The sequence below is a fragment of the Nansenia antarctica genome (assembly GCF_963989245.1).
Source record: "Nansenia antarctica genome assembly, chromosome: 3".
Classification (NCBI taxonomy): Eukaryota; Metazoa; Chordata; class Actinopteri; order Argentiniformes; family Microstomatidae; genus Nansenia; species Nansenia antarctica.
In genome coordinates this window covers 45,258,846-45,324,494 of record NC_137688.1, presented here as the reverse complement: position 1 = coordinate 45,324,494, position 65,649 = coordinate 45,258,846, and the positions used below count along the sequence as shown (strand labels likewise).

The 65,649-nt window shown below is 42.8% G+C and overlaps 5 protein-coding genes across 5 annotated transcripts in view; 2 read left to right on the top strand and 3 right to left on the bottom strand.

Annotated features, from left to right (window-relative positions):
• Positions 1-759: 759 nt before the first annotated feature.
• LOC308154131 (cyclic nucleotide-gated channel alpha-3-like) lies at positions 760-3,878 on the top strand (the record flags this gene model as incomplete). The annotated part of the gene is made up of 5 exons (XM_080527308.1): positions 760-785; positions 1,749-1,829; positions 2,064-2,165; positions 2,275-2,381; positions 2,488-3,878. The coding sequence occupies 5 exons, from the start codon at positions 760-762 to the stop codon at positions 3,876-3,878; spliced, it is 1,707 nt and encodes a 568-aa protein (XP_080383434.1).
• A 2,097-nt stretch (positions 3,879-5,975) lies between these two features.
• Positions 5,976-17,858, bottom strand: LOC308153525 (ubiquitin-protein ligase E3A). Its single transcript, XM_080526693.1, has 11 exons — positions 17,731-17,858; positions 15,836-15,880; positions 14,360-14,673; positions 12,970-14,219; positions 12,577-12,721; positions 12,267-12,472; positions 8,906-9,070; positions 8,600-8,755; positions 8,433-8,506; positions 7,945-8,088; positions 5,976-7,788 (listed from the first exon to the last, which is right to left on the bottom strand). The coding sequence occupies exons 1-11, from the start codon at positions 17,808-17,810 to the stop codon at positions 7,668-7,670; spliced, it is 2,700 nt and encodes an 899-aa protein (XP_080382819.1). The 5' UTR covers positions 17,811-17,858; the 3' UTR covers positions 5,976-7,667.
• Positions 17,859-24,232: 6,374 nt separating this feature from the next.
• Positions 24,233-37,956, bottom strand: kpnb3 (karyopherin (importin) beta 3). Its single transcript, XM_080525856.1, has 26 exons — positions 37,857-37,956; positions 36,038-36,118; positions 34,788-34,980; positions 34,549-34,651; positions 34,080-34,176; positions 33,583-33,687; positions 33,187-33,309; positions 32,556-32,676; positions 32,345-32,432; positions 32,099-32,205; positions 31,783-31,907; positions 31,584-31,673; positions 31,073-31,246; positions 30,652-30,870; positions 30,435-30,518; positions 30,222-30,354; positions 29,863-29,984; positions 29,498-29,594; positions 29,039-29,211; positions 28,800-28,911; positions 28,636-28,691; positions 28,289-28,411; positions 26,311-26,530; positions 25,838-26,066; positions 25,593-25,734; positions 24,233-25,408 (listed from the first exon to the last, which is right to left on the bottom strand). Exons 1-26 carry the CDS (start codon positions 37,932-37,934, stop codon positions 25,322-25,324), a joined length of 3,282 nt encoding a protein of 1,093 aa, XP_080381982.1. The 5' UTR covers positions 37,935-37,956; the 3' UTR covers positions 24,233-25,321.
• A 24,411-nt stretch (positions 37,957-62,367) lies between these two features.
• nudt15 (nudix (nucleoside diphosphate linked moiety X)-type motif 15) lies at positions 62,368-63,389 on the top strand. The gene is made up of 3 exons (XM_080525827.1): positions 62,368-62,668; positions 62,902-63,098; positions 63,251-63,389. The coding sequence occupies exons 1-3, from the start codon at positions 62,514-62,516 to the stop codon at positions 63,373-63,375; spliced, it is 477 nt and encodes a 158-aa protein (XP_080381953.1). The 5' UTR covers positions 62,368-62,513; the 3' UTR covers positions 63,376-63,389.
• Positions 63,390-63,857: 468 nt separating this feature from the next.
• cpo (carboxypeptidase O) overlaps positions 63,858-65,649 on the bottom strand; it is a gene marked incomplete at both ends in the record, with an annotated part of 2,584 nt that continues 792 nt past the window's right edge. The window contains 5 exons of the mRNA XM_080527307.1: positions 63,858-64,126; positions 64,551-64,635; positions 64,743-64,945; positions 65,159-65,252; positions 65,388-65,504. Of these exons, the coding sequence (XP_080383433.1) occupies positions 63,858-64,126; positions 64,551-64,635; positions 64,743-64,945; positions 65,159-65,252; positions 65,388-65,504 (768 nt within the window). The remainder of the gene's footprint in view (positions 64,127-64,550; positions 64,636-64,742; positions 64,946-65,158; positions 65,253-65,387; positions 65,505-65,649) is intronic.

Sequence of the window (65,649 nt, the reverse complement as noted above, 5' to 3'; positions counted from 1 at the left end):
TGCCTGCTTGTAACAATTTCCCCAAGTAGTCGCATAGTAACTAGCGGAGGAATAGTGGTAAAGCTTATTGAATTGACAGTCACATGTTCACATGTCCCTTCTCTAATAGCCTGTCGCGCTTCATGGTCTTCCTGAAGCGCTGGGCCTCTCACGGTGGGGGTGCCAACGTCCAGCCTTCCGACTCCACCATGGAGGCCCACACGGAGTTCAGAGAGACGTGGAGAGCAGAGAGCATGTCCTCCGCCAGAAATTCCGACCAGCTTCGCAGGAGGAAGTGAGCCTGAGTACCTTTAGGCATTATGCAAATAGACTAATCCTAAAACAAGCTCTTGACACGTATCCTGAGCCCCTTAAGGCCGATTTAAAGTTCTGCGTCGAATTACCCTGAGCCCTTTTGGTGTTCATAGATCTGAAGGGACTGGATAGTTTTAAGTGATAAGGCGAGCGCTCCATCAAGCCCACTAGCTATCTGAATAGAAACATCAGGACTGATGAGAGCAAGCGATGTATCTTGACTGAGAGGATGTTTTAAAGGTCATTTTAAAATGTGTCTACTATTGAATAATGAAAACAAAACATCCCCCAGGATTATTTTTTTTAAGTTCATTTGGCACTTGATTGCATCTTGAAAGTAGTATTTGATTTACTTTTGCAACTGTGTGGATATGTTGTTATCATAACTGTGAATTAGGAAGGAAATAGAGGCTTACATATTCAATTAGCATCTTTTTCAGTAACTGGCCTCTCTCTACACTCAACATGAACAACTGCAACAACAACGACGAGTAAGTGGACTAACTATAGATGGTTATCAGCTGTATTCCCTCCCTGTCACTCAAGTTCTCTCAAATGTGGTCAAGCACAAGTTATTTACATAGTATAAGTATGTTGAAATTACAACAAAATACCTGCATAAAACAGGGATCATGCCTTATTAAAGCAGAAACCTGTGATTGGTACATACATTTTTGGACTTTTAAATGAATGATATACAGCACTTGATTCTTGAAGAACTTTATAAATGCTTCACAAGCTTAGCCCATCCAACTGTCTTGATGCCTTATCCAAGCAAACCTCAAAATATAGGCTTGTTTTACTCCTTTGATTGTAAAAAATGCAATTGTAAACAAACACTGTATAGCATGGTTAAAACTATAATTGTGTTCTTATGTATGGCTGGTCCTTAGACCCATAGCTCCATATAAGGCTTGTGAGAGTGTTTGCACCAGCCTGTCCCTCAGTTGTTTACCCCAAAAAAAAGTAGCGTATTGTATTGTAATTTGTAAAATTAACAAATTACCAATACAAATGTCCTTGTTTCCAATCATTCCCTAGGTAAGGTACTAGATACAGTAGTATAAACTCTGAGAGGCAAAATGGCGCTATTAACCTCATAATGCTGTGTATTTGTTCCCATTCTATTTGATTACTCTATACAGTCAACAATCGTTGTATGAGATCCAGACATACAGTAATTTATAGTATCCCACAAACCTCCTGACTATTCAATGCTGCCCCCTTCTGGCCTTGGGCAATTATTGTATAACAGTACTGTGATGGAAAATCTACAGTAGTTGAAATCAAACAACAATCTCCATGAACAATGTTGGATCTCAAAACGAATCTATGAGGGATTTAAATCCACTGTAGAAATCCAGCTCTGTTTCGTCTCGAGTAGTTGAGTTCTGCAGTGCAACAAGCTTCATTGGTGCTAAAACATTTACTCAAAGCTGAAATGTTTACTTTAGCAAAAAAGGTGAGAAGAAGGATGAAAAGAAAGATGCCAAGAAGGATGATAAGAAAGATGATAAAAAGAAGGAGGAACCCGCGTAAGTATGTTGTCAGAAGTATACATGTTGTTTATTTGATATATCAAATATCTCAAATATCAAAATAGAGTAAAGTAAGTGTGACCTGTCAGATGGAGACATTTTTAAAACAATGCAAATTCAATAAAACATTTAATAAAATATTTGATTTGATTCGATTGATTAAATTCATAGTATATGTTGTTATATTTAGCTACAAGATAACTGGAAGAAGCTTTGTATTTTATATTTCAGAAAAGAGGTGTGGGTCATGGATCCTTCCACAGATACATACTACAGATGGCTGACACTGGTTTCTGTGGCGATATTCTACAACCTGATACTTCTGGTGCCAAGGTCTGCTTTAGGAAGAATTTTTGCTTCAGTGTTTCTCAATATGGAGTTGGTAGTGTTCAATATGGAGTTTGGAGTGTTCAATACAATTGTGTTTCTGCTTGTCCCCCAGAGCCTGTTTCAATGAACTGCAGACAGATTATACAACGCTGTGGTTGTCTCTCGACTATTCCGCAGATTTCATCTACTTCATTGATACTTTCGTGAGACTTAGGACAGGTAAATCTTTACTTCTTGGGGGAGAGAGCATTAAATCAATTTCTACATAACACAACTCATTCCATGTGGAATATGTAATAAGAAAGCTTAAACATTTTATCAACAGGTTTCCTTGAACAAGGAATGCTTGTGAAGGACAAAAAGTTACTTCTTGAGCAATACAAGAAGACGAGGCAATTCAAATATGATGTGATATCAATGATTCCAACAGACTTTCTCTTTTTAATATTTGGCTATGACAACCCGGAGCTGAGATTTAACCGGCTCTTTAAGATGTCACGCCTTTTTGAGTTTTTTGACAGAACTGAAACAAGAACAAACTTTCCAAACCTTTTTCGAATCAGCAAACTTTTGCTTTACCTCCTGATTATCATCCACTGGAATGCTTGTATATTCTTTGCCATTTCCAAAACCCTTGGCTTTGGGTCTGATACCTGGGTATATCCAAACATAACAAGTAACCCTGAGGCTGCACGCCTCGCCAGAAAGTATGTTTACAGCCTCTACTGGTCTACACTCACTTTAACTACCATTGGAGAAACGCCACCTCCGGTCAGAGACATTGAGTACTTATTTGTTGTGTGTGACTTCCTCACTGGTGTGCTGATCTTTGCCACTATCGTCGGTAACATCGGTGCCATGATCTCCAACATGAATGCTACACGCGCCGACTTCCAGTCCAAGATCGACTCCGTCAAGCAGTACATGGAGTTCCGAAAGGTCACTAAGGATATGGAGACCAGGGTGATCAAGTGGTTTGACTACCTATGGACAGAGAAGAAGACCTGCAGCGAGAAGGAAGTGCTAAAGAACCTCCCAGACAAGCTGAAGGCAGAGATCGCCATCAACGTCCATCTGGAAACACTGCAGAAAGTCCGCATCTTCCAGGACTGCGAAGCTGGCCTGCTAATTGAGTTGGTGCTCAAGCTGCAACCTCAGGTCTTCAGCCCTGGCGACTACATCTGCAAGAAGGGTGACATTGGCAGGGAGATGTACATCATCAAAGAGGGGAAGCTGGCCGTAGTAGCTGATGATGGGGTTACCCAGTTTGTAGTGCTAGGCAGTGGCGCTTACTTTGGAGAAATCAGTATCCTGGGAATCAAGGGCAGCAAGGCCGGGAACAGAAGAACAGCCAACATCAGGAGTGTGGGCTACTCTGACCTTTTCGCCCTGTCTAAGGACGATCTGATGGCGGCACTCACTGAGTACCCAGATGCTAAAGGAGCACTGGAGGAGAAAGGAAGGGCCATCCTGATGAAGGACAACCTCATTGATTTTGATCTAGCTTCTGGGACAGACAGCAAAGACATGGAAGTTAAAGTCATCCAGCTAGAATCAATTATGAACATTATGATGACGAAGCTCAATAAACTAACAGTTCAGTACGAGAAGTACCAGACCAAGGCCAAGCAGCGGATCACTAACATGGAGAACAGTGTGAGAACTCTCAGGGAGGAACATCTCTCAGATGTGGAGGAGGAAAAAAAGGACAATTAGTTCCATGTAGTATTACTTCATTCTATCTGAGAGACATTAAATGTATGTATTCAGCATTGATAATTTGATTAATGTAATGTAGTGTGTAGTAAAGTATTATGTTGTAAATTGTGTAACAATACAGAAATGCTATGATGCTGCATACAGATGATTTTTTTTTTATGACTGACAATTCTCATAAATGGAATTGATCTGTATCGGAATAAGAAATGGACTAACATTGAATGAAGATGCTGAAAAAATATTGCCACCCAGCTTTGGTATTCACATATTCATTCCTTTTGTTTGCATTGGAACAACACAAAAAAGCAGAGAGAAAACAACCAAATCTGATATCATTCCATACAGAACTCCAAAAATGGACTGGACAAAATTATCCAACTTCCCTCAACCTCAACAATATTTGGTAGCACACCCTTTGGAAAAGATAACTGAAATCAATCACTTCCTGTAACCATGAATGAGTTTCTTACACCTCTCTACTGGAATTTTGGACCACTCTTCATTTGCCAACTGCTCCAGGTCTCTCACATTTGAAGGGTGCCTTCTCCCAACTGCTGTTTTGACATCACTCCACTGGTGTTCTATGGGATTTAGATCTGGACTCATTGCGGGCCACTTCAGAACTCTCCAGCGCTTTGCCTTAAACCATTTCTGGGTGCTTTTTGAAGCATGCTTTAAGTCATTGTCCTGCTGGAAGACCCATGACCTCTAACGGAGACGCAGTTTTCCGACACAGGGCCCTACATTGCTCCCCAAAAGTCTTTGGTAGTCTTCAGATTTCATGATGCCATGCAGTCAAGGCATCTGGTGCCAGAGGCAGCAAAGCAACCCCAAAACTTCTGTGAACCTTCACCATGTGTAGGGACCGTGTTTTACCTTTTGAATTTCATTTTCTGTTAACAGCATAATGATGTGCTTTACCAAGAAGCTCTATTTTGGTCTCATCTGTCCACAGGACGTTCTCACAGAAGAATTTTGGCTTCCCCAGGTAACTCCAGTCTGGCTTTTTTATGTCTGTGTCCGCAGTGGGGTCCTCTTGGGTCTCCTACAATAGCGTCCCATTTCATTCAGATGGCGACGGATAGTGCGAGCTAACACTGTTGTACCCTGTGACTGCAGGTCAGCTTGAATTTGTTTGGAAGTTGCTCACGGTTTTTTATCCAGCATTCAAACAATCCTTCATTGCAATCTTTCATAAATGTTTCTCTTCCGTACACATGGGAGGGTAGCTACAGTACCATGGGCTGTAAACCTCTTGATGTCATTGCACAGGGGACACAGGAACATTAAGATCTCTGGAGATGGACTTGTAGCCTTGAGATTGTCCATGTTTTTCCACAATTTTGGTTCTCAAATCCTTAGTTCTTTGCTCTTCTTTTCCATGCACACACAACACATGGGTTGAGTCAACTTTTCTCTATTTTTTTCCTTTTTCTTTTAAGTAATTTTTTCTGAGTGGGGCAGTCCCACTCATATTTTTCATTTTATTGGACAGATATAGTGAAGACAGACAAGAAAGTAAGGAGAATAAGGGAGAGAGGGCATGTCAGCAGGGCATGGGCCCGATTCAATTCTATATTGCCAGCACCTGTTACTTTAAATTATTAAAGGTGGATCACATGTTTGAAATACAATTATTGCTTACAATTTTGAACCAGTCTATTTTTGGAGTCCTGTGTGGAATGATATCTGATTTGGCTTTTTTCCCTCAGCTTTTTTGTGTTGTTCCAACGCAAACAAAATAAATAAACGTGAATACCAAATCATTTGTTATTGCAACAATTTTCTGGGAGAAGTGGTGGGTTATAATCTGACAGAAGTGCATGGGTGCCTATATTTTTGGCCATGACTGTACATGTGCAGATCAGTTGCAATAGACAATTTGATGTATAATTTGCTTTGGAGGATCAAACCATCAGGGGGGTATTCCATCAACATTGCTTAACGTTGAAGGAATAAGAAAAAGCCTGGATTTTCCTTTAGCAACATTGATGGAATACCCCCCAAGTGCAACCTAAAAACCAAATAGTTGGTTAAAATCAAATCTTCAACAGGTACAACTTGGAAAAAAGCAGTCATTTTTATTTAGCATATTTTCACAACACTTGACATTTTAAGCCTTTTATCAATTTAATTATTTCAAATGTAACTGTCAATTCAAAGCAACCTACAAACAACAACTGCTTTACTTCCGAGATCTTCTCTCCTTTTCCTTTCACTGGGCTCTAGAGTCCTTATACATGTTCAGGGTGAGCAGCATCTTCAGCAGTACAAAACAGAGGTACAAAGAAAATGATGGACAGCAGAAATTGAAAAGAAAAAAAGCAATGGAATAGAGAAAGGCTCAGGGTACATGGACATTTGTCAGTCTGTACTGTTGGAGGCGTGCTCTTCACAACAGCCCTGAGCACCTTTATTTAGTGGCATACTGTTGAGCGAATTGACAGTTTACATCCTGGACAGAGACCGAGTGAAGACAGCATGTAGGATCAGTTGAATCCTGTACAAGCAGTGATTACATCCCTAACTGTTCCAAAAGGGTAAAGAAACTACAAACCTGTTTACTGTGCCAGTGCTGGGAGTTTCACAGTTGGCTTTTCGATCATAATTACAAAGAAAGAAAATGAAAAAAAAAAAATGTAAAAAGAAAGTGCTGTCATAAGAGCATTTTAAAGACGGAGACAAGTCCTATGGATCGAAGATCACTAGGGACCAAAGCTTTGTCAGTAACACTTGGCAAATGTTTGAAGACATTTTATTTAGCACAGAATACCGTGGTACCGTGGATGTAGTTAGCCTCTAGCTAAACCTGGGATATATTTGAAATTGGTCTTCTAAATGTGGAAACCCAGATTGCAGATTAAATTGTATTCTGGTTTTAATTGTACAGAGGAATACAATATTGGTTAGACAGGGGCATCAACATAGGAAGACTTGAGAAAATGCTTAAAAACAATCATGGCAACCTGTGGCCAAAAAATAAACATTCTGAAAATGTCTAAGTGCACTTGCAACAGCTCTGACAAGATGTCTTACTCTCAGTGCTTCGAATGGTGAAAAGAATGCTCTTGGTGAACATGCCTTTTTGAAGATGTCCCCAAATGAAATGACTTCAAAATGCCTAAAACCATGAAAAACGTATCTGGTCACTCAGGGCAATGATACAAAATGGGTCTGTGCTAGAAGGTGAAAAGTACCGTTCTTCCCTCGGTGGTCAACTGAAGAAGACGGTTTTCAAGTCACCTTGGTCTACTCCAAGAGCTCACTGTCTCCCTGCAGGCACAGCAGCTTCTAACTACAGGTATGAACCCAGGGGAGATTTTAAGCGAGGACAAAGTAACAGAGTTGGGGACAGCTTTATCCTGTTTCTTACAAATGGCAAGGTTTTGTTTACATGTTCACTGACCCAATCCATATTCAATAATCCCAGCCCTCCCCTTCCCACCAAATAAAAAGGTGTTACTCCAGGCAGGCTTCAAAATAACAGATTTCAACCTTAGAAATAAATAATAAGGAAAAAATCCTCTCTGTACATACAAAAAAGGGAAGCGGAACACATTTACACAATGTGGTTGGGAAACGCAGTTTGATCACATAACGTCTCTCTGCTTGCTCCAAGTGAAACCGAACGCAGGCACAGACAAAGGACAACTAAAGCACTCTACCGTATGAACCATTTCGTATTTCTTTCCTCAAATTCTTAATGATTGGTGTTTTATTTATTTTCTGGGGAGGGGGGGCAGGGAGTTCTGAAAAGGAGTCATTTTGCAGTGTGTGGGCGGAGCCTCAGAGCATGCCAAACCCTTTGGCGTAGGTGATGGCTTTGAGCAGTCTCTCTCTCAGCTTCTCCTTGGTGTTGTACTCCGGAAGGAGCAACACGTTAAAACAGGTGTGAGATGTAGGTAACCTGCAGGGGGGGGGGGGGGTTCAAAAGGTTATTCCATGTCAGCTCAGTTGGAGGGAAAAGCACACATTTGCTAGTTGCCATGCAGGTTTCCAGACTTGCATGGGTGTAACTCCCGGGAGTCAGACCTCTGAGCCTGCAGAAAGGGAAGTGTCTCACCTGTCCGTGTCTGGGCCGTTCTTGGCGATGATCATCTTGAGCTTGCCCAGGCCGCCCACTGGGGCTCTGTCTGTGCCTGTGGTAAACTGGAGGAACAGCCTCTTCTGCTCCTCAGCAAATGAGTGCAACGTCTCCCAGAACTCCCTGGTCAAGTGCAAACACACACACACACACACGCACACGCACACGCACACACGCTTTAATAAGAAATCCAAATGATTTGGCATAATTAGCATGATTGTAAGCTCAGATCAACTGTGCTAGAGGGTTGACGCTTTTGCTTGGCACTGTACAAAGAGGGACAGTACTGAAAGCAATGCTAGCATCACCTTCCCTCGAGGCACTGATATTGGGGGTAAAGCTCTGATTATTCAAAACCCTGACACAGAAAGTTGTGTTGGCACATGACATGGCTATCAGAGAGCTGAAGGATCCATTTAGATGTGAATTTACACACAAACATGCACATGCACACATAGACTTCTTACTTAATGATCCGAGAGTCTCTGTTGTAGCCTCCGTCATATTCAGTTGTTTCTTCAAGTGCTTGAAAGTCTAGGTTCTGTGTATGAGAAATACATCAGCGAATTAATTAACATTGTCTGCAAATAATGTATCGAACTTTAAAATGTAATGTTTTTATTCCACAGCTTACCCTGCTTCCACAAATAAGAAGCTCAATTTCCTCCGGCCGAAATAAATATTTCAGAGGCGACTCATTGGTGACCATGTGAAAGCCTCTCCTGAAGGCTTTAAACTGCTTCTCAACGCTTTTATTGAGCATGTACTCCGCATATTGGGCTACAAACTCCTGCACATGACAAAGAGTAAAAGCGCATGTCAAGACACTCTGATGTGAACAGAATCACAAGACAAACTCCTCTCCCCAAATTATCCCATCTCTGTCATGAAGTGGGATGAAATAGGAAATTCTGACGAATGTGATTATAATGCCACTCACCTTTCGGTTCTCGTTGGTGACAGGGATTTTGTCCCCATTTTCCCTTAGGTCGTACATGAGGGGGTTCCCAAATAGGTCCGTCTGGGAGATCTGGAAAGTGATCATCATGTCCTCCTCCACACTCCCCTCATACTCTAACAGCTCCTTGAGACTCTGGAACAGCACCTGCAGGGAACACAGAGGGGAACAGTCAGTGTCAGTGAGAGGGGAACAGTCAGTGAGAGGGGAACAGTCAGTGAGAGGGGAACAGTCAGTGAGAGGGGAACAGTCAGTGAGAGGGGAACAGTCAGTGAGAGGGGAACAGTCAGTGAGAGGGGAACAGTCAGTGAGAGGGGAACAGTCAGTGAGAGGGGAACAGTCAGAGAGAGGGGAACAGTCAGTGAGAGGGGGAACAGTCAGTGAGAGGGGAACAGTCAGTGAGAGGGGGAACAGTCAGTGAGAGGGGAACAGTCAGTGAGAGGGGAACAGTCAGTGAGAGGGGAACAGTCAGTGAGAGGGGAACAGTCAGTGTCAGTGAGAGGGGGAACAGTCAGTGAGAGGGGAACAGTCAGTGAGAGGGGAACAGTCAGTGTCAGTGAGAGGGGGAACAGTCAGTGAGAGGGGAACAGTCAGTGTCAGTGAGAGGGGGACAGTCAGTGAGAGGGGAACAGTCAGTGAGAGGGGAACAGTCAGTGAGAGGGGAACAGTCAGTGAGAGGGGAACAGTCAGTGCCCTCTGTAAGTATTGGGACAGTGTCCAGTGTTTCCCCTAGGTTTGCTGCCTTGGGGGGGTGGCATGGACCATGGGCATGGACCCCCCCCCCCCCCCCCACAGCGTCATGTCCAGGGGGTGTACTAACTTGTACATTAAGCCGCCTCACGCTACGGAAACAGCAGATAGGCTCCTGCCCTATGGGCCATTAGCTCAAGGCTACTTACTTATGTGGTCTTGACTACCTGTCCACTTTCTCACCTGGTTCTTGCTCTCTCGCTCTCTGGTGTGCTGACACCATCCTGCTCTCTCTCATTCTCTCCTTCTCTATCCTCCTCTCTCCCTCTTTTGCTGTCAACCAAAAGGCAAACATAACAACCAGAGTATTTATAATCTAATAAGAGGTATACATTGATCCATATCAATTTATAACATAATTATAATTGAATATTGGATTGCTGTGGGCAATGCAGTCAGATAATGTCATTTTGACTTAACTCTCTCACCTGAAAAAAATCGTATGTCCAACTATAAAAAACAGACATTTCCAATGCTTCAATCCACTGTCCATGTACTGTAACTATGCCATTATGGTATTACCATAAAGCCCAATTCTAGCAGAATAAGAAAGATAGTATATCTACTTCAAGTAAAATAATAAAGTGCATCCAGTTAGCTCTTTAGCTGGCATGTGTGCTAGTGACTAGCTCATCTCATCACCTCTGAACTAGCTAGCTAGCTTGCTAGTTCTTTGACACTATTTACACACCATGGAACTATAATCAGACACTTTCTAGTCACAATAATAACGACCAATTTGAACCAACTTGCTCTGTTAGAACACTCAGCAATTATATTTGCTAACGTTTCAACTTGCTTACTTTCCATCTGCAGACATCTCACCCTGCAAAAACTCTCTCGCGTCACTCGCGCACAATCTTGTATTATTCTCCAGCGCGAAGCGAAGTGTTGAGATAGATCTCGCTATGCGAGACTGGCCCATGGGCTTGCCACTCGCCAGATTCGGGTTCGGTGCGTTTAAAAAAAGCGGATATTTTAGCCTGCTTGTCAGATGTTTGGTGTCTACGTCCGTAATAATTCCTCTTTCTTGGGGGGGGGCGGAGGGTTCCGTTGGGGGGGCGGCCCGCCCCCCCAAGGCAATGGTAGGGGAAACACTGGTGTCAGTGAGAGGGGAACAGTCAGTGCCCTCTGTAAGTATTGGGACAGTGAAGCAATTGTTATTCTTTTGGCTCTATACTGCAAAGTGAAGAAGTGATGTTGATGATGTTCCAATCTGTTGATTTGGGTAAGCCTAAGGTTTGGATCATAAAGCCTCATAAAGGCTTCCTTGACTTTCAGTGACGCTTCTCTGGTCCTCATGTTGATGGGTATGGGCGGCTCAGGAGCAGGAGGTAGAGCCGGCATCTAATGATCAAAAGGTTGGCAGATCAGCGGTTCGAGCCCCAGCTGGCCACATGTCGAAGTGTCCTTGGGCAAGAGATTTAACCCCAAAATTGCTCCCAATGAGCAGGCCGGAGCGTTGCATGGTAGCTTGCCGCCATTGGTGTGTGAATGCGTGTGTGAATGAGAGGCCATTGTAAAGCGCTTTGGAATAAGGCACTATATAAGTCAGTCCATTTACCATTTATGTTGACAGACACCAATAGCAGACTGCAAAAGCAAATGCCATAGAATGAAGACTAGACATTGAGATCTCTCTTGCCTGCACAAATTATGTGACAGAACACACACATGATCGCGGACGGGTAGAAGAAAGAAACATGGATCTGAAGTGGAGCGTTAATAGCTTCATGTTCCTTCACTAGGAGTCCACATCACAGGGATTACATCCACCTTACATGGTCACTTCACACCCACACAGTGATCAAGTCAGTACGTCAGCGTCCGTTTTTTCCTCAGGCAGCTGAGGAAATTCTGCATGCCCCCCCCCCAGACCCTCACAAACTTTTACAAGTGCGAGAGTATCCTGTTCAGTTCCTGGTACGGCAGCTGTACTGCCCAAAACATACAGCTCTGCAGAGTAGCCGTCCAAGCAATCTACTCCCGAGAGATGCAAGACAAAGGCTGGAAAGATCTTCAAGGACAACAGCTACCCCAGTCATGCCCTGTTTTCTCTTCTTCCATCTGGCACACAGTATCAAAGCATCCAGTCCCTGACCAACAGGTTTTGAAACAGCTTTTACCCCCAGCATATTAGACTGTTGAATTGAAACCCTCTCCTACGTCCTCCCCCCACCACCCCAAACCCCAATCTGAGAGTCTATACTTCCTCATAATTGTTGCTGTGATTTCAAGACATTTCTATCGAGAGTATCGAGCCAAAAGAAGAAACAATGCTTCACTGTCCCAATTGTTACGATGGTCACTGTATATCCCAAAGCCCTAAATTGACCATAACATAGCTGATACCAAGTGTCACTAAATGGTTTCCTATTAAATGTACACGCAAAACAAAAAAGGTATTCATTTCTACTATAACTACAAAAAATATGGACGATAAAATAAAGCATAACCCAGAAATGCACATATTACTAACACAATCATGAATACCAGTCAACAGGTTGAATAGTAAGACCAGTCAGCAAGTTGAATAATAAGATAATAAGAATAGTAAGAAAACTACTGCAAACACAAGAGCAAGAGCAGTTACCGGATTGGAGTCTGCAAGGTCCCGGAAAGTTCCTTTCTTGCCCATAAGCTTTCTGTAGACCACCATGGGGAAGTGAACGTCCAGAATGCAGTTATTGTATATGGCCAGGCCCAGGACGATGCCGATGAGTGTGTACTGACCATCGTTCTCATACGAGGAAGAGTTAAACCAAAACATCTTGGTGCGCTCATCGTACGTGAACATTCCTGAGGAGAATAAGAAAGCATTGTGACGACAGCCAGCATGACAGACAACACCAGTCTCCCTGTGCACATTCTGAAATTTGAGGACCAAATAGCTAATTTCTCACCAATATCTGGGTTGAAGATTTCCTCCACAACAAGCTGAAAGAACTCTTTGGAAACGCCTCCTTCATCTACACCTTGCTCTCCTTCAAACTCCACATACAGCTGCTTCTTCAAGTCTGCAGGATTCTCCATCGCAATCATCTCAAGCTACAAAACCAGGAAAATAAGGGAAAATCAAAAAAAAGTATCCAACAGTAGTTATATGACAAAACTGGTGCACTAATATGGTTAGGAACACATTATTATTATTTAGAGACAAAAACAATCCCAGAAACAACCTCTAGTGCAACAATGTCCTGATCTTCTATACCTATACAATCATTTTAGATCAATGGTATTTTCTAGGGCACAGGGGGTCATTTCGGGATAAGGCTGGTGGTCATCGGGTCACTTACCCTGACTAGTGCGTCGTCGATGATGTGGTCTCTGCGCACTTTGAGCCTCAGGTAGGGATTGAGCTGCTGGCCCTGAACCAGGCTATAAAGCACAGTGATGCGGCGCTCGCTGTACATGCGGATGCGGTTGTCGTAGTACAAACCTAAGTTCTTGGTAACTGCGTTGAGGATGAAGGGGCAGGTCATGAAGGAGAACTTGTTCTCAGTCTCCACCTTGAAGAAGGTGTAGTCCTTGTCCATCTCTAGCACCTCGTTCAGGGGTTCGTTGACAAACTCCTCGAAGGGGATGAGGGGCCGCCGGCAGTCAGTAGGGCGGATGCCCAGCTCTGTCTCCAGGGGGTCCACCCGCGGGCCCTTTTTGTTACGGCGCTCCTCCCCCAGGAGCTCCTGCAGAGTCAGCTCACTGGACTCTGGAATGGGCTCCTCATCCTCCTCCTCGTTGTGCTCCATGTCCAGGTCCCCTCCTAGAACGTTTGCATAGTAGACAATTTTCAAGCACTTGGTGGCTGCCACCACCGCGTCGTCGTCGTTGACCAGGTTGCGGCTGTTGAACTCGTTGCTGATGACCTTGTAGGTGATGAGCTGCTGGAAGGTCTCCATCATGCGGCGGATCTGCTCGTCACTGTATTGCGACCAGAGGCGAGCCAGCTTGGCAAGTGCGGGCAGGGGCAGCTTGCTCATGGCCTTGCAGAACTGGGGCAGGGCGATCTCCAAGTACTCTGGGCTGTGGAGGTTGCTGTTCTCCATCACAATGACAAACAGGTTCAGGTAGTTGGGGTCCCGGGAGTACACGTTGTGGTACGTCAGGTCACATTCTACGTTGGGTGACAGGTAGACCAGTGCATTGAGGAAGGCCGCTTCAATCTTCTCGTTGGACAGCAAACGGCCGTAGACCCTACGAACTGCGTCGATGTCCACCGACACCTCGTCTGGGCCCAACTTCTGGACATCGCTGTCCCCCTGGGAAGCACCCTCTTCTAACCGGGAGGAGGAGGCGGGAGAGTCCTCCTCCATAGCAGTAGCGGAGCACGCGGCTGCCTCCTTCTCGTCCTCATCCTTGTCCTCATCTTTACCCTGGAGGGACTTAAGCTCCTCCTTGGTGTGGGGTTTGGACCTACGGAAGCTCTGAACCAGGCCCTCTGCACTGGAGAAGACCCGGCCAATGACTCGGATCAGAGGGGAGTAGTCCTCCTTCTCTCCGCAGATGTCCAGGATCTCATACACTTTCTCCTCTGTAAGGTAATTCACATCTGAGAACACAATCAAACAAATCTGGTTAGAGACACACAATGGGACAAAGTCAACAGTTTACCACATATACAAATGTCATCGTCAGCAAGAGAGGTCACTAGTGAATTTTACCAGTGATGCATGACAGACGATGGCTCACCTTTGAAGTTATCCCTTACAGAGTGCATGTCCTTATGGTTCACTTTCCTGTTGCTGCATGCTGAGTTGTGGTGGGCACCATGGGTGCTACTTTCTAGGTAAGCAGAGGTGGTGCCTTTCTTTGAGGGGTGGGGGTCACACAATTTGGCGTTGATCTTGTACAGCTCCAGAGCCTTGACTGCGGCTGCGTTGTTGTCCATGCGGTGAAAGCCCAAGGACGAGGCACACCATGCATTTGAGCAGGATTCATTTCCACAGCCCTCAGTCAACTGGTGGTAGTAGCGTTCTATCAGATGCTTGGCGGCTGCTCGCTTCCTGTATCAGGCGTTCAGGAAGGAAGCAGAGCGAATTGTGAAAGTTGGGGATTGGAGTCTCAGTCATATAGAGACACACAGGCTGGATGAAATAGTGTATACAAGGTATAAAATGGAATTTGGATTTTTTTTTCATTATTCAATAGTAGATACATTCACCCCCCACCCCCCCCCCCCCAAAAAAGAATTGTATTTAAAAACAACTCAAGTAATTTGACCTCCCATGACCTCAAATTTGTTTTTTGTTTTGGATCTTTTGTGTGGGTTTTTGAATAACCTGTTTGTTTGGGAGTTACTTGTGTATCTAAAGCGAAAATGTTACTAAACAAAAGGTTTATGTTAAGTTTATGTGAGTCAAGATCTCACTTTGAGTCAAAACATCAGTGCTGATGTTCTAATTGTTCATTATTAATTCCTACAACTCCCAAGATTCCCCTCTCCCTTCCACACAAGGTCCTCAGCGCAAGAGGTAGCGGGTGCTGCTCTCTGGGAATCACTGGCATAGTAGAGGGGGTCGGAGTGCAAAAACTCTCATCTGATGTATTTTAACGAGGTAGGACACTTTATCAAAAAAATACATAAATAAATAAAGACCAACACAGGCCGCACGTTTCGATAGCTATGATGCAAATGCATGCAAATTGCAAAATGATGATAGTTCAAGACGGTATGCATTATGGATTGACGAGAAATACACATGAAAAGGGATTTTGGGCAAACTTCCCCTTTAAAAAGGGAACTGAAAAGTGGACAGAATATTTTTCACTGGAAAAAGAAGAAAACATATCAGAACAGACATAAACCTGTGTTAAATACTAGTATTGGGGGTGTGCTTGAGAAAAACTCAATAAAGCACAGCTAAAATATTAGAAATATACATTTGACCCATGTCTGAAGACATGCCAGTATTCAGTGGAGTTCTGTATCTAGCATTTGACACAATCAGGAGGTCATGCAAAGGGATAATGTGCAGTCAGAGGGGATAAGGATGATGCAAACAGCATTGGTCTGTTCTGATGAGACCAGAATACTCTGGTGCAGAGGAAACTCACAGTGCGCTTCATTTGCCCACCCATGTCATGTTAACTGATACAGTGCATTGCATAGCTGTGTACTTTATCATTTCAAATGTAACAATCAGAGATATTTACATAGCAACTTACATTCGGCTTGCTTCAGGGTTTTCTATGTCAGATTCCTCTTGTGCTCTATATGGACAAATACATAAATAGTAGGCTATACATGACAATTTCAGTAAAGGCTGATCAATGGAATATATAGGCCTATATATTAGGGCTGCAACAAACGATTATTTCGATAATCGATTAATCGGGCGATTATCTTATCGATTAATCGATAAATCGGATACACAAAAAGCGGGGGGGAAAGATTTTTAAAAAAGATTTTTTTTTTTTTTTTTTTTTTTGCAAATTGTATTTTATGTTTTCTAAATCAGCCAGGCCTATACATATACATGTGCAAAATGAATAAGTATTAATAAAAAATAAAAAATAATATAAATAAAAAAGGCTTTGCTACATCAAATAGGTTTAACAACAGGCCATGGACTATGGCGGTAGATTGTTTCAATAAAGTAGTTGAACTCTAGCTCAATACATGCATTGTTTTAGGTAATAACTTTGCTTAATGTAAAGGTCAGTAACCCAAAGTGCAATATAGGCTACAGACAAGACACTAATGTTTTTATATAACAGATATGCTCCAAAACAATGCAATGTGTCCTCTCACTCCATACAATAGGCTAGGCGACAGTCAGTGCCTCACTCTGCATTTGCATGGAGAGCAGGAGACCATGGAAGGGCTGAGCCCAGCAGGACTTATATAATAAAACAATAGGAAGTTAGCTGTAACCCTGCTCTATAGAAACATAGTTAGTGTAACCCTCCTCTATAGAAACATAGTTAGTGCTCTGGTTCTCAGCACAGCTACGCAGACTACAGCTGGACGAGCAGCGTAGTGACAGTCAGCTAGCGGCAGCAGCGAGCTAACCCTGCTAGCTAACTCACTAGCATGTCCTGACAGCAGACAGTCATAGGACAGTCATAGGTTCTACCCTTTCCGGCCATAGGTAGCGCTATGATTCGCTATGATTCGCGATGCCTACACCGGCCGCAAGACAGCGTGGCGTGCGTCAACAGAAAGTAGGTTTGTTATGGAAACAAAACCCGAAAAAAAAAAAAAAAAAAAAAAAAAAAAAAAAAACGACGAATCGATAATGGCATTCGTCGCCAACGATTTTCGTTATCGATTATTATCGATTTAATCGATTCGTTGTTGCAGCCCTACTATATATAACTTGATACTGTGTTGACAGTACTCTTTGTAGCTACAGTATATGCACATTGTATGGCAATATGGCAAGCATTTAAGCAAGCTTGCAAGACACACGCACACTACTACTCCATAGCCACTAATGCCACTTACAAGCCGGTATTGTTACTGCTGCTAGACTAACGTTACATGTCAACAAACCTCCATGTGAATAACCTGCCAGCGCTCACGTTAACGTGTGTGTATAAATATATAATCTAGCTGTCACGGTAGTCAATGAATGAAAAAGTCACGCTTTTTTTTTACTACCAAGAATTGGGCCGAGAAGGCTGATGACACTGCAGCTCGGTGACTAGCTGGCTAGGAGCTAAGAGAGGCTAGTATCTAGCGGCAGGTCCTCGGAAGACCGAAAACGTGATAGCTGGCAAAGACGCAACACGCGCCAGTTCACCTACCTTTAACAGGTTAGCTACATAGCCCGCTGATTACCACAGAGATACCGCTATATAGCCGTATACCGGTCGCTAGCTAATTAACTAGTTTGCAATCGCTACGGCAAAGCTAGCAGCTAACCGAGTTAGCATATGCTACAATTCTGCCAAATGTACTTTTCAGGCCTAGACAGTGCTGGTGGGTGGAACTGGGGGTCAGCTTTAACACTTGTACTCTAACACAGATTTGTAATCGCAGTGTACACAAACACGAGACTGACTCAAATGTAACACTCCTAGACATCCACGAGCCTCTCCTTTCTCCCCACACCGACCTGTCTCTGTGTCCTCCTGCAGGGCTGGTCTCGGCCTGTGGCGGCGCACACTCACACTCCTCCTTCTCCTCGGGATTCATACGAGACTTTATCCCTCAGTTGTTGTGATTCTTCTGCGTAATGTTTATGAATGTTACTCTTCCTCCACAGACAGGATGCACCTCCAGCAAAGTCGGGTGTGTCTTCGAAACGCTCTTAGCGACAAGTGGACAATTTTCACGAAAAAGGAACTTAATTTAAGGCCTATTACATACATGCTCTATTCTCCTTTTGGTGTTTACAGCCATCTTGACTTCAACAACCCTGGGGACACGTCCCAGAATGCAATGTTGCAGTATGCACAAACCCTTCACTTCCCTCGTCGTTTTTTTAAATTTAAATTGGCTCTTGATAATACCTGAGAGTGAGAGAGAGCAGAGGGATTGAGAAATGCACATACTCATCAAACGGTTATTTTTAAATAGTTAATTTTTGTTGTTTAGTTGTGTAGTTTGCACAATCAAAGCACGGCATAACCATCAGTCAGAAGAACATAAAACAAACATTAAGAAAAAATAAACCACTACTAAGGCAGACAGACTTCTTCAGCAAGCGAGACTTTTTTTCTCTCCTTATCAGACCTGAAACAGCCCTGCTACACCAAGCCATTGACACGGGTCTGCTACACCAGCACGTGTGTAAAGTGTTGACTTAAAATTAGTGACTTAAAAGACTTGAAGTATTTTCTCGGATCCACGCGTGTAAACACCATACCATAAGTGCCTGAAATGCTAGGTTTCAATGCTTTTTGGACGCTTACAAATATTTTTACCCAGCTTCCTAGTATGGCAATGTACAGACATATTGATAATAGTAGTACATGCATACAATGTCCCTCTCTCTAAAAAAAACGCGCTCTGTGTAGCAGGTAGAACGTCACATTGACGCTACACTGATGGCGAGTGGGAAGAGTGCTCCTCTCTAGGTCATTCCTTGAACCTTGAACCTTGAAATCGGACCTTGATGGTCTTTTAATGGCACACACGGCAGTTTTACACTCTGATCACACACATGCAAGTTTTTTTAGGTGAACACACACACAAACACAAGCACATGCACTACCTTCGGCGGGTCGCCAGGTGGAAATTGTCCTCTGCCTTTGTAACCCATCCGGGCTGCCATTCCTCCACTGGCAGCCAGGGGCAGCGGTCGCCCTTTTGGCGCGGCTTGAACCGACGCCCGGCGCCCCGGGGACCAAGTAGCGTTCTTCACCGTCGTGGTCAGGGACGGGTGTTCACTTTGGCATGTCTTTCCATGTGGGGTGAAGGAGACCCCTAGTGGACATGGGGGGAACATGCCAACCCCAAGCCACATAGTGTATGTGCCACGGCAACCAGGCTTTCACCCTTTTTGGTCTCCCATCCAGGTTACTAACCAGGCCCAGCTGGTTAGCTTCTGAGATCTGACGAGATCAGGCTTGACAAGGTGGTACGGCCGCACACATTCGGTCTTATCTGGGGGGGGGGGGCATACACTGTGGGGGCCGGACTTATATATTTTTATTTTATTTAGGCATAATTAGCATATTATTGTTTAATATTTTCACTTTCTTTCAAAATGTATGTTATTAATGGCTTATTATCAGTGTTAACAGACTCCTGACACCTATACTGCAGCCAGCCACCTGGGGGCGATCAAGATATTTTGGCTTCACTTTGTTATTACACATTGTAATAATTTTCAGTTATCAATCATGCAAAATGTCACTCTCAAACAACCTGAAGCGTAAAATTCACGTGGAAAACCGCAGCTTTAATGAGGAATGGACTGACAAGTACGCATTCATCTTGCCAACATTTAGTAAAGCAAAACCTGTATGCCTCATCTGCACTGAAACGGTAGCTGATGAAAAACAATACAATCTTCGCCGTTACAATTATACAAGGAATGCAGCTTTCAGAGAATCATACCCTGAGACCCGTCGCAGAAAATTTGCAAACTTAAAAGCTGGATATGGATATGCCAGTGGAATTATTAGCAGAACGTTATCTGAACGAGAGGGCAACTAGTGCATCTCTCCAGGCTGTCTGGGTTCTACAAGCATAACAAGCCATTTACCTCATTCATTTTTTGACTGAGAAGTTAGTTGTTATTTAAGTCACTATAATGTGCATGTAAAAAATAGGCTATAACACGAAATGTTAAACAAGACCATGTGGAAAAAAAAACACGAAATGTTAAATGAAATCTGGGTCATTTTTTTTATACGGTGCCTTTTCCGTCCCCACTAAATCATGTTGTATTTTGTCTAAATTTGGACAAATACTAATTCCATTAGGTTTTCCATGTATAGTCAACTGTTATTTTTTATGAATACAATGATATGGGCTTCTAAGTTGTTGTTTTCTACATTTTAAAAGCTTTGGTTAAAGATGTAAATTGGATTTTGCATGGGATTTGGGATGTCCCCAGTGTTGTTCATTCAACTTCAATCCCAAAAATAACTATTAAAAACATATACATTTCCAAATATGTTATTATTATTTCATTTTCCTGATCAATATCTATTGAAATCAAATATAGTTTTTATCCATTTATTTTTTATTTTGTACAAAAAATTAAGGTTTTGCTTACAATATTGCTTGTCCCTGCGATCACTGTCCCCCCTGTTATCCTGTGTTAATGTCCCTTTTAAAAGAAAAACATATTTCTCAATCACATCACTCTCATGAGGTGACATCACATCAGTGGAGGGGATTTCAAATGTGGTAAGCTGTGTGATTTTCTACCTCTTTTACCATCTGATTTTTATGTTTTTATCCAGTGAGTTTAATGTGGTTGACCATAATGTGTCAACGTTATGCCTAAATATTGAGGAGATCAATCAAATGTAATAATTTCAAAAAAAGTATTTAGTGCAAATTAGATTCCTCGTCAAGTATTCATGGTCATTCTAGGCATTATGCTAACACAGGCAGGCTAAAGGCTAACTTTAACTCAAAATGTCCACCCTGTTAGTGTCCACCCTGGTATGTGTCCACTCTGTTCTGCAGACATTCGCCCTATTCAACTACAGAGGGTATTCTAAATAAAATAAAATGTAGGTGCCTGAGCTCGACCACTATGTTTTTCAGCAAGCCTTGTCCTTTATATATGTCCTTTATATAATAGAACATTAAAATATAGATAAATCAACAATTAATTTTTCACAAGTTAAAAAAATGACCCATCTATGATGGGGCTTTCACACCGGCAAAGAACTGTGCCGGTTCGCGTTCGGAAACCTCCGAACGTTGGCGCTGTCTGGCGAACGAGCCCGCATTCATACCAGTGTATCGTTCATACCAGTGTATCGTTCGCCAGACAGCGCCAACGTTCGGAGGTTTGCGAACGCGAACCGGCATGGTTCTTTGCCGGTGTGAAAGCCCTATGAGTGTCCCCCCATTCTTGCATGCGAATAGGCGCTACGTCTGCCACATTCCATTTAAAAAACGGGAATTAGTTTCAGCTTTGCTACTGCTATTTAGATGCAAGGTTGCAGCTTTGTGAATGAGTTAGGTCTGAATCGTCCTGCTTTGGAAGAACTATATATGCTATGGCCGCGTTCGTAAATTCGCTCTGATAGGGCTTTCACACCGGCAAAGAACCGTGCCGGTTCGCGTTCGCGAACCAAGTCTGGAACCGGCCGGCGCGTTCAGACCGAAGCTCAATTGGTTCGGAACCTGAAAAGTTGGTTCGCAGCGGGCACCAAAAAATAGTGGTTCTCAAGCGCGAACCAAAACGTAGAACAGTCACGTCGTCAGAGGGTGTGTCCTATTCTAGGCTGCAGAGACCAGCAAGGAGGAAGTAGACAAAATGTAATCTAATGTAAATCTAATCATTAGTGATCCAAAACAATATCAAGCTTCGGTCTGAACGCGCCGGCCGGTTCCAGACTTGGTTTGCGAACGCGAACCGGCACGGTTCTTTGCCGGTGTGAAAGCCCTATGAGAGAGTCAGAACGTCCACGTGACTTTTGATTGATTGATTGAAAACTTTATTAGAAGATTTGCAGAAGTAGGTACATGAAAGTACATATTACATACAAGGTCAACTAACAGGATAAAAACCCAAGAAAGCCACTGGCTTATTTCAATTGGGGTCCTTGATTCTCAATTCATCGTTACATGTAAGACAGACAAAAAAAAACTAGTACTATCTACAAGATAATACAGACAAATAACTATTACTATCTACAAGATAAACATACATCCATCATGGGAAGAACAATACAACAAAACATAAGGTATGTACAGCGGGTAGGACAGGTGGGGACATACACCACCGGTGGGGGCGGGGGACAAAACACAAAGTATGTACAGTGGGTAGTTCGGGTCTTTTAATCTGATTTTTGATTTAGAGGGTCCAGTTACGGATTGCAGCCTCCTGTAAATGTTTTTTGAGAGTGGTTTTGAAGGTGGGCAGTGTTTTGCACTCCTTTAAGATTATAGGAAGGGCGTTCCACATTTTTACTGCATAGTTTGCAAACTAGTTTAACCCCTTGTTTGTGGTGCAACGCGGTTGAACGTGGTTCGTGGAGCTTCCTCTGGTGTTGTATGTGTGGACGTTGTTCACTTTTTGGAAGTATGTTGACAGGTACTTGGGTGTCTTTGTGGTGTAGCGTATCTTGAAGACCAGGCCCAGTGCAAGCTGCTGCACTCTGTCAACTACTCGTAGCCAATCAAGGCTCAAAAAATGAGCAGCGGTTAGATGTGTCCTAGGGTTGAGGCCTAGCAGAAGCCTAACCAGTTTATTTTGGGCTGTCTGCCTCTAGTCCAATCAAATTACTTGGTTCCATGACGACATTGAATCCAGTGTGCACATCGACGAATTTACGAACGCGCCCTATATGTTCTAAACGGTATTTCCATCCTCACATTGTCTGAATTCATTAATATTTAAAAAACTATAAATATTCCACGGGCCCGATGGGAAGCTTTGGCGGGCCGCATTCGGCCCGCGGGCCGCCTGTTGGTGATCCATGGTTTAGAGCAGGGGTCTTCAACCTTTTTCAGCCCAAGGACCCCTTGGACGCGAGACAAACAGAACAGGGACCCCCATATGTATTTTATTTTATTTTATGTGTCACATTTTAAGGCCTATAATAACTTTTATATTGACTTAATTCACCTTTTATTCCACCTTATTATTTATATGCTGGGTTATTAGCCTATATGTGTTTATGATTGATAAAAAATATATAATTTACCGTTATTGATTAACGTTAATTTCACAACGAAGACCGAACTGCACCATTTTAGCTTGCTAGACAGGTGTGTGTTTTTTTTTAGCTAACGTTATGTTAGACTCTGCATCATGGGAATCATTTATTTTGTAAATAGTTTTTGTCAAAAGTAGTGTATTATTGCCTATTAATGCTTGTACTTTACTCAATATAATTTTTGTTATATTTTTTAATTCTCACAAATTATTTTGGTGAACAATTGTCAATTTGGTGAATAATTGTCAATTATTATGACAAACATTGGCGGACCCCCTGCAGTACCTCTGCGGACCCCTGGTTGAAGACCACTGGTTTAGAGACACAGAGAGCCAAAATGTGTTTTTATCAAAAATGTACTTCAAATATCATGTATGTACATCCCCATTTCATGGAATATGAATATGTTTTCATTTGTATACATGATGGTTGTCCAGGATCTGCTCAATCACATACTAAATGTATTTTGTTCTGCTTTACAGATTTGATCGCATGGCAGTGAGAAATGCAGACCTCTCGAGCGTGTAAAGAGAACACATTTGAATTGGGATTGGTTAACAGCAGGGATTGGTTAACAGAATTGGGATTGGTTAACAGCAGGGATTGGTTAACAGCAATGCCCTTTGATTTGCACTGAGCCAATGTGCACTTATCAGGAGACATGATGGCTGAGTGAATTTGCCATGTACCCGTTAACTGTAGCTGATGTAAATATAATTGACCAAAGTACCCAATTTTATCTAAATAAAAAACACAGCTACAACAGAGAAAGTGCACATTGGCTTATGCAGCAATAACACTGTCTTTTCATAAACTATTCCTATCCTTGCTAGACAGATGTTTATTCATCTCCATGTTGGATATGAAACCCATAACTAGATTAGTTCATATCATTTCAAGTGATTGTGACCAATGAAAGTAGCTAATGGCCCTTTATGCAGGCCTACACAACTTGAATTCAGTGATCAAAGATGGCTGATCACTTAGTATATTCAGCCAACTTTAGTCACCTCAAGCACAAACAACTAATGGGGGGTGATTCAGGTACAAACGTTTTTTAAGTTAGGTTTAAGTCAACTCTTAACCATGCGTTATAGTTTCTACTAGCCCCTAGACTCAATGTAAGGAACCATCTGACTAAGTTGTCAAATAGTGAAAGAAATTCAGTCAGCGCTATTGAAGACCATGTGCACATACAATGATATTTAGAGACCAAGCATTAATGACGAGACCAATTCTTAAAAATTCTCTCAATCTGAATTTTATTGTTGATATTGTTGGAATCCATCAATTACCTGCAGGGGTGCAAAGGTTCTAAACCAAATATTAGCGGAGGATGGTAGCACACGTTTTACAAAATTCTATATTCCATGCTCCTTCTAGATGTCCATTACCTAGCACATTGTGGCCAAGAGCCTCTGAAGATATTGCTCATCTTATGAATGATACTAACCAACAGACCTGGTATTAATTGGATGTAAACCATTACGAGAAACCTACCTACATTTCCTTTACCTATAGTCTGTCAATTCTGAACATAGACATGAGAAAACCCTGTTGGGTGTTGTAAAATCTCCCAGACAGACAATGATATTTCTTACTATGATTTATTTCAAAGAGTGAGTTAGCCACTGACACACATGCTGTTAGTCTTCAGACAGATTCAGTGAGCCATGGCATACAGAAGTTTCCCCCCCCTCCAGGTAGCCACTGGGGGATCCATCAGAAAAAGAAGAAAAAGCCAAGACGAAAAAAATAACCGTGACTTCATAGGAGGCAGGCAGTGGTCACCCCGTGTACACTCCCACCCCCTGAAAGTCCGCTCCAGTCCAGTCGAGTCTCCGCCTAGCCATACAGAGTCGGACAGTCCTATGAGTTTACACTGGGTAACATAGACATTGTGTGATTCCCACAGAGCACAACTACATAAGTCAAACTGCCATGGAAAGGGGTAAAAGTCAATTTCAAGACCAAATATTATGAACAGTTAACAAGATGGAGAACTTGATTAAAACTTTCATTCCCTTTGCGCCGGTGAGGCTAACACTCCGCTAGGAAGAAGAGAAAGGTCCGCTCCGTGGGGGCGATGACGCAGTAGTGGCTTTGAGGGGGAGGGGTGTTGGCGCTCACAGACAAAACCAGCCTGGTCCCTACAGTTAGTAGAGTGCGAGAGAGACTGGGGTTGGAGGAGGATGGGAGGAGCCAGGGCCAGGCTGCAGAGAAGTCCATACACTCACACGCTACAGATCAGAGCTGGAAGAGAAGGGGGAGGGGGGGGTGGTGATCTAGGGAAGGATATCCAGGAGCTAGATGTTTATACATGGTCTTGCTTTTCAAGGGGTTTAAGGCGGCTCAAGCGGTGTTGAGGAGGTCCTGGATGGCCTTCTGCTGCGTCTCATTCAGCGTTGATACACACTGCGTCCACAGTCCTCCAGAGACCTGGAGACCAATACATAGACATTACCACACTGCAGACTGACATTTCCATGCAAGTGTTATGAACTCGATTCACCATAGTGCTTAAGATCAACCTCTAAGTTAATTACGTGCAGACCAAAATGTTTGAATACTGATAGAACATGGGTTCAATTTCATTCCAACTGAAAAACAAATGGTCGCTAACCTGTACTTGACGGATGACGTTTGCCAACCGCTTGCTGCATGCGTCCTCACTTTTAACAGACTCGTTGGCAACCCCATCGGCAATGATTAGGAATATCTTGGGAAGATTTGAGTTGTCTGGTCCGAGGACAATAGGATTGTTGCTGTTGGGAGCAGGGAAGACAACATTTTTATTACTCTACTAGTGATTTCAATGGGGTGTCTAAAGTTCAAAGTTCTCCATTGAATATGTAGTGCATTATCTACCTTTCGATAAGGTCACATAGGAAGTCAAAGGTGTGAACGGCTTCCTCTTTGTCTTCGTTGAGGGGCAGCCAGGACAGCCAGTGGGGCAGGATTTCAGTGACGTTGGCACACTCAGGTCTGTACCTCATGACCTTACCCACGGCAGAGATGCAGTTCTCTGTGGCATTGACGTTCTCCTTGACCCTGGCATCTGCTGCCTGGATTACACCGACCAGGAGAGGGATGGCCTCTGGAAAGAGGTGGCAGCAGTGAGAAGCACATACATCTAGAAGGACACGCTTTGACACTAGCGATGCAATACAATCACATTTGTCACTAGCTTGTTGTAAAGTTCTTTATTAACGGACTGCATCAGAACTTAACTGCTAGCACAATGACTCCTACTTTACATAGTGGACGTTAACCAAATGAGTGGGCCCACATCATGGTGACAGCGCTCATGGTACATTGAAAATGTCAAATGTCTGCAGTACCTGTGCAGAAGGGTCTATAGTTTTCTCCTCCGTACTGGGCCATGACACCAACACCATAGGCTGCAGCCTGTCGCACCTCCGGGCTGGTGTCACACAGGGACTGGAGCATGGGCTGGAGGAAGACCTCGGCGTATTTGAAGGAGGAGGGGCTGCAATGCTCAACCACATCGTCAAAGATGCACAGTCCCCACTGTCTGTCTGCCCAGGGCCTGTTTGGACACTGTCACCACACAGGGGAGGAAGCAAGAGGTACAAAGTCAGCCAACATTAGAAACTTCAGATTGTTCCTCCCTCTGAAGTGAGAATGGGAGAGAGGTACAAATACAGTATCTGTGAGTGCATAGCTTGATGTCTGTTGCCCAATAGAGCTCTCAGGTCTTCTGACGCTGGTTTTCTCTGTGTACCACATGTACAAAAGAAGAGAGTTGGTGAGGCTGCATTCTCATTTTATGCACCCAAATTGTGGAATGCACTGCCAGTTTACATTAGGGATGCAACCTCAGCAAATATGTTAAGACTAAAAACCTTCTTTTTAATATTGCCTTTAAATGACTAAATAATTAAATTAAGATTATATAATGCAGTGTTTCCTCTATATGCATTTATTCGTGGCGGGCCGCCACGAATGAATTTCCTCCGCCACTAATTGATTCAGACAGTCCACTTTGATTCAGGCTGCGCAGAAAGGCAGCGAGTTATTATGACCGGAGAACAGAAAAAAAGCAGATTGAAGCTAGATTTAGGCCGCTTCCAGACCTACATTTCGTTACGATTTAGGGCGTAGTTAGTTACAATATGTTACAATTAACCTCGCCGTTTGTGTTCGCACTGCAATCGAGACTGAATCGCTCTCAACAGGCGCGAGGCGACGCGCTTTCAAAACAGTTTTGTGATTGGTCCGAATTTAGCGGGACATTTGGATTTCAGAAAATCACTTTCCTCTCTCTCTTCGCCCGTCGCCGGTCCCTTTAATCCCGTATCCTAATCGAAAACGCAACATCAGCGACGACTGTGGGTTATTGCATTTACTGCTGTTCTCTGGTTCATGTTCTTATACCAGTGCTCAGTATAGAGTATTTAAAATGAACATTCGTAATGTATGTCTCTGATGTTCATGGTCAATTAAATCAGCCTATTTTGTGAAACAAATAATGTTCCCGCTAATGGGTTAACCGAGCATTCTCGCACCTAACGCTAGCTTCGAACTATTCATAGCAATATGCGCGGGGCAAAAATAATCTATTGCCTAAAATCACCACGAACAGAACGGCAGAGGTACGGGTAAGCAGGGCTCATGTTGGTGTCATCAAAGGTAAGAGTTGGGTTTCTTTAACTCAACTGATAGCATTACCTTGCTGTTGTTGTTTACCGAATGCTCCATCTGACTGTCACTGTGATTTTACTTGTGTAAACAGTTAATGAGTAACGTTAGCCGGTTTTGTGCGTGTACTCTCATGTAGGCCTACTTCGTATTGATGAGCTGATGATCTTTCATTGTATGTATGTGACTGTCAGTCACAAGTTTATATTCTACGGATGTTGTTCAGTGCTGTATGCGCGTTCCCGGTTCCATGTGTACTCTACTCGTGTACTTCATATTCGATGAGCTGATGATCCTTCTGTGTGTGTGTGTGTGTGTGTCATGCGCGTTCAGCATGTTCCGCTGCAGCTGTAGGATATATTGGTATATTATATATATATATATATTGGCACCTTCTATATAAAATCACCTGCTCGGCTTTAATGACTTAACTGCTATTAAAAAAAGAATAATTGTTGCCACCCTCCAGTTTTTGTTGAAATTACGTCTTTGTTTTGAGCGCCAGTGCGCAGAAAAATTACCGCTCCGCCACTAATGTGAAAAATCCTGGAGGAAACACTGTAATGATTAAAGCACTTGTTTGCAGGAAAAGTGCTATACAAATAAAGTTATTATTATTATTATATTGGGCCTATATATATATATATTGATACTTACTATGAGATTGACGATGAGCTGTAGGAGCTGCTCAAACCACGGCAGCACTTTCTCTTTGTAACTGCTGAAGACAGAGTGCAAAATATCTGACACTTTGGTCAGTATGTACACATCGTTTTCATCCTGCAGAAAACACACAAGACAACCATGGTAGGAAACACAGCCAGAGATGGGACAAACCAGTCAAATCATGCTAGAAAACAAAACAAAACATGTTGATGTAGTACTGCCCAAGTCTAGGGCTGACTTTAGCTTGTAAACTTCAAATCTGCGTTGGATCTAAATACATCACGCACAGACTGATTAATAAGAAATGACACGAGAAGCACACGTTCTGAAAGGCTTACTTCATCTTGTAACGTTTCCTCGACCTGCTCGTCGTAGTCTTCATCCTGTCGCTTGGCTGAGGAAGAAGGTAGTAAGTACCATGGTCAGGATTTACAAGGATGGGTATTCCATATCAACTTCAGGACAGCAAATCAAGCTTGGGGTAACATGCATAGTCACTTACTCTGTCTTAGCTCCTGGTTCTTAAAGTGTTCCTCCAGTTTCCCTTTCAGGATGCCTCCCAGCTCCTCAAAATGCTCGTTGTTCAGGCAGCCATCTCCCATAAGCTCAATGCACTAGGAGCATAATATAGTCAGCATAGACAAAGACAAGATTGATATTCAGCATGGTTTAGAAGCTAAACACATTATATTGTGAAAAATTGTCCCTACTTGCGCAGGGGAGGGGGGGGGGGGGGCTTACTTTTGCGAACGAATGCATGATTTCTGATAGGACGTCCGAGTCTGGCTCTGTGCCGATGGACTTGATGAGGGCGTCACACATGAAGTGCCACATCTGGGTGAGGTACTCTGGGCCTCGCACCCGTGCACACTCCAGCAGCAGTGGCATGGACTCGGCTGCCGCCACCCGGACACGTGGTGCAGTCAAGGACCATAGCGTAAGCCAACAGACATACGACCGTGTGTACGTATACTTTCATTGCAGTGAGTCAGTATATATGGTCCCAACGGGAATCAAATCCACAACCGAAGAGTTAGCGCCATGCTCTACCAACTGAGCCACTCAGTGATGAGTTAAAGGCAAGTTTAGTATAACTTTTTTTAAGAAAGAAACTACTAATCCTCATCGGTAACAGACCCCACCTATAGGTACCACACAGCGTTCAAAGTGAAATACATCAACGGCTCCGCAAAAGGATATCATCATGGAAGTAGAACTTGAGCAGAGGCACCATCAGCTTCACCACTTGCTCTGTGTACTCCACGAAACCCTCCTTCAGCTCTTTGGCATAGCACACCTGGAGAACACAAAGAACAAAAACACGTTCAGGCAACGCAGAGACCTGTTCAACTTGAAATGCAAGATCGTAGCTTAGTAGCCTCAGAATGCAAAACAAAGCTCAAAAGTCAAACTCTTTAAGTAATAGCACAAATGGGGGGGGATTATCACAGGAAATTCAATGCCCCCAATTCAGTCCTCCTGAAGAGATGCTGCAGACTTCAAACAGAGAGGTCAGTGACTTGAGCTAGCCCTATGCCCGCCTTGTCTCCCAGCGCCAGTCTCACCAGCATCTGACAGGCAGTGGCCTTCTCCTCTAGGCCGGCTGTCTTGATGCCGAAGCTCTGCTGGTCGCCCAAGTTGACAAACTCCCAGCCGTCGTCCTCTGACATGTTCTCCATATCCTGGGCTGGAGAGCAACAAGCACAGACAACAGGGGATTATCCACATGCCGTGAGGAGTGGACAACATCATCCGCCTTATTCAGCTACAGGAAAGCTTCTTTTGTTAGCTACTGGAACTAGTAAGGTTTACAATTTGATGGGGGTTTAAGCACACTTGTAAGGAATCCTGTCAGCTCTATTAGGGACACTTCTACCTGCAACATTCAGGCGTGAATGAGGCCCTGGGTTCTAGCAGTACTTACTGTCCAGGAGTGCGACCTCTGGCTTGATGGAGGCGGTCTTCATGAGTGGACCCATGACCACAGGGAGGTACTGCTGGAACTCTTTGCCCAGGATCTTACACATCCTGGCCCAGGCCGAGATCATGTAGGAAATCTACAATACACACACGGTGAGGTTTACTATTCATTAATGCATTGAATGAGACAGACACACAAGTCAAACCTCTTTCTTACCTGTGGGTCATCGTCCTCCAGGTCGTTGAAGTCTGTCTGGGTCTTCAGGAGCAGCTGCATCACAGCTGAGGCATCAGGCATGAACTGAGAAAGCGGAAGAACACCGATGTCAGCGTCTCATCCATTGATGCATACAAAATGGACAACGTAGATCTGCAGTCTTGTGTGAGTACCTTTGTGTGTGTGCGTGTGTGTGTATATATGTATGGATGTGTACCTTCTCCTTGCCCACAGCCAGGCCGATGAGACTGATGCACTCGATGGTCTTCCCCCGGAGCAGCCGCAGCTCCTTCTGCACGGCGTTCTCCACGATGTGTTTGAGCGAGGGCATGAACAGGTCGTAGTAGGGCACAAACTTCTCTTCCGCCGTGTCGGCCACCGACGCAATAGAGGTCACCACCTGCTCTAGCACCAGCTTGGTGCCCTTCTGGATCAGCTGGGGACAGATGAAGAGGAGCATTAGCACTACTTACCTCAACACACTAGCACCAGACCTGGGCGAAATCAATAAACATCCCATACTTTCAAATACTTGCCCGGCATATGTATGAAAACACCACACTCAAATCTGGAATACTGTGGTTATTTTTCTGGTATTTGGCATAAGTGTAACCCAGGTCTTAACACGCATAACACACCTCCTGTAGCTTGGCCACCATGATGACATGTAGGTGTTGGACCAGGCTGTCCAGGTAGGGGATGAGCAGAGACTTGGGGCAGTCCTCTGTGAAGTTGATGAGGGCAGCGGCAGCATGGGCCTGAACCCGTGGGTTAGTCTGGTCCTCCATGGTCAGCAGCAGGGCCGAGATGACCTGCATGGTGGAGCACACAAACCAAGACTCAACATATGAGGTACTCTAGGCTGATAGGAGGAATTCAGAACATAAAATGGCGTACGCTCAGTTTCACCATCTCTTGTAAAGAAATTGACTGAATAAAAATCAATGGACATCAGAGCAGCGTCATATACTTTAATGTAAAGCAATTTATGTTGGACCTGATTTCAGGAATATGGGAATTGTACAACAGGCAAACTCAAAATCAAGCACAGCTCAAGTATTTGACTTCTGGAGTGAAATTGCATAGAGCTGGTGATGAATAATGAATGGGTATGGTACGTTGGTGTGGCAAAGGGCAATAGTACAATACCTTATCGTGGAATTTCTTTTGGAAGGTGGGGGCAAAATCGGTGGCCATCTGTCCAATTGCGTTGCATGCCGCATAGCGAACTCTGGGATGCTGGGAAAAAAAAAGTGGCAAGAGGGGTCAAACACCACCGTATGACATGGTGGGGAAAACAAAAAAACTTTCTAAGTGTCGGTCAAAGAGGCGGGCGTGTGCAACTCACTGGGTCCTGACAGAAGAGCAAGACGAAGCTGACAATCTCGTTAAGAATGGCCTCCATCTGCTGGTGGCAGCCCTCCCCGATGGCAGACAGAGCCATAAGGCCAGCGTGGCGGTACTTCCAGTCAGCTGTGGACACACCAACACAAGAGTTGCATGGAGTCCAAAAGGCCACGTCACATAACAAAACACACATGGGAGATGTAAAACATGATGTGCGGAGTTGTTTTCAGGCATCCTGAATGAGTCTTGTCCTGTTTGTCATGAATGTTTGGTGTGCACTGTATCATACAGTATGCATTTTGGGTGTGTCCACTCACGGTTCTGCAGCATCTGCATGATGTGTTGTTTGATCATGGGGAGCATAATTTTGCCACCCAGCCCACAGGCAATTCGGTCCAGGGCACTCTCTCCCGCAACTGCATTACTGTGAAAGAAAATAAGCACGAAAAAAGGACCATTACTTGATGTGGGCCACATTGTGTCATTCATCAATGACTGGGTATCAGGGGTCAGATTGTGTCTTGTCAGTATAACAGCTTTCCTGTGGACGATGTTAGACATACCTGTCAAAGTCATCATCCTCCAGCTCGTCAGCCATGGCCCACTCCTCATCCTCCTCCAGATCCACCATCATGGCCAGCATCTGAGGAACTGCACAAGCACGAGGCAAACACAGAAAGATGGCATCAGCACATTGGACAGTCTATATTCTCTAGGTTTACTCCAGATGAGTGAGTCTGGGAAAGTAGGTGCCAGAGAGGAGCCACAACTGACCGCTCTGAGCCACGATGGCGGTGTGTTTTCTCAGCATGGCAGCCGCGGTCTCTGACAGCGTCACAATCACCTCCAGGGCCAGCTGTCTCTGCATATTGGTCAGGTTGGTGTCTGCGCAGAGCTGAGGTAGACAAAAAACACAAACAGAGGAAATTAAGGCAAGTGCAAGACGTTTCTACGTACAGAGGGGTATTCCATCAACGTTGCTAAAGGAAAATCCAGGCTTAATTTGAGCTGTCTCATAAGACTTATAAATAAGGCTGGATTTGTTATAGAAATCTCAAGATTGATCAAAATAAGCCTGGATTGTCCTTTAGCGACGTTGATGGAATACCCGCCAGGCCTGTTGAAGTAGGTACCATCAATGTTTTCTCATACTGCCAGTACAATTTGGGTTTGGCAATGGTTGAATTTAGATACAGCAGACATAGACCTAAGCATCTGCCCGCCCCGACTCCCTTTCAGTGTCAAAACGCTCATGTTATTCAAAATATCTCAACACGCCCTTTGGCCATGTCAATGAATCATGACAACAGCCTACAGGGTTTGACTTGAGCACAAAACAGACCAAGAGTATGTCATTAAGCAGATAGGTAAACCACGTGGGCCCTGGGGTAGTAGCTCCTCTCACCTTCAGGCTGAGCTGCAGAGTGGCCTCCAGGTTGGGGCGCAGGTACTTGGGCGCCGTGTCGGCAATCTCCACCAGTGACTTCAGCACAGAGTCATCTGCCTGGTAGCACGACTCGTTCACAGCCTGCAGACACATTCACAGACAGTTACACCACCGTAAGGGGGACATCTGGTTAAGCCAATATTAAAGACACCATCTTAAGTGATATTCTACATCCCATTTGTATACTTCCCCCGCATGGCTTTGAAATCATAGGATTGGTTGAAGCATGCGCTCCGACACCAATCCATACCCTACACGCAGTTTTGATCCAAGTGCTTCAATTACACATTAGGTCATATACGGTAAGGGTATCAACAGGACACCTCTTCATGATTTACAGGGCTACTCCCTCACCTGCAGAATGCCGGGCAGCAGGTCAGAGAAGTGCTTCAGCAGGGCTGTGTTGCCCTCATTGGACAGCACGAAGGAGGCTGCTGCGCGGGCCGCCAAGGTGCGGATCTGGAGGATGACAGGGATATGAACGGGGTGCAGGATGAGTAAGAAATGCAGTTCAATTACCCAACATTTGAGACATTACCGGACATCCATATGCATTGGGTGCCAACACAATCTTTAAAATACGTCAGAATATATTTGCTCAAAGCACCCCCTTCATGGAGGCCTTCTTTAGTGGTTGGGCTAAGCAGAAAGTTGGGCTAAATTAAAATGATAAAATGTAGGCTACAGTCAGGCTTTTATTTCTAAAGTGCTACTTTTTAAACTGCAAATATGCAAGCTATGTAAAGCTAATATTCAAAGCTTGTTAGCATTTACAAATCATTTGTGTGGGAAGGAAGGAATGGTGAAGTGTTTCGACTGCCGAACATGTCTGTCATGGCCGAGGCCCTCACCTGTGGGTTCTCCTGGTCCTGCATGCACTGCACCAGCATGCGCTTGATCACATCCATGTAATGTTGCTGCTGGTTGCCAAAGATCCCTGGGAAGTTCCTGGACAGGACAAGAATCACAATACAAGTTTTACGTCATGTTCAGTTGTGACAAACAAAGCCTGTACTTCTACAGTTCAACACGGGAAAAGGAATGTTAAGTATAATAATAATAATAATAGTTGTATTGCCATGCAATCAACTTGTCAGTCAATTGTTTAAATTTGGAATTTTATGCTCTAGGCAAGGGCCATAGATGGCGACCCTGGAGCAAGTAGGGGTTCGGTGCCTTGCTCAAAGAGACCGACACGTGGCCAGCTAGGGTTCAAACCGGCGACCTTGCGATCATTAGATACCGGCTCTACCTCCTGAGCCACAGCTGCCCCGAGTCCAAGTCTGCTTAGAGGGGATCGGGGGGTTGAGTGTTTCTCACCAGAATATGTGTAGGGCAGCCTCTCGCAGGCCCACGTTGTCCGAGTTGACAGAGTCAAACAGGAACTTCAGCAACTCTGGCCACTGGTTGTTTCCATCATCATCTAACAGTGAAGCATTGATACAAACGACTCAGTCCAGTATACCAAAATCAGAGTTTTGAGATTAAACTAAAGCCAAGTAGTGAAAAAGTGACCAACAGTTAAATCTTTGACCGTACTCGAGACACGTGGCACTCACCAATGAGGTTGCGAGAGAGCTCTGCAGCAATGTCGCAGACCTTCTTGCGGATATTAGGCGAGGTCTCAGACTGGATGCTGGTCAGCAGCTCTGTCTTGATGACTGTCTGCATGTCCAACGTCAGGCCGGGGTAAATCTCCTCAAAGGAGGATGACAGCAGCCGCCGCAACAGCACAGCAGCCATCTGCTTAACCTGGGTGAGGGGGGGACACATTTCACTGTTATCATCTTCGTAATCTCCAAAGATATTTAGCATTATGAGACTGCATCTATTTCACTGCATAATAGCTACACCTTTGTTTGGCCCTCCCTTTCCCACACAGGCCATAACCTGCAGGTCCTGTCAGATTAAATTAATATAGATTACATATATAAATCTTCATTCACAGTAAAATGTTTAATCAACTTCCTAATTCTCTCATTTCTCAAAGTGAATATTGTGGCCTGAGTGAGACTTGAGTTTGACATGAGACCAGGTTCTGGTGACCAGAACCACATTCATTCAGAGGCAAAAAGATGGGTGTTTAAACAAATCAAAACATTCCAATTTGGCAGAGGTATGCCCTCTCTTTGGGTTGAGTGCCCTGCTCCCCTTTCATGGCTAAAAATATCAGCCACGAGGAGGGGGCCATTGAGAGGGCCAGCGGATGCTGGATGAACACAACCTGCCAAAATGTCAAGAGCATGAGTCATGCAAACATTACTGTCAAAGTCTGGAGGTGACAAGTGCTCTAGGATGTGCCAAGCCAGGTATGTCTGTGATAATTTTACATATATGTTAAGCATGCTAGTCCTCTTGTAAAAATAAGATCAGGGATATGCAGGTGCTTCATTACTTACAGAACCATGGGACGTTGAGTCGTCATAATGACTAGGACATTCTTAACATCCTAAAGAACAATCGCTCGTCTCCAATACTGAGCACAAGTGAAACCAAGCCACTAACAGCCCCCCAAAATATCTTTAATGGTTAAATTCAGTAAGTAAGGCAAGACATATTTTGAAACAGTGGTGGTGCTACATGAGCCTGTATCCAATATGAACGGGCATTTCAGTTTTCCCATTTGAAACCCTCTGATTTCTGCCAAATGCATTGTGACATATTCCACAAAATTACCTGTTACACTGAGGGCAAAGTAATTAGCAAAAGTGAAACTTCATAAACTTGACTCATTTCCATTGAAAATCTGTTCTGAGCATTCATGAATTCTCTGTGAAGACATGGGGCTTGTATTTGAGAGCTTCCATACCTCCTCAACGGCAGATGCATCTCTGATGGCCTGCAGCAAAAATGTGATCTTGGTCGGACCTGGGATGGTGTCATATGCCTCCTGCAAGGGAATGAATGGTGTCATTTAAAAGGAAACATTTCCCACACTTTTCCCAAAGCAGCATGACAGATCGCTGGAGGTGTGTGTGTGAGAAAGACAAATCAACCTTTACCCAAAGTGAACACAAGCAAATGCTTGTCTTCATCATGATACATGATTCAAGTTGAGCATCATGCAATAGTTGGCTGAAACACATGACTGGTCCTCTAAGCTATTCAAGGAATGTGTGGGCCGAACACTTTGTGACGACGTGGGGTTTCTCCAGCTGAAGCCTGAGGAATCCCAGGGTGGAGGCTGGAGCCACATGTTCACAGTGAGACATGTCTCATATCCTACCAGTGAGTTAAATGTTACTGTCTACTTCAGGGCTCAACACAGCATTCCATCATTATACAAAATAATTGCTAATTCAAACCTCTCAAGGGATTGGTTTAGAGGCAGCATCTAGAGGCATCATACTACATTCTCTGAATTCTTTCTTAACAGATTAGACAGCCAAAACACACCCTGAAAATATGCACAACACAAGTTGTATTTCACTACAGCTGGCATGGTTGGATTTACTAAATGCCAAGTCAGAAATGCTATGAATTATTAATTAAATTATCTAGATATGTACATCTGGCAGTATGACACACCCTGAACACCAGAATGTCTAAAACGGCCTAAATCCTTAGTCTATAAACGTAGATAGCTGGTTCCCTTGTGTGAGGATTTCAAATTCCTGCCTAGGCAGTAGGAAAGTCCCTGGACATCATGTCAGCCAGTGCGTGACTAAAGAATTCCGATGAGCCTATTCATCGCCGGCAGACACTCATTGTCTTTTAGAAAGGAAAGTGCTGACCACCGGTGGGGGATGAGTGTGATAAGATTTAACACCCGCATCTGATGTCAGGGTCCTGATGGAGAGGCGTTCAAAAACAATGCTGTACGGATTCCTAGCTGGGCTTTCGCACGGATACGTGTAATCAGTGGGGGGGGGAAAGAGAATTAGCCAGCTAGACAAATCCCCCTCGGACTGTTCCATCCAGTGTCAGTGAAAGTGTCACCCGGACGGTCACCCATGAAGATTAGCGATTTTGCTGTACAATTAGCTGTGTGGGATTACATGCATGCTTCCACGCGTGCTCTCGAGTATGGTTGGAACATTGCAATTTCGCAAACAACAAGTGACAGTCTGTAAGATGACTGTTCGCTACATGGTTAGCCTGCAGCCTGGCTACACGTCTTGAGTAGTTGTGGGCCGCTTCTAGTGCCTGTAGCTCTGCAAAAACGATTGAGACAGTTTCAATTTCATTTCAGCCAGTGCAACAACAGATTGTCTTGGGAGGACTCCATATAACTTCAACACCTTTGTTATACAGCTGGTGAACGCACTCGCCGAGGTGGCCAACGTGACGATACTGCTAATCAATTGAACGGCGCACAAGCAATGATGTCGCAAGCTTAGACGCGGCCTTTAGTTGGCTAGCTTGTGTAGCTAACTAGCTGACGGGTTAGCTAGCCAACTAACTTTCGGACTAACCACAAAGCAGTCTTCACTAATCGAAATTTAGCCATTTCTCGAATGCTATTTAGCTAAGTAACTAGCTTAGCCGCAGTCCACCGTCCACTCCGGCTCCACACGTGGGCTGGGCTTAGCTCGTCTGCGTTACCTAGCTAGCTCAGTCTGATAGTAACAGATACCAAGTGGTATTAACTTCAGCGCCATCGTATTCGACAGCATTTGTGAACTTACCTCTGACTGTTTTCTGACGTTGTTGTCAGGGCTCATCAGGTTGCCCAGCAAGAGGTAGAATTGCTGCTGCTCCGCCATTGCAGTGGGATCCAAAAAGAAATCAGCCAAGAGGGAAGGCGGAAAAGTGAACCGGCAGACCATCCGACCCCTCGCACGGGACACAATAAGCAAAAGGCCTTGATTGGCCTGTATTATTAACTCAACCTTCCGTCGATTGGTCGAATCTACAGGGATAAACGTACCCGATTGGCACACAAAATGACGCACCAAACATTGGCTGAGATAAAAGGCTAATGGTGAATGCGCCGTTCTTATTGGACAGAGGACTGCGGCGCGCCGGCGCGTGGAGTAAAATGGGTGGAAAGCGGAGCTGTACCGATGATGTCATTACAAAATATTGCGAAAGCGCGGGAGTGTAAGCAGAGTGGCCGCCACACGCACCCCACAATTGATAATAATAATAACCTTTATTTTTATAGCACTTTTCCTCTAAACATTGAGCTCAAAGTGCTTTAATTGATTGATGTAACCGACCATCTGTTCGCCTCTTATGTCATATTGAGCAACACTCCACGAAAGCAGCATTACTAGTATACATATATATATATATATATATATATATATATATATATATATATATATATATATTTGGGGAATAGTCCTATTAGCCCTGTCATCTGTTAACAAAGTCTCCGAGTCCTACACCAAAAACTAACATTGAAGCAATAAAATCATGGCATGTTAAATAAAGTAGATTTCATTGCAGTAGGTGTGACTAGTCTTCTATCTTTCATTCCCAATAAAACAGTGGGTCTAATCCTATATTTAAGTTTCCTATATCTATTCTAAATTATTGGTGGTGGCGAGGCTGTAGGCTGGGGTCACACTGCCAGAGTGGGCAACAACACAAACATACACTGATTTATTTGATTCCATGAGAACAACAGTAGCTATTATGCTACTTTTTCTATTTAGACCCGGTAGAGCTGTTGGCCTTTACATCAAGTTAGGAAGTTTCCTATGACAACACAAAATAAAGCCAGACTATGGAGGCAACCGTATAATGTGCTTAAACTAGATTGTATGAGGTTATGTTTGATGTACTGTACTGTAGTGACACATCCCATATAAACTAGTCACACATTGTTCAGGTGACTGAATACAGCACACAGATAAAGAACTATAACACAATCATATCCACTTTTTCATCTCGGTAAATCACTTTTACAGACTGAAATGCATGCTTAAATACATGAATTGGCATTTCACAATGCAATACGTTTACATTTACATGTTTGGCATTTAGCAGACGGGTCATTTTTTTATACGGTGCCTTTTCCGTCCCCAGTATTAAATCATGTTGTATTTTGTCTAAATTTGGACAAATACTAATTCCATTAGGTTTTTCATGTATAGTCAATTGTTATTTATTATGAATACAATTATATGGGCTTCTAAGTTGTTGTTTTCTACATTTTAAAAGCTTTGGTTAAAGATGTAAATTGGATTTTGCATGGGATTTGGGATGTCCCAGTGTTGTTCATTCAACTTCAATCCAAAAAATAACTATTAAAAACATATATATTTCCAAATATGTTATTATTATTATTTCATTTTCCTGATCAATATCTATTGAAATCAAATATAGTTTTTATCCATTTTTTTTATTTTGTACCAAAAATTAAGTTTTGCTTACAATATTGCTTGTCCCTGCGATCACTGTCCACCCTGTTATGCTGTGTTAATGTCCCCTTTAAAAGAAAACCAGATTTCTCTATCACATCACTCTCATGAGGTGACATCACATCAGTGGAGGGGATTTCAAATGTGGTAAGCTGTGTGATTTTCTACCTCTTTTACCATCTGATTTTTATGTTTTTATCCAGTGAGTTTAATGTGGTTGACCATAACGTGTCCACCCTGTTATGCCTAAATATTGAGGAGATCCGAGGGGGGGGATAATTATTTATATGTTTTCTTACAATGTATAAGTACACCACAGTTCAGCGAAACAAAACATTGAGAGTCAGGAGCAGAACAACAACTGAGAACTTTTAACTTTTTTTTTATTTTATTTTTTTAAAGTTCATCTCCAGGTGGTTTCCGGGGCAGTAGGGGTGGTGGATTTGGTCGTGGCGGTGGTGGTGGTGGTGGGTTCGGGGGTGGACGAGGAGGAGGAGGATTCCGGGGAGGAAGCCGGGGTGGCGGCCGTGGATTCCGAGGTGAGTGACTGAATATTAGAAGATTCTGAGTGATTGTTACACAGATTGTTACACAGACGTTTCCCTTTCACTACAATTTGTGAAGCAGCCTCACATGAAACGATAAACACACTGCTACTCCAGTGGACCGTGGTAAAGTTGTTTTTATATTCGACATTCAACAGACATTCACATTCGGCATTTTAGGGACCGTGGTAAAAGTGTGGTAAAAGTAGTGAAAAACCCAATGGAGATATGGCTGTCCTGATCAATAACTCTGTCAATATTGGGCCAATGCACCTCAAACCAATTGTAGATTGTTCTGGGAGTGGCCCTCCAAAAATGGCAACCTTTATTTTTCCCAATCAATTGATTAGGAATTTATTAAAATTCAAGAACTCAAAAACCCTATGGAGATTTGGCTTTCCTGATCAATAACTCTGCCAATATTGGGTCAAAACACCTCAAACCAATTGTAAATTGTTCTGGGAGTGCCCATCAAAAATGGCAACCTTTGGATTTCGCAATCAATTGATTAGGAATTTATTAAAAATCAAGAACTCAAAAACCCTATGGAGATTTGGCTTTCCTGATCAATAACTCTGCCAATATTGGGTCAAAACACCTCAAACCAATTGTAAATTGTTCTGGGAGTGCCCATCAAAAAATGGCAACCTTTGGATTTCAAAATCAATTGATTAGGAATTTATTAAAATTCAAGAACTCAAAAACCCAATGGAGATTTGGCTTTCCTGATCAATAACTCTGCCAATATTGGGCCAATGCACCTCAAACCAATTGTAGATTGTTCTGGGAGTGCCCATCAAAAAATGGCAACCTTTGGATTTCGCAATCAATTGATTAGGATTTTATTAAAATTCAAGAACTCAAAAACCCTATGGAGATATGGCTTCCTGATCAATAGCTCTGCCAATATTGGGTCAAAACACCTCAAACCAATTGTATATTGTTCTGGGAGTGCCCATCAAAAAATGGCAACCTTTGGATTTCGCAATCAATTGATTAGGAATTTATTAAAAATCAAGAACTCAAAAACCCTATGGAGATTTGGCTTTCCTGATCAATAACTCTGCCAATATTGGGTCAAAACACCTCAAACCAATTGTAAATTGTTCTGGGAGTGCCCATCAAAAAATGGCAACCTTTGGATTTCAAAATCAATTGATTAGGAATTTATTAAAATTCAAGAACTCAAAAACCCAATGGAGATTTGGCTTTCCTGATCAATAACTCTGCCAATATTGGGCCAATGCACCTCAAACCAATTGTAGATTGTTCTGGGATTGCCCATCAAAAAATGGCAACCTTTGGATTTCGCAATCAATTGATTAGGATTTTATTAAAATTCAAGAACTCAAAAACCCTATGGAGATTTGGCTTTCCTGATCAATAACTCTGCCAATATTGGGTCAAAACACCTCAAACCAATTGTAAATTGTTCTGGGAGTGCCCATCAAAAAATGGCAACCTTTGGATTTCGCAATCAATTGATTAGGAATTTATTAAAAATCAAGAACTCAAAAACCCTATGGAGATTTGGCTTTCCTGATCAATAACTCTGCCAATATTGGGTCAAAACACCTCAAACCAATTGTAAATTGTTCTGGGAGTGCCCATCAAAAAATGACAACCTTTGGATTTCAAAATCAATTGATTAGGAATTTATTAAAATTCAAGAACTCAAAAACCCTATGGAGATTTGGCTTTCCTGATCAATAACTCTGCCAATATTGGGTCAAAACACCTCAAACCAATTGTAAATTGTTCTGGGAGTGCCCATCAAAAAATGGCAACCTTTGGATTTCGCAATCAATTGATTAGGAATTTATTAAAAATCAAGAACTCAAAAACCCTATGGAGATTTGGCTTTCCTGATCAATAACTCTGCCAATATTGGGTCAAAACACCTCAAACCAATTGTAAATTGTTCTGGGAGTGCCCATCAAAAAATGGCAATCTTTGGATTTCAAAATCAATTGATTAGGAATTTATTAAAATTCAAGAACTCAAAAACCCAATGGAGATTTGGCTTTCCTGATCAATAACTCTGCCAATATTGGGCCAATGCACCTCAAACCAATTGTAGATTGTTCTGGGAGTGCCCATCAAAAAATGGCAACCTTTGGATTTCGCAATCAATTGATTAGGATTTTATTAAAATTCAAGAACTCAAAAACCCTATGGAGATATGGCTTCCTGATCAATAGCTCTGCCAATATTGGGTCAAAACACCTCAAACCAATTGTATATTGTTCTGGGAGTGCCCATCAAAAAATGGCAACCTTTGTTTTTCCCAATCAATTGATTAGGAATTTATTAAAAATCAAGAACTCAAAAACCCTATGGAGATTTGGCTTTCCTGATCAATAACTCTGCCAATATTGGGTCAAAACACCTCAAACCAATTGTAAATTGTTCTGGGAGTGCCCATCAAAAAATGGCAACCTTTGGATTTCGCAATCAATTGATTAGGAATTTATTAAAAATCAAGAACTCAAAAACCCTATGGAGATTTGGCTTTCCTGATCAATAACTCTGCCAATATTGGGTCAAAACACCTCAAACCAATTGTAAATTGTTCTGGGAGTGCCCATCAAAAAATGGCAACCTTTGGATTTCAAAATCAATTGATTAGGAATTTATTAAAATTCAAGAACTCAAAAACCCAATGGAGATTTGGCTTTCCTGATCAATAACTCTGCCAATATTGGGCCAATGCACCTCAAACCAATTGTAGATTGTTCTGGGAGTGCCCATCAAAAAATGGCAACCTTTGGATTTCGCAATCAATTGATTAGGATTTTATTAAAATTCAAGAACTCAAAAACCCTATGGAGATTTGGCTTTCCTGATCAATAACTCTGCCAATATTGGGTCAAAACACCTCAAACCAATTGTAAATTGTTCTGGGAGTGCCCATCAAAAAATGGCAACCTTTGGATTTCGCAATCAATTGATTAGGAATTTATTAAAAATCAAGAACTCAAAAACCCTATGGAGATTTGGCTTTCCTGATCAATAACTCTGCCAATATTGGGTCAAAACACCTCAAACCAATTGTAAATTGTTCTGGGAGTGCCCATCAAAAAATGACAACCTTTGGATTTCAAAATCAATTGATTAGGAATTTATTAAAATTCAAGAACTCAAAAACCCTATGGAGATTTGGCTTTCCTGATCAATAACTCTGCCAATATTGGGTCAAAACACCTCAAACCAATTGTAAATTGTTCTGGGAGTGCCCATCAAAAAATGGCAACCTTTGGATTTCGCAATCAATTGATTAGGAATTTATTAAAAATCAAGAACTCAAAAACCCTATGGAGATTTGGCTTTCCTGATCAATAACTCTGCCAATATTGGGTCAAAACACCTCAAACCAATTGTAAATTGTTCTGGGAGTGCCCATCAAAAAATGGCAACCTTTGGATTTCAAAATCAATTGATTAGGAATTTATTAAAATTCAAGAACTCAAAAACCCAATGGAGATTTGGCTTTCCTGATCAATAACTCTGCCAATATTGGGCCAATGCACCTCAAACCAATTGTAGATTGTTCTGGGAGTGCCCATCAAAAAATGGCAACCTTTGGATTTCGCAATCAATTGATTAGGAATTTATTAAAATTCAAGAACTCAAAAACCCTATGGAGATTTGGCTTTCCTGATCAATAACTCTGCCAATATTGGGTCAAAACACCTCAAACCAATTGTATATTGTTCTGGGAGTGCCCATCAAAAAATGGCAACCTTTGTTTTTCCCAATCAATTGATTAGGAATTTATTAAAATTCAAGAACTCAAAAACCCTATGGAGATATGGCTGTCCTGATCAATAACTCTGCCAATATTGGGTCAAAACACCTCAAACCAATTGCAGATTGTTCTAAGAGTGCCCATCAAAAAATGGCAACCTTTGGATTTCGCAATCAATTGATTAGGAATTTATTAAAATTCAAGAACTCAAAAACCCTATGGAGATTTGGCTTTCCTGATCAATAACTCTGCCAATATTGGGTCAAAACACCTCAAACCAATTGTAGATTGTTCTGGGAGTGCCCATCAAAAAATGGCAACCTTTGGATTTCGCAATCAATTGATTAGTAGTTTATTAAAATTCAAGAACTCAAAAACCCTATGGAGATATGGCTGTCCTGATCAATAACTGCCAATATTGGGCCAAAGCAGCTCAAACCAATTGCAGATTACTATCGGGGAGGTGACAGCAGAATCTGCTGTAATCACTGTAGCACAACAATACAAGGCTTAGGCTATCAGTAGGTGTACTTATTTCAGTCGAGGAGCAGATTTTCTCAGACTCAGCAAAATGGACACAAAATGTTTATTTAAAAAAAATATTGGCACAAAAAATAAACTATTATAAAACTATCTCTCCTAACCAGCTGGAACAGAGAGGAGAGAGGGAGGAGTGATGGAGGAGTGATGGAGAGGAGGAGAACAAACAGCTGATATGACGCACAGAACAACACTGGTGGGGAGGGGTGAGGCGTCGAAGTCGTTAGTTAGAACAGGGCACTGCGCATTCTGGTGTAGTCACTGAGCTGCTCAATGGGCCCTGTGGAATGGAGGAAGAGCGAGAGAGAGGGAGAGAAGGGTCAATGCGTAGACAGGCCACATAGCCTGAACCCTGGCGTAACGCTTTTGGACTGGGACATTTCCTCGCATTTAATTCAAACCCATTCTCTCTTTCTTTCTACATAATATTTACTGACATATAATTCAAAGACATTCTCTCTTTACTTCTCCATATATTCTGACACATTAGGCTGTGGTGTTCAGAAAACAATGCCACCAGTCCATAGAATGGGTGGTGATAGTCTTATTTGGGATGGAAATGTGTTACAATTCAGTCATTGATAGTAAGGTGTTTTTCCTTGTGTCAATGGGCTTTAAGGTGATACATTCCTATGTACCTGAGTTTACCCTTTTTACTGTCACAGCAAAGACGGCACTTCCAGACTGGAGCTCGCTTGGCCTCATTCTGGCCCAAATCTGTCATTCTGGTTGATGCAGACCCTCTTGAGGATCTCCAAAGTGACAGTCATCCGAGTCCACCAGGTGGAGCTTGATTACAGTTGGGCCTTAATCCAGAGTGCCCTTCTGACCTTCAATAAGGAGAATGTCATCATTTACATCGAGAAGGCACACCTTCTTATTGAGGGGAGATTTACCAGGAGACAAATGAGGAAGATGACTGTTGTCCACCTCTGCTCTGCTCATATCATCAAGGCTGTGAGTGGGGCGTTCAGCAGGAAGACCACAGACAAGGCTCTGAGAGAGTTTGCAACTTACTGCGTTGCACAGCTGTTGAATAGCACATGCATGCTGACTGCTCTCACAGTCTTTCGTCACATGTGTGTTGTGTTCACGGCAAAGTACTCATCAGAGGTGATAAAGAAGAGTATCACTGTCTTGCAAGGGCTCATAGCCAAAACTGGCCCTCTACATGGTGATACACAAACAAAGCCTCTCCTCCAACAGAATGAGCTTCCAACAGATGCTGAAACCATCTTTGCAAGGTGGAGCTGGGGTCTGAACCGCCGCACCTCGATGGGAATGTCCATGGTTTGTCAGCAAGACGATGGCGAGTGCTTCGGACACGTCTCTGGTCTCGAAGTCGCAGCCGGGGAAGGGGCATTCCACCTTCATGGTGTTGACATGAAGAAGACTCCTCAATGTCTGTTTGTGATATTTATTTAGACAAATATGTCAACACCCTGTGGGTGAGAATACAACGTATGAGTGAATACAATGACCATAACAAGACACACATAACAAGATATAAACAAACATATCATACACAACAGACATGAGACAATACTGTTAGCATACTATAACACATATAGGTAACAGCACTAACAATAGGTAACAGCACTAACATGAGCGAATGCTATGGACATAACTTGTAATACATACATATATATGAACACAAACATGAGCGATTACTGTTCACATCAATCTGATATCAAAATACATATATATATATATATATCTACAAATTTGTCAAAGTGTACATACCGTATGACACATATTGATATGTAGTATGATGTTGTCTAATAGGGTCTGAAATCATATTTAACAATTTCAACTAATGTGTTTCAGATCAACTCTCTCTGGGGGAAGGAAGACAGTGGGGTGGTAGTGGCATTGATTCATTCCAAAGAAAACAGGAACGTGTCCTACACCCTCCGCCATGCTCTTAACACTTAACCCAGTACTCCATCGCCCGATAGCGGTCGGGAGTACACTTCACCCTGCAGTCACCTTTTACAAAGGAGTTCAAGGGAGTGTTTGAGGAGGTCTCTGGTGAAATCCGGATGGAGAGTAACCATCAAGCACTTCCAAACCACTACTACTGTCCTGAGCTACTAGATGTGCTGTTCAGTGACTACTTGGGAATCTTCCCATTGTGGAGTGGAATCCTCCTTGGTGACCTCTGCCGGTATGCTGTGGATGGAGACCACATAAAGGAATTTTAATAAATGCCTAATCAATTGATTGGGAAAATTAAAGGTTGCCATTTTTGGAGGGGCACTCCCAGAACAATATACAATTGGTTTGAGGTGCATTGGCCCAATATTGGCAGAGTTATTGATCAGGAAAGCCAAATCTCCATAGGGTTTTTGAGTTCTTGAATTTTAATAAATTCCTAATCAATTGATTGCGAAATCCAAAGATTGCCATTTTTTGATGGGCACTCCCAGAACAATCTGCAATTGGTTTGAGGTGCATTGGCCCAATATTGGCAGAGTTATTGATCAGGACAGCCATATCTCCATAGGGTTTTTGAGTTCTTGAATTTTAATAAATTCCTAATCAATTGATTGCGAAATTCAAAGGTTGCCATTTTTTGATGGGCACTCCCAGAACAATCTACAATTGGTTTGAGGTGTTTTGACACAATATTGGCAGAGTTATTGATCAGGACAGCCATATCTCCATAGGGTTTTTGAGTTCTTGAATTTTTATAAATTCCTAATCAATTGATTGCGAAATCCAAAGGTTGCCATTTTTTGATGGGCACTCCCAGAACAATCTGCAATTGGTTTGAGGTGCATTGGCCCAATATTGGCAGAGTTATTGATCAGGACAGCCATATCTCCATAGGGTTTTTGAGTTCTTGAATTTTAATAAATTCCTAATCAATTGATTGCGAAATCCAAAGGTTGCCATTTTTTGATGGGCACTCCCAGAACAATCTTCAATTGGTTTGAGGTGCATTGGCCCAATATTGGCAGAGTTATTGATCAGGACAGCCATATCTCCATAGGGTTTTTGAGTTCTTGAATTTTAATAAATTCCTAATCAATTGATTGCGAAATCCAAAGATTGCCATTTTTTGATGGGCACTCCCAGAACAATCTACAATTGGTTTGAGGTGTTTGACCCAATATTGGCAGAGTTATTGATCAGGAAAGCCAAATCTCCATAGGGTTTTTGAGTTCTTGAATTTTAATAAATTCCTAATCAATTGATTGCGAAATCCAAATGTTGCCATTTTTTGATGGGCACTCCCAGAACAATCTATAATTGGTTTGAGGTGTTTTGACCCAATATTGGCAGAGTTATTGATCAGGACAGCCATATCTCCATAGGGTTTTTTAGTTCTTGAATTTTAATAAATTCCTAATCAATTGATTGCGAAAAACAAAGGTTGCCATTTTTTGATGGGCACTCCCAGAACAATCTGCAATTGGTTTGAGGTGCATTGGCCCAATATTGGCAGAGTTATTGATCAGGAAAGCCATATCTCCATAGGGTTTTTGAGTTCTTGGATTTTAATAAATTCCTAATCAATTGATTGCGAAATCCAAAGGTTGCCATTTTTTGATGGGCTCTCCCAGAACAATCTACAATTGGTTTGAGGTGTTTTGACCCAATATTGGCAGAGTTATTGATCAGGACAGCCATATCTCCATAGGGTTTTTGAGTTCTTGAATTTTTATAAATTCCTAATCAATTTATTGCGAAATCCAAAGGTTGCCATTTTTTGATGGGCACTCCCAGAACAATCTACAATTGGTTTGAGGTGTTTTGACCCAATATTGGCAGAGTTATTGATCAGGAAAGCCATATCTCCATAGGGTTTTTGAGTTCTTGAATTTTAATAAATTCCTAATCAATTGATTGCGAAATCCAAAGGTTGCCATTTTTTGATGGGCACTCCCAGAACAATCTACAATTGGTTTGAGGTGTTTTGACCCAATATTGGCAGAGTTATTGATCAGGACAGCCATATCTCCATAGGGTTTTTGAGTTCTTGAATTTTAATAAATTCCTAATCAATTGATTGCGAAATCCAAAGGTTGCCATTTTCAGAGGGGCACTCCCAGAACAATCTACATTTGGTTTGAGGCGCATTGGCCCAATATTGGCAGAGTTATTGATCAGGACAGCCATATCTCCATAGGGTTTTTGAGTTCTTGAATTTTTATAAATTCCTAATCAATTGATTGCGAAATCCAAAGGTTGCCATTTTTTGATGGGCACTCCCAGAACAATCTACAATTGGTTTGAGGTGTTTTGACCCAATATTGGCAGAGTTATTGATCAGGACAGCCATATCTCCATAGGGTTTTTGAGTTCTTGAATTTTTATAAATTCCTAATCAATTGATTGCGAAATCCAAAGGTTGCCATTTTTTGATGGGCACTCCCAGAACAATCTACAATTGGTTTGAGGTGTTTTGACCCAATATTGGCAGAGTTATTGATCAGGAAAGCCATATCTCAATAGGGTTTTTGAGTTCTTGAATTTTAATAAATTCCTAATCAATTGATTGCGAAATCCAAAGTTTGCCATTTTTTGATGGGCACTCCCAGAACAATCTACAATTGGTTTGAGGTGTTTTGACCCAATATTGGCAGAGTTATTGATCAGGACAGCCATATCTCCATAGGGTTTTTGAGTTCTTGAATTTTAATAAATTCCTAATCAATTGATTGCGAAATCCAAAGTTTGCCATTTTTTGATGGGCACTCCCAGAACAATCTACAATTGGTTTGAGGTGTTTTGACCCAATATTGGCAGAGTTATTGATCAGGAAAGCCATATCTCCATAGGGTTTTTGAGTTCTTGGATTTTAATAAATTCCTAATCAATTGATTGCGAAATCCAAAGGTTGCCATTTTTTGATGGGCTCTCCCAGAACAATCTACAATTGGTTTGAGGTGTTTTGACCCAATATTGGCAGAGTTATTGATCAGGACAGCCATATCTCCATAGGGTTTTTGAGTTCTTGAATTTTTATAAATTCCTAATCAATTTATTGCGAAATCCAAAGGTTGCCATTTTTTGATGGGCACTCCCAGAACAATCTACAATTGGTTTGAGGTGTTTTGACCCAATATTGGCAGAGTTATTGATCAGGAAAGCCATATCTCCATAGGGTTTTTGAGTTCTTGAATTTTAATAAATTCCTAATCAATTGATTGCGAAATCCAAAGGTTGCCATTTTTTGATGGGCACTCCCAGAACAATCTACAATTGGTTTGAGGTGTTTTGACCCAATATTGGCAGAGTTATTGATCAGGACAGCCATATCTCCATAGGGTTTTTGAGTTCTTGAATTTTAATAAATTCCTAATCAATTGATTGCGAAATCCAAAGGTTGCCATTTTCAGAGGGGCACTCCCAGAACAATCTACATTTGGTTTGAGGCGCATTGGCCCAATATTGGCAGAGTTATTGATCAGGACAGCCATATCTCCATAGGGTTTTTGAGTTCTTGAATTTTTATAAATTCCTAATCAATTGATTGCGAAATCCAAAGGTTGCCATTTTTTGATGGGCACTCCCAGAACAATCTACAATTGGTTTGAGGTGTTTTGACCCAATATTGGCAGAGTTATTGATCAGGACAGCCATATCTCCATAGGGTTTTTGAGTTCTTGAATTTTTATAAATTCCTAATCAATTGATTGCGAAATCCAAAGGTTGCCATTTTTTGATGGGCACTCCCAGAACAATCTACAATTGGTTTGAGGTGTTTTGACCCAATATTGGCAGAGTTATTGATCAGGAAAGCCATATCTCAATAGGGTTTTTGAGTTCTTGAATTTTAATAAATTCCTAATCAATTGATTGCGAAATCCAAAGTTTGCCATTTTTTGATGGGCACTCCCAGAACAATCTACAATTGGTTTGAGGTGTTTTGACCCAATATTGGCAGAGTTATTGATCAGGACAGCCATATCTCCATAGGGTTTTTGAGTTCTTGAATTTTAATAAATTCCTAATCAATTGATTGCGAAATCCAAAGTTTGCCATTTTTTGATGGGCACTCCCAGAACAATCTACAATTGGTTTGAGGTGTTTTGACCCAATATTGGCAGAGTTATTGATCAGGAAAGCCATATCTCCATAGGGTTTTTGAGTTCTTGGATTTTAATAAATTCCTAATCAATTGATTGCGAAATCCAAAGGTTGCCATTTTTTGATGGGCTCTCCCAGAACAATCTACAATTGGTTTGAGGTGTTTTGACCCAATATTGGCAGAGTTATTGATCAGGACAGCCATATCTCCATAGGGTTTTTGAGTTCTTGAATTTTTATAAATTCCTAATCAATTTATTGCGAAATCCAAAGGTTGCCATTTTTTGATGGGCACTCCCAGAACAATCTACAATTGGTTTGAGGTGTTTTGACCCAATATTGGCAGAGTTATTGATCAGGAAAGCCATATCTCCATAGGGTTTTTGAGTTCTTGAATTTTAATAAATTCCTAATCAATTGATTGCGAAATCCAAAGGTTGCCATTTTTTGATGGGCACTCCCAGAACAATCTACAATTGGTTTGAGGTGTTTTGACCCAATATTGGCAGAGTTATTGATCAGGACAGCCATATCTCCATAGGGTTTTTGAGTTCTTGAATTTTAATAAATTCCTAATCAATTGATTGCGAAATCCAAAGGTTGCCATTTTCAGAGGGGCACTCCCAGAACAATCTACATTTGGTTTGAGGCGCATTGGCCCAATATTGGCAGAGTTATTGATCAGGACAGCCATATCTCCATAGGGTTTTTGAGTTCTTGAATTTTTATAAATTCCTAATCAATTGATTGCGAAATCCAAAGGTTGCCATTTTTTGATGGGCACTCCCAGAACAATCTACAATTGGTTTGAGGTGTTTTGACCCAATATTGGCAGAGTTATTGATCAGGACAGCCATATCTCCATAGGGTTTTTGAGTTCTTGAATTTTTATAAATTCCTAATCAATTGATTGCGAAATCCAAAGGTTGCCATTTTTTGATGGGCACTCCCAGAACAATCTACAATTGGTTTGAGGTGTTTTGACCCAATATTGGCAGAGTTATTGATCAGGACAGCCATATCTCCATAGGGTTTTTGAGTTCTTGAATTTTAATAAATTCCTAATCAATTGATTGCGAAATCCAAAGGTTGCCATTTTTAGAGGGGCACTCCCAGAACAATCTACATTTGGTTTGAGGTGCATTGGCCCAATATTGGCAGAGTTATTGATCAGGACAGCCATATCTCCATTGGGGTTTTCACTACTTTTACCACACTTTTACCACGGTCCCTAAAATGCCGAATGTGAATGTCTGTTGAATGTCGAATATAAAAACAACTTTACCACGGTCTCCAGTGGCGGCTGGTGCTAAACATTTTGGGTGGGGCACAGCAGTGTTTCCTCCAGGATTTGTCACATTAGTGGTGGGGGGGCCCGATTTTTTTTTCGCGTGCACGATTTTTTTTCCCCGCGTGCATGCGCACGTTTACCCGTACCTCCGCTGTTCTGTTCGTGGTGATTTTAGAGGCAATAGATTATTTTTTTATATTATTACTAACACCAGAAGACAATACATACAAACTGTGGTGAGCTACATTGCTTGTGTAACATTAGCTAGTAGCTATCAATTTTTCACTCATACACGGCCGGAAAAGTGAACAGAAATACAACGCTGACTTACGGTGGTATCTTGCGGCTGTCTTCACAAAGAGCTCCAGGATGCTTTCGCTTGAGGTGCTCGTTCATTGCAGATGTACTCCTGTGATAGGCCATTTCATTTCTGCACAGTTTACAGACCACCACATTGTTTTCTTTTTTTGTAAAAGCCGGAAATTGCAAAACGTCACGTTTGATGTCAGACTTAACAACCGGATATTCAGGACGCACATTTTTGCGCCCTGGCCTAGAAATAGGAGACAGCCAATTGGAGCGCTGCTACAGCTCACGTGTAAGCGAAAAGTATTCGGCCTGCCATAGACTTGCATTGACCGGCGCCCCGACGCCTCCCCCTATGTATTTTAACAGTGAATTTTACACACACACACACACACAGATAAAATGTTTATTGTATTGGAGGATTTTTAATGAATGCTGATAGGCGCCGACAGAATATCAGCCGCATTTTGTGAATAAACAATGTTTATTTAAAAAAAAAACTTTTTTGGCCCTCTATCGGCCAGCCGCCACTGTGCTACTCCCAATGAGCCTATTGATATGCGGTGAACCAGGGTTTCTACACACAGTGCCTGTGGAAGAGGGTGGAGGTCCTTGTAATAAACGGAATGCGGATTGGTATCAAACATGTGATACTATTCCTCATTCCGTTAATGTTAATGTTAATGTTAATTTTATTTATAATGCGCCCCCCATCCAACTTTTACATCGGCCCGGGGCGCAGCATTACAATGAGCCTCTTCTCTGATTTCTGTCTCCACTGAGGGGTTTTGGTAGGGTAGGTCCGTTCTATGCGTTACAATGTCCTCCAATTTCTATCAGCCTCCACTGATATCCTTTGATAGGGTAGCAACCTTGCATGTCACCAACTGGTGATCAGAAGGTTATGAGTTCAAATCCCACCTGAGAACACCACCACTAGTGTGTCCTTGAGTTTGGCTCTAAATTAATCTAGGGAGTATGTCCCTGTAATCTCTAATTGTACGTTGCTTTGGATAAAGGCGTCTGCTAAATGGTTAAACTGTAAATGTACCAACTGTGTTCCTGTGTCTTTCATGTTGTTGATTTACTTCTTGTTGTCTCTTTACAGGAAGTAGATGATGAATGCGGGGCCGTAGGATCCACCTCGCCCGGTTCCTGTTCTTCCAGAGAGCTGTATGGGCCAAGACACCGCCCGGGCTCTGCCCTGACGGACCAGAACTATGGAACATGGACATTGCATTTTTTTATACTGCTCTGCTATCAATATGTTTTATTTTGTTGTTGTGTACTGATCTAGGATGAATAACGATGGATGGATGGCTTTTATTTAAATTTGGATATGCTCTTGTCTCAAAAGAATCGTGAAGGTCATTGCCCAGTTGTTTTACAACTCTGTCCAGCATTGTCCACTGGTCGGGTTGATACTGGATGTAACTGGTTGTTATTCTGACTCATCATGAGTCACCGCTGTCACACAGACCAATATGGGTCACTATGAGAAAGTTCAGGTAAAAAAAAAACTTTCCTGATGAATCCCAGAATTGTCTGTGACATGATACCGTTATAAATAGTCTACCATTATGTTTCTAAGACTGTCCATGTGAGTGGATTCAGTCACACAAATACATATGATGGATGTTAGAATTCATTTTGCCAATGTTTTGATTACAATTCAGTGTAAGATATTTTATGAAGTCCAGAAATCCAATATACATTGTTGCAGAGTACTGCCATCTTTTTGTAAAGAAAAGCCTTTGATTAAACAGTGCTCTGTGGATGAGTTTCGTGTGTCTCTTATTTTCTGTTTACATTTTTGGCATTTAGCAGACGCCTATATCCAAACAACTTACAACAATTGTCCAAGTCAGTGAATCATCTATTCATCATCACACAAAAAAAGTAATAAGTAAAAGTAATTTATGCTTGGGCCAGAGGCTTTAGGCCTGTGTTCCATCACTTTTTACACAATCCATTACATCTGGGTGTGCTGTGTGTTAGATACAGAAGGACATTTCCATCACATTTCTGTGTCTGGGGTTTGACTTCTAGAAGGGTATATCTTCTAGGGCCAGTTGCACAGACAAGGCTTAAGCCTAGTCCTGGACTAAATCACACTTTCAATGTAAAATCTCCATTGAAGATGCTTTTCAGTCTAGGATTAGTCTTAAACCATGTCTGTGAAATCAGCCCATACTCTTCTAGATGTTCTGATCCTAGATAGTGGAATCTTACCTGAGGACACTAGGGGGCAGGTTTCACAGACAAGGCCTAAACACACTTTCAATGTAAAATGTAATGTAAATTTAACGCTTAAATAAGGGCAAAATATGAGATCAAATAAAGCAATATTCAAGCAGATTGAATTCAATTGAAGTATTTATTGAATTAATGAATGTAGATGAACGGAGTGGCAGCCACGGTAATAATAGTCGGCCACACTAGGTCCTCTAGTGCCCTCTGGTGGCCAAGAGGATAATGTCCATGTCGCTCTGGAGTTCCTGTTCCTCTTGGAGGTTTTGATGGAGCTGACGAGGCTGTTCTCACTCTCCAGGTCTGGTCCTCAGACACCAGTTTGATATTTGTAATTTAAAGTATTTTAAATATAAATGTTCATATATATAAATATAAATGTGTGTAGGTGTGTGTACCTGCAGCAGTGTGTCGGGGTGTGTGTACCTAGAGTAGTGTGTCGGGGGGGGTGTAGGTGTGTGTAGGTGTGTGTAGGTGTGTGTAGGTGTGCAGGTAACTTTCTCAGCCTCTGCCATCTCAGACCTCTCTGACCACTCTTAGCTCCACAGTCAGTTTGTCGTGTTCCTGTAGAGCCATGTTCTTCCCAGAGAGGGCAGCGTGGAAGTCATTCTGAAGCGAGGAGAGAAGAGCAGCCATCTCCGCACTCTGCTCCTTCAGGGCATTGTTTTCTGAGCTCAGCTTGAGGAGCTCTAGAAGTCTGGGGTGGCTTTCTTTGGCCAGATGGTCACGGTCCAACAGCACACTCTGCCACTGTTGGAGGGCAACGGTCAAGTCGGTCTGGAGCTGTTTGCTTCTCCTCCTCTCTACCTCCAGATCTGAGGCCCTCTGGTCAGCTCTCTGGTTTGCAGTGGAGAGGAGAGCATCTTTGGCAGCGTTTTCCTCTCGCAGGGCCTCCATCTCAGAGCTCAGGGCCTTGTGTAACGCGGACGCCCTCTCTAGCTGGTCCTGCAGGGCGGCACCCTGACCTCTCTCTGCCTCCAGGGAGGACACAAGCTCCTGGATCTCAACGGTCAGGTCGGTCTGGAGCTGTTTGCTCCTCCTCCTCTCTACCTCCAGATCTGAGGCCCTCTGGTCAGCTCTCTGGTTTGCAGAGGAGAGGAGAGCATCTTTGGCAGCGTTTTCCTCTCGCAGGGCCTCCATCTCAGAGCTCAGGGCCTTGTGTAACGCGGACGCCCTCTCTAGCTGGTCCTGCAGCGCGGCACCCTGACCTCTCTCTGCCTCCAGGGAGGACACAAGCTCCTGGATCTCTCCAACCTTGGCTGCGTTGTCCTCCTGCAGGGCCTGCATTCTAGAGTTGAGGGCTTCGTTCTCCGCCCTCTCCCCCCGGAGGCCCTCTTGTAGCCGGGCGTTCGCCTCCTGAAGCTCCTGGACCTGGGCCTGCCTGTCCAGGGCGAGCTGATCACGCTCCTCCAGCGCTCTCATCTGCAGAGCGAGGGCGGCATGAAGCTCACCCTGAAGCTTGGCAGTGGTGTTCCGACCGTCCCTCAGCTCTGAGGCCTGGTGGCTGGCCGTCATTTGGAGCTCCAGGTAGTTGGACTGCTCCTGGTCCAGCGATGCTTGGAGAGCAGCCCTGGCTGCCCGCTCCTCCTCCAGAGCCTTTCTCAGGCCAGCGACCTCTGAGTCCTGGACATAATCCTGTAATTGCAGTGTTCATAGTACATAATAATAGCACACCAAACTCGTGTTATGACATGATTTAAAACCACTTCTGAAGTGAGATAGTTAGAGTAACTCACCAGGGCCGGCGTTCCACTCTTCGAGGCAGCATGATTGACTCTGACCAACTGTTTCAGAGAGGCCTGTCCACTGTTAGAGGACTTGTCACCTCCCACAGCTGGTGCCTCCTTGACTTGCTGGATTAGGGCCGAGAGGGCAGCCCGATCACCTGCACCATGGTGGGAGGAAACGTAGTAAGCAGAAGCCTCCTCCTGGAAGTCTTCGGCGATGGACGCTTGTTCCCCTGTGTTCCTCGCCTTAGCAGAATCCTGGGGCAGACACATCACATGAAACAGAGGTGTCTAACATTAGCCTGAATGTAGGGTCTTCAATTGAAGCAGCTTATATTTTCTATATACTAATCTAATCAAATATGGGACCTCTCCTACTAATATAGATCAAATCTCACCATTTCTTTTAGGGACGACTGGCAGGGCTCTGAGTAGCTGTCCATGTCAGTGGTGTAGTGGGCAGAGGCCTCATCCTCTATGTCCTCAGCTATAGAGGCCTGCTCCTTGATGTCCTCAACAATGGACGCCTCAGAATCGTCTTCCTGCTCCTTATCAGAGTCCTGGGCATTAGTATGTAGCCAGTGTTTTCAACTAAAGCAGCTTCAGATTATTATTATTATTTTTTTTAATCTGATCTAATACCTCTCCTAGAACATGCACTGTATTAACTAGAGTGGATAATATCTCACCGTTTTTTTTAGGAAGGACTTGTCCTCAGCTCTCTGGCTTGGCTCAGGGTAGCTGTCCATAGTGCATTGGGCAGAGGGCTGGTCCTCTATGTCCTCGGCTATAGAGGCCTGTTCCTCGATGTCCTCAACAATGGACGCCTCTTCTCCCTGCTCCTTATCAGAATCCTTGGGCAGAAACAATCAATCACATGTATTGTGCTTTTCAAAACACAATTGTCTCAGTGATTTACAATAAGAAGAATACAAACAACATAAACAATAAATACAATACAAACAATATGAACTGTTTAAAGTATCTTCGATAGTCTAGTCTAATCTAGTATGGGACATGTAATTCCTGCCAGATTGGGTGAAATCTCACCAGTTTTTTGAGGGATGACTTGTCCTCGGCTCTCTGGCTTGGCTCAGAGTAGAAGTCCGTGCTGCAGCATACAGAGGGCTCGTCCTGTATGTCCTCAGCTACAGAGGCCTGCTCTTCCATCTCCTCAGTGATGGACGAGGCCTCAGAATTCAGTTTTTGCCCCTTAGCAGAATCCTGGAGTAGAAACATCACACAAAACAGGTATCTCACTTACAAATGAGATGTATACAAATGCATGATTTGACAGAAAATAAAGTGTGTAATCTAATCTGATAACAACCCCATCTTCTCTGAGAGAATCTTTACCCACAACTAAATGAAACAGAGGTCAGTCTAAAATGAACACTTGTAAGATGAAACCTTACCACTTTGCTGAAGGATGGCTTAGAGGACTTGTCACCAGCAGAGTAGCTCACTGTGTCGCTGCTGTAATTATAGGACTTAGATGGCTCGTCCTCAACCTCGGCAGCAACAGAGGGCTGCTCCTCGATGTCCTCAATGATTGAGGAAGCAGACTTGTCCTCCTTCTTCTTATCACAGTCCTGTGGAAGAGGCATCTACATTAGTTTGTCACCTCTGCAAGAGCAGCATCTTCACACATGGAGGAGTCAGACTTCTGTCTCTTGTCCTGAGAAAGAGGTATCTTATATTTGCATGGGGCCACTAATCTTACAGGGTAAACTGGAGCCCTTGAGCAAGATGGCTGACAGTATCCTGCTGGCTAAACTTACTGATCAGAAGAAGCATCTCATCAGCCTGGAGGCTGAGCTCGATGTCTGTTTCAAAATTGTGAATGCTTTGATGTAACTCAACTATCCCTTTAAGGTTGCATCTTGACAGAATCATAAATCCAGAGGACTAGCCAAAATTTCACCAGTTTTTTGCGGGAGATCTTTCCACTGTGCAATGCAGAGCGCCGGTCCTCACTGACTTCCGAAATGGCGGACGCTGCAGACCTCTTAATCTCCTCTGAGATGGAGGATGTAGAGGAATATCCCTTATCCTCTGAGGGTGCGTCTTGAATCTCCTCAGCTATTGAGGAGGCAGAGCTCACGTCCTCAATCTCCTCAGCAATGGAGGAGGCAGAGCTCACATCCTCAAACTCCTCAGCAATGGAGGAGGCAGCGCTCACATCCTCAATATCCTCAGCTATGGAGGAGGCAGCGGTCACATCCTCAATATCCTCAGCTATGGAGGCAGAACATGCTCCATCAATGTCTTCCGTGATGGAAGAAGCAGAACACGCGTCATCAATCTCTTCTGCAATGGACAGAGAATGGACGTTCTGAAGCCCTCCAACAATCGAAGAGGGAGAACACGCATCCTCAATCTCCTCTCCAATCGACACAGAATAGATGTTCTGAAGCCCCCCAGCAACAGAGGAAGTAGAACACACATCCGGGACATCCTCAGTTATGGACACAGAATGGATGTTCTTGAGATGGTCACCAAAGGAGGACACAGAATAGACATTCTGAAGCCCCCCAGCAACAGATGATCCAGACATCACATCCTATTGGGTGACAGGAAAGAGAGGGTATCTACATTATCATAGACCAGCGCGGGAACCCTGCACATAAGTAATGGTTTCAAATTCTCTTGTCTTGCAGAAGAGATTATTAATTTCTATGACATTTTAAAGTACCATTTTTTTATTTTCCAATTTACGGGAGGATGGCTTCTCAGCCAGAGCCTTGTCTCTTGGGACTGGTGACGCGGTCTTGCCCCCATCGCCACGGCTACAGGGAACAGCTCGGGGAACCCGGACCTCCTCCTTCTTCTCCTTTTCACACACACACACACACACACACACACATACACACAAACACACACACACACACACACACACACACACACACACACACACACACTTTATGAGTTCTTATCAACTTGTAATAGATACTGTAGTGTAGCAGCTAGAGACAGTTGATATTCCTCTGTTACCTCCTCTGTTGGGGTTTTGATGGTCCTCCTGGCTAAGACATCGAGCTCAGCCTCCAGGCTGATGAGATGCTTCTTCTGATCAGTAAGTTTAGCCAGCAGGATACTGTCAGCCATCTTGCTCAAGGGCTCCAGTTTACCCTGTTTGGAACAAGAGCCCATAGCACAATAAAGCCCCGTTCACACAGAGAAAAAGGTGAAATGCCACAAAATCTTTAATTGCATTTGTCAATTTGTCATCTGATCACTATTTACACAGGTGTTGATTTGCCAGCATTTTACAGGTAAAGGCATTGTTTACACACAACAGGTAAAGTAGGAAGGGAGTATTGGGGAGTGTTTAAGTTACTTTACCAATTTAAGGGAGGATGGCTTCTTAGCCAGAGCCTTGTCTTTTGGGGCTGGTGACGCAGTCTTGTTGTTACTCATGGTGTTGAGGTAGCTCTTGTCACCAACCGAAAACTAAAAGAAGCAGATGCAAACTGTGATACACTGAATGAATCAATGAGTCAAATATTAATCAAATATGAATGAAATGAGTCAAATATGAGCTAATGAAATAAAGATTCCCTAGACCTTCATCAAACGTTTGAAATAAAAAAAAACTTGAGATTGAATGTTGAAAGTATGACAAAATATAGACTCTAACATTGCACACACACACACACACACACACACACACACACACACACACACACACACACACACACACAGTAGCTAGATACAATAAATATTCCTCTATTACCTCCTCTGTAGGGATCTGGATGGTCCTCCTGGCTATGCGATGAAACTCTGCCTTCATATTGCTGATCCGCTTCCTATGATCAGCCAGGTGTTCCATCGCGATTCTGATGCTTTCTGGCATCTTGGTCAAGGGCTCTACTTTACCCTGTTTGCAAGTAGAGACCATGGGACAGTAAAGCACAGTTCACACAGAGACAATGGTAAAATTGTACAAAATCTTTACCTGCATTTGTCATCTGGGCCCTGTTGTTCACCTTTAAACCTTTAATCTGGATCAGAATGATCCTGATTCTTTTTTGCTATCCAGGACAGCATGATCCAGATTAAAAGTATTGAACAACTGGGCCCTGAGCACCATTGACGATTGTTGATTTGCTTTTTGGAGGGCAGGTATTTTTTTACACACAAAGTAGGAGGGGAGTGTTGGGGAGGGGGGCACAGGGCTATGTGGAATTTAATGCAAATTAAATCAAACAAAAACATGATACAACCATTACGTCACTTCTGCCCCATTGACACAGACACGTTATTGGTAACATAACTAGCAGGACAATATGTACGGTTCAGTGTATACTGACAGTAAAATGCCGGTATAGGAAAAAGGCTATAAAAGGCTGGGATTGATATGGGTCTTATCTTAGTTAACTTTGAGTCACACAGTATGCTTGGTCTAGCTAAATAAAGGTTGAATGTGGAATATGAAGACACAGGAGAGTTATCACTGACCTTGGTGGCTGCCTTGTCTGCTTTCTTCTTATTTTCTTCTTCATTTCTTCTGCTATTCTTTCTCTCAGATCTCTTTGGACTCTCCTGAGATGATGGAAATGGCACAGTGAACAACACAGCGTTTACTGTTTGTGTGTATGAGTGACAGCCCTATACTGTACATAAGATCAAGTGGATTCATCGTTTAGAAAGACAATGGAGGACACATTTTAGATAATTACCATGCTTCTTCCAATATAACCTCTACCTCAAACAGATTAAATATTCAAATTCCAGATCAGATGTTACTCAGAAAAAGATAACCATCTCACCATGTTGCTGTTTTCTCAGAACTAAACAGACAGAACTGTCTTAACGGAACCCAAGCATCTAGGCACGTAATGTCACAATGCATCCCTGCATCGTCTAATTATGACACCACTAGCATCATTAGAACTAAAAATGGTTCACTGGTCCAGTCAGTTATGGCTACATCGTCAACAGTGATTATCAAGTTTGAATATGTATTGATTTATTGATTATATGGATAACTTCATATTTAAATACAACAATTAATTTATCAAATCAACAACTACATTAATTACACAGACTGTGCGGCCCTGTCATGTGTCTTTTTTCACCCATAGAGCTGCCGTTCTCATAAGCCACAATAAAACTTTCTCTCTTTGACATCAGAAACATACGTTTCCTTTCTTTTCACTCAAAAGGCTAAAAGGCTCAATTGCTCTAGGATCAACAAACTTCGCAGATCCCAACTTTAACCACAAGTGGGCGAAACACAACACCTGAGCCAAGACCAGGGTCTCGGGGCAGCAGCAGCTCCATCCCACATCCACGCAGGGGAGGCCGGTGGAGGGAGACATCGGAGGACGGGCTCACCCACGCCACGCCCACTGCCTCCACCAGCCTCTCCTGCATTCACGGTATCAATCCACCATATGAATTATGCGCGCACGGCCTTGGAAAGGCCAAGGATTTCCGTATACCCACTTAAAAATGTGTGAGGATACGTAACGGCGTTTTGTGACAGAACTTTCACTTTCAGTATTTAGTGCAAATTAGATTCCTCATCAAGTATTCATGGTCATTCTAGGCATTATGCTAACACAGGCAGGCTAAAGGCTAACTTTAACTCAAAATGTCCACCCTGTTAGTGTCCACCCTGTTATGTGTCCACTCTGTTCTGGAGACACTCGCCCTATTCAACTACAGAGGGTATTCTAAATAAAATAAAATGTAAGTGCCTGAGCTCGACCACTATGTTTTTCAGCAAGCTAGATATGTCCTTTATATAATAGAACATTAAAATATAGATAAATCAACAATTTATTTGTTAGTTATGAAGTCCAAATGGCACCGTATTAAAAACATGACCCAGACGCCTTTATCCAAAGCGACTTACAACGACTTTGAATAAGTATTGTTGTTTTGTGGCATCTCATTTAATTGTCGATTTTATTGTGGTTTTAAGTGCTTTGTTTTTAACATGTTTTATCTTTCAGCCCTCCTCCCCTTTCCCCCTATGAGGCAGGCCGGCATTGTAAATAAGAATTTTGTTCTTAATTGTCTCGCCTGGTAAAATAAAGGTTACATTAAAAAGAAGTAAGTGAATCATCTATCCACCAGTCAATATCCATATCCCTTTTGATATGATTGTCTTGTTATTGCATACAAGACTTTGCACTACATCTTAATCTAACTGCTGGATGATAACTCGGTTTGGGAGGCCAATGCACTGTTTTTCAATATGTTGAAAGATGTCCTCATGAAAATGTATGAGGATTTTTGTGAAAACCTTTATTGACTTTTATTGTGAAAATCCTTGCCCGGAAACAATTCTTCCGCGTTTCTATCCGGGCCATCTCCGTTTAAGACCTTACAATAAGTTACTATTCTCTCGTGGTCCTTGATAAAATATACTGTCGATACGTTTTACAAATTCTTCTCCCACCCGTCGTATTTAATTCTCCTGACGTTTTCTGTAGGCTTTCTCTGGATCCCAGAATTATTTTGATCTCTCTCCGTTTGAATGGAGAGTCTGATTTAGAGACTACGAGGTTAGGATCCATGACCCAAAATCCCAATCAGAAGCAGCGCCCTGGTGTCGGAGTCGGGGTGCTGGTCACAGATACGACCAACCCAAACTGCATTCTCCTTGGCAAGCGTAAGAGTGAAATGGGGAAAGGAACTTTTCAACTACCGGGTGGTCACCTCGAATTTGGGTAAGTAGCCTACAGCTAACCTATGTTTACATTTAACCCACTTTTAACAATAGGCACCTTGCATCATCATTATAATTGTGGCTTTTAAATAGACTACCTCAATGAGAATAACGTATTTTATCATACCTAAAGCCATTATTTATGTTTTTGTTGCCATATGAGACTAAACAAATGATTTATTTGTGATGGGCTTTGATAAGTTTGCCAGTTGTTGGATTTCTTTTCATTTCCAGAGAGACGTGGGAAGAATGTGCACACAGAGAAGTGATGGAGGAGGCAGGAGTGCGATTGAAAAACGTCTGTTTTGCATCTGTGGTGAATTCCATTCGACTTGAAGAACAATACCATTATGTTACTATTATCATGCAAGGTGAACTGGACAGGAGCCACCCTGCAGAGCCTGTTAACCTTGAGCCAGAGAAGAACGAAAGTGAGAAAGCAACTCTTTAACATTCTCTCTTCCCAGTTACCTATAGTTGCTAATTCCAATGATAATCTTTGCAGTGGTAATGCTTTTTCTCTTTGACATGTGAATGTTATATGTTTGTTGTGGAGTTCTTATATTGTTGTGTTTTTCCCCAGGTTGGGCATGGACTCAGTGGGACCGGTTACCTCCAGAGGAGAAGCTCTTCCTGCCGCTGGCCTGCCTGAGGCAACAGGGCTTCCAACCGTTCAGGGACACTAAAGCTGGGGCAATGGCCCAGTGAAATAAAATTGTGTTTTTTTCTGTACTGTCAAAGGAGGGGGTGCAGAACAGTCGTGTGTGTGTGTGTGTGTGTGTGTGTGTGTGTGTGTGTGTGTGTGTGCACGTGTGTGCGACGTATGCGATTGATTACATGTATTCCGTTACTACCCAGACCTGACTGTACTGTATACCATGTTGTGATAGAGACAGAAAATGTAAACAATTTAGAGTATATTTTTATCACTGAAATGTTCATTCAAAAATATACATCAACTACCCTGTATGTTTTATCAATAACGTTATACTTAGTAGATTAGCCTACAGTGTATGGACACTGCAGCCAGTGGTTATAACCACCTCTCACGCTCCCAAGTGTAGACTAATACTAAACAGAATGGAGGAAACATGGAGCCTTTCTAATAATAAAATGAAAGGGAGAAGATAAGGAGAAACAACTGAAATTCTCCCACAGCCCTAGCCCCTGGCAACTGCAGTTCTCCCATCTCACAGCAGGGTGGTGCTAGTGACACTCGCTGCCAGAAGTACGATCCACAGTGTTGCCGTGGCCGCGGCCGTTGACGTGGCCGCGATGTTCTTATCGTGGACATAGGTAATGATGGATTTTGCCCCGGCGTAGGCCTCCTCGCACGTGGGCTGGATCTGCTCCTCAGGGAGCTTGAAGCCGTAGGTGCCATTGTCCCTCAGCTCGAATGTGAAGGAGAATGGGATGCCAATCATCCTGGCCCAGTCACGCGACGAGCCCGAGTTCGCATCTGAAGATAGAAAGAGATATCATTTGATTCATTTTTAAATGAATAATGATAACAATAATACTTTTCTTTATTCACATATCTGGTACCTTACCCTGAAAGGAGTCTATGGACAAGGACAGACTTCAACTCACGCTTTGGTTCTGATTATCTGGACACTGTCATGAATCACTAACCACATTTCTAACCAAAAGGTTGGACCCTAAATTAAACATTTAATATCCAATATCATCAGTGCCAAATTCATTTAAATCAAGTCATTAAGCCATCTCAGAGAATTTGTCATGATTTGGGCATGACATTTAAAAAATGCTATTTTATGATATTGAATTCCAGCAGGTGTTCCTTTTCTTCAATCATTTTATAGCCCCTTGGTTGAAATACAAATACAACCATTTTGCCATCCAGTATTATTTGGCCTACTTACACAAAACTTCTGGGGAGGTCCCTACGGTGTACCTCATCCCATGTACAGCCTCTATGGCATTGGCTGCTGCCAAACCCACCTCCTTCTGTGAAACCAGTTATTAGCGTTAGCCTTTAGCCATTCATGTCAGAGTTCAACAAAGCAATACAATGGTCTACTATGACTCATTCATTTCTCTGTCTCTTTTCATACAAGTTCAGCAATGTTGGACGCTGTGAAGTTGGGGTGTCCGTAGGGTAACAGGATCAGCTGTCCGTAGGAGTGGATGGTAAGGAAACAGAGGACGTCGTCCTTAATTTTCTCCAAAAAGGTTGTGACCGCCTGGGCCTCAGACTCCGAGAGAACCTTGGAGCCACCGTACGTTTGAGAACAGGGGTCTGTTGACACCCCAATCGCTGACAAAAACGAGACAAAACAGCAGAGTGAGTGTATGTTTGCATGCATGTGTGTTTGTGTGTGTGTGTGTGTGTCTGTGTGAGTATGTATAAGTGTGCATTAGTCCTATTTGTTACCAGTTACACACTTTGCATTTTGCACAATGAAATAGCTCTTATACCATTGTTTGTTGTTTCCACAGACTAACTGATTTACCGTAAAACAATACTCACTGCCCCAGTTAGCATCAAAGTTGCGATTGAGATCTGTGCCATAGCAGGGGTTTCCTGCTGGTCCAGGCGATCTGGACTTCCTCCATAGTCGAGTCTAGAACGATAAGAACTTTGTGACCTGCCCTCCACATGGGAACTATAAAACTATAAAAAGTTGATTTGGGCTCACAAATCAATTTGAATCCAAGGGGGGTCAATAATCCAAACAGTTGTAGAAGTTGATACTCACTGTGTTATCAACCCAGGAGTAGACGTAACCGTCCATGTTCAGCACAGGCGTGATGTAGAAATCAAGGTTTTTCATCATCACGTTCATCTTGGGGTCATTTAGATAGGTTCCCAGGATCTTTTGGTGAAAAACAGGGATGAGGATTCTCAGAAACTATATGGTTCAGTACACTTGATTCAGCAGCACTCAAACACACAAACATGTCCTTGACGAAGTACTGTAGATTGTAATGGACACACACACACACACGCACACGCGCGCA

Excerpts from the sequence above, each read along its gene's own strand:
- LOC308153525 (XM_080526693.1), bottom strand. The coding sequence starts at position 17,810 with ATGAATCCCGAGGAGAAGGAGGAGTGTGAGTGTGCGCCGCCACAGGCC. Across the intron at positions 8,089-8,432 it reads AGAGACTCTCGGATCATTAA|GGAGTTCTGGGAGACGTTGC; the intron begins GTAAGAAGTCTA and ends GCACTTGACCAG. Across the intron at positions 7,789-7,944 it reads AACGGCCCAGACACGGACAG|GTTACCTACATCTCACACCT; the intron begins GTGAGACACTTC and ends CCCCCCCTGCAG.
- kpnb3 (XM_080525856.1), bottom strand. The coding sequence starts at position 37,934 with ATGGCGGAGCAGCAGCAATTCTACCTCTTGCTGGGCAACCTGATGAGC. Across the intron at positions 33,310-33,582 it reads TGCTGCCCGGCATTCTGCAG|GCTGTGAACGAGTCGTGCTA; the intron begins GTGAGGGAGTAG and ends ATGTGTCTGCAG. Across the intron at positions 28,692-28,799 it reads GAACCAGGAGCTAAGACAGA|CCAAGCGACAGGATGAAGAC; the intron begins GTAAGTGACTAT and ends CTTCTTCCTCAG.
- nudt15 (XM_080525827.1), top strand. The coding sequence starts at position 62,514 with ATGACCCAAAATCCCAATCAGAAGCAGCGCCCTGGTGTCGGAGTCGGG. Across the intron at positions 62,669-62,901 it reads GGTGGTCACCTCGAATTTGG|AGAGACGTGGGAAGAATGTG; the intron begins GTAAGTAGCCTA and ends TTTCATTTCCAG. Across the intron at positions 63,099-63,250 it reads TGAGCCAGAGAAGAACGAAA|GTTGGGCATGGACTCAGTGG; the intron begins GTGAGAAAGCAA and ends GTTTTTCCCCAG.